This window comes from Tubulanus polymorphus, chromosome 4 (assembly GCF_964204645.1).
Source record: "Tubulanus polymorphus chromosome 4, tnTubPoly1.2, whole genome shotgun sequence".
Taxonomy (NCBI): domain Eukaryota; kingdom Metazoa; phylum Nemertea; class Palaeonemertea; order Tubulaniformes; family Tubulanidae; genus Tubulanus; species Tubulanus polymorphus.
This window is the reverse complement of record NC_134028.1, coordinates 2491233-2560877: the sequence shown is the minus strand read 5'-3', so window position 1 is coordinate 2560877 and position 69645 is coordinate 2491233. Positions and strand designations below refer to the sequence as shown.

The 69645-nt window shown below is 37.4% G+C and overlaps 10 protein-coding genes and 1 pseudogene across 11 annotated transcripts; 7 read left to right on the top strand and 4 right to left on the bottom strand.

The window, feature by feature from the left end:
• LOC141903746 (serine/threonine-protein kinase SBK1 pseudogene) overlaps positions 1-1180 on the top strand; it is a 1620-nt pseudogene extending 440 nt beyond the window's left edge.
• A 6238-nt stretch (positions 1181-7418) lies between these two features.
• LOC141903493 (SH2 domain-containing protein 4B-like) lies at positions 7419-12255 on the bottom strand. The gene is made up of 11 exons (XM_074791614.1): positions 12141-12255; positions 11670-11834; positions 11460-11538; positions 11228-11384; positions 11051-11140; positions 10422-10545; positions 10169-10343; positions 9884-10034; positions 9284-9432; positions 8963-9183; positions 7419-8844 (listed from the first exon to the last, which is right to left on the bottom strand). Exons 2-11 carry the CDS (start codon positions 11766-11768, stop codon positions 8731-8733), a joined length of 1359 nt encoding a protein of 452 aa, XP_074647715.1. The 5' UTR covers positions 11769-11834; positions 12141-12255; the 3' UTR covers positions 7419-8730.
• Positions 12256-15475: 3220 nt separating this feature from the next.
• On the bottom strand, positions 15476-17192 carry LOC141903369 (uncharacterized). The gene is made up of 6 exons (XM_074791480.1): positions 16530-17192; positions 16278-16458; positions 16156-16195; positions 16046-16111; positions 15842-15948; positions 15476-15680 (listed from the first exon to the last, which is right to left on the bottom strand). The coding sequence occupies exons 1-6, from the start codon at positions 16534-16536 to the stop codon at positions 15476-15478; spliced, it is 606 nt and encodes a 201-aa protein (XP_074647581.1). The 5' UTR covers positions 16537-17192.
• A 3238-nt stretch (positions 17193-20430) lies between these two features.
• On the top strand, positions 20431-24067 carry LOC141904030 (complement component receptor 1-like protein). Its single transcript, XM_074792471.1, has 11 exons — positions 20431-20541; positions 20724-21047; positions 21319-21684; positions 21793-21987; positions 22070-22255; positions 22390-22575; positions 22711-22884; positions 23120-23293; positions 23415-23480; positions 23596-23677; positions 23821-24067. The coding sequence occupies exons 1-11, from the start codon at positions 20472-20474 to the stop codon at positions 23978-23980; spliced, it is 1983 nt and encodes a 660-aa protein (XP_074648572.1). The 5' UTR covers positions 20431-20471; the 3' UTR covers positions 23981-24067.
• Positions 24068-27528: 3461 nt separating this feature from the next.
• On the top strand, positions 27529-30896 carry LOC141903365 (glutamate receptor 1-like). Its single transcript, XM_074791474.1, has 9 exons — positions 27529-27608; positions 27917-28079; positions 28238-28369; positions 28466-28576; positions 28724-28960; positions 29145-29439; positions 29853-30230; positions 30343-30502; positions 30662-30896. The coding sequence occupies exons 1-9, from the start codon at positions 27529-27531 to the stop codon at positions 30894-30896; spliced, it is 1791 nt and encodes a 596-aa protein (XP_074647575.1).
• Positions 30897-30929: 33 nt separating this feature from the next.
• LOC141904625 (uncharacterized) lies at positions 30930-32724 on the top strand. 2 transcript variants are annotated; one of them, XM_074793247.1, is made up of 3 exons: positions 30930-31904; positions 32248-32383; positions 32539-32724. In XM_074793247.1, the coding sequence occupies exons 1-3, from the start codon at positions 31877-31879 to the stop codon at positions 32657-32659; spliced, it is 285 nt and encodes a 94-aa protein (XP_074649348.1). In that variant the 5' UTR covers positions 30930-31876; the 3' UTR covers positions 32660-32724. The 2 variants fall into 2 exon arrangements, with proteins under 2 accessions (XP_074649348.1, XP_074649347.1); XM_074793246.1 differs by lacking the exon at positions 30930-31904 and adding an exon at positions 32024-32105.
• Positions 32725-36514: 3790 nt separating this feature from the next.
• LOC141903129 (cathepsin L-like) lies at positions 36515-39269 on the bottom strand. The gene is made up of 9 exons (XM_074791103.1): positions 39132-39269; positions 38733-38878; positions 38543-38648; positions 38304-38453; positions 38098-38215; positions 37739-37839; positions 37471-37631; positions 37190-37300; positions 36515-36698 (listed from the first exon to the last, which is right to left on the bottom strand). Exons 2-9 carry the CDS (start codon positions 38876-38878, stop codon positions 36599-36601), a joined length of 993 nt encoding a protein of 330 aa, XP_074647204.1. The 5' UTR covers positions 39132-39269; the 3' UTR covers positions 36515-36598.
• Positions 39270-44048: 4779 nt separating this feature from the next.
• LOC141904750 (uncharacterized) lies at positions 44049-44758 on the top strand. The gene is made up of 2 exons (XM_074793404.1): positions 44049-44298; positions 44470-44758. Exons 1-2 carry the CDS (start codon positions 44053-44055, stop codon positions 44713-44715), a joined length of 492 nt encoding a protein of 163 aa, XP_074649505.1. The 5' UTR covers positions 44049-44052; the 3' UTR covers positions 44716-44758.
• Positions 44759-45295: 537 nt separating this feature from the next.
• On the top strand, positions 45296-52150 carry LOC141903328 (uncharacterized). The gene is made up of 16 exons (XM_074791433.1): positions 45296-45378; positions 45812-46003; positions 46269-46470; positions 46658-46823; positions 47137-47340; positions 47554-47821; positions 47928-48001; positions 48114-48233; positions 48314-48479; positions 48563-48774; positions 48990-49200; positions 49333-49537; positions 49655-49937; positions 50040-50188; positions 50643-50847; positions 51089-52150. The coding sequence occupies exons 2-16, from the start codon at positions 45826-45828 to the stop codon at positions 51347-51349; spliced, it is 2904 nt and encodes a 967-aa protein (XP_074647534.1). The 5' UTR covers positions 45296-45378; positions 45812-45825; the 3' UTR covers positions 51350-52150.
• An 894-nt stretch (positions 52151-53044) lies between these two features.
• On the top strand, positions 53045-54575 carry LOC141903364 (uncharacterized). Its single transcript, XM_074791473.1, has 4 exons — positions 53045-53212; positions 53324-53511; positions 53869-54099; positions 54480-54575. Exons 1-4 carry the CDS (start codon positions 53158-53160, stop codon positions 54573-54575), a joined length of 570 nt encoding a protein of 189 aa, XP_074647574.1. The 5' UTR covers positions 53045-53157.
• Positions 54576-63905: 9330 nt separating this feature from the next.
• Positions 63906-67633, bottom strand: LOC141904252 (synaptotagmin-1-like). The gene is made up of 8 exons (XM_074792818.1): positions 67618-67633; positions 66352-66508; positions 66071-66262; positions 65707-65861; positions 65320-65453; positions 65063-65224; positions 64862-64979; positions 63906-64749 (listed from the first exon to the last, which is right to left on the bottom strand). The coding sequence occupies exons 1-8, from the start codon at positions 67622-67624 to the stop codon at positions 64421-64423; spliced, it is 1254 nt and encodes a 417-aa protein (XP_074648919.1). The 5' UTR covers positions 67625-67633; the 3' UTR covers positions 63906-64420.
• Between the last annotated feature and the right edge of the window lie 2012 nt (positions 67634-69645).

Genomic DNA, 69645 nt, shown 5'->3' with positions numbered 1-69645 from the left:
TTTGCACAGGAGTACGCGCCGCTCGGTGATCTATTCGATCATGTTACACCCCACGTCGGCTTACCCGAACGAATAGCCAAAAACGTGATGCGACAAATTGTATCGGCTTTGGAATTCATGCACAGCAAACACCTCGTGCATAGAGACATCAAACCGGAAAACGTGTTGGTTTTTGACCACGAATGTATGCGTGTCAAATTGATGGACTTCGGACTTACCCGAAAAACGGGCACGATGATCCGTAAAACCGACAACTGCAATTTACTACCTTACACAGCTCCGGAGGTCTGCGATGCGGTCGTTAAAGAGCGCTACAGCATCGAAACCTCAGCCGATGTTTGGGGTTTGGGTGTATTTCTGTACAGTATTCTTACCGGTCGATTTCCCTGGGAACAGTCAACCGAATCGGACAAATCATATAACATGTTTTGCCAGTGGCAACGCAGAAAGATGCACAAACCACCCACTGAGTGGCGAGCTACTTTCACTGATCGGGTGCTAAGACTTTTCCGTCGTTTGTTGGAGCCGAAAGTCGACAAACGATGCAAAGTGAAAGAGGTAAAGAAGTACATCGAGGATGCGTGGCTGTTGAGGTGTAGATCGCGAAGTTTGGTGACCGAGGAGTTTTTCAACAAGGCTCGCGAAGAAGAGGGCGAGTCGTCCAGTCAGGTGTCTCGTACTCTGCAGATGTATGGCGTCGATACCAAGGTCAGTCGCAAGGGCAAACACAGGAGAATCGCCGATTGGCTTTTGTCGTTTTAGATTATGACTTATAGGCATCGAATGTCGTTAGATTTACCGTTAAATTTCACTAGAAATTCATAAACACAACGATATCTGAAAGTGATCGTGAAGTCCTTCAACCATCCGCGTTTCACGAGATGACTCGTGATAAAACTGTCGGCCTACGATGATGTGCGGTGTCCTTGTTATTTGCAAATTAATGATTCATGAACATCGGTTCTTTGTGCTGGAGAAGGACACAATGGTCTGAGTTAGAGGTGCGACACCTGAGCGCACGAAGCCATACAAACGTCAAAAATATATAAACATAAATCTGTTTTTATATATAAATATATCAGTGTAATCTATGTCGTGTGTGCCTTGAAAAAATGAATTTTTGTCAGCATTGAACATGATAATGTGATTTGCCAGATAACTGCTGAATGTGAGTACTTTACGTAAAAAAATATATATATATATTATGTTAATTGTTAGAAAACGTATTTTGAGTATTTGATCTTTGTCTCAGTGGTTGCTCATTATTTCGAGTCACTTCCTATTCCTACTTGTCATCATATCCACGGAAGAATATGTCAAATTTTGAACCACGCCTTTCTATCCAAGTTATGTTAACCGAATCGGGTGATATATATATATATATATATATATATATATATATATATATATATATATATATATATATATATATATATATATATATATATATATATATATATATATATATATATATATATATATATATATACAACACCGGAATTATCAGAAAAATGAAAAATGAAAATGAAAAATATAATCAACGCTTCATGCAGTCAGAAAGATTTCATACGTTGTTTCGCCGATGAGAATTTTAAAAATTACCGAAAGCGGAAACATTCTCGCAATATCCATACTGCAAACAATAATCAAAATGGTTCTAGAAATACTATTGGTTTTTTAAGTCTCAGTTCCAGGTTAGCAGCGAAATGACGATAGTAGAAACATCGATGAAGGCTTTACGAAACTGTGGCTCCAGAAAATACATGTTGAAAGTACTGCGCAATATCCATTGAATATATCTATGCAGGCGAGAAAATCTATCAGCCAAAGCTAAAATTAGCCTCCCTTATAATCATAATAATAGAAAATTTCAATTATCTTATTTCAATCATCAAACAATTAATGCACTCATAATTCTGACGTCATTCCCAGCATGCACGCATGTAAAGGATCGAACGATATTTTCACGACAATTAACCGGAAGCAGAAATATCCAAGTCACGTGTATAAGTCACCAATACCAACAGATAAGCCTTATTTTCTATTACAATATTACGACGAGGAAGAATTTTTGAGGTATTCTCCTGAAAATGACGAAAGTTGCCAATATTTCATTTAGTTTTGAGTGATATGTAAGACCTATTTCATTACAAATTGATTGAATTAAAACCACACCTCAAACAATCGTGGCTCAAAATTATTAAACCGGTCTTTCTAGTATGAATCCTATTTACATCTGACGCTGCGCCTTTTTTTTCTTAATTTTTCGGCTGTTGTTTTCTGTATATAATGTTTTCAGCCGTTCTTATCGAAAGTACTCTTTCTTGCGTTGAAGTGGTAGAACGGCGGGGGCAACAGCAACACCGTCGAAAATTTCTCAGCTATAGTTTTTAGCTTCCAACGTTGTATATCTAACGGAACACGGTTACTTTACGGTTAACTTTGCCATTTACGAAGATTTATGAAACGGTTTAACTTCACTAGTCAGAGAACAAGCATTTCGCGTCTATGTTATACATTATCTCTTGGATTTTTCTTTAACGAAAACTGTTCGATGTTAAGGAGTGCGCTTGGTTTCTGTTTCTTCTCTCTATTGCGTAATTAAATAACTTCACGATCGTGTGTGTATATGCACACACATATACACACGCAAATACGAATGTTCCTGGAAGGTATATTGACCTTTTTGGACTTTTTAGATGCACCTTCCAAGATGAATCATTTGGGTTCCGCGGAAATTCAAATTTTCACGAATACATAATTACGACCTCGATGGTCAGCGAGAGAAATAATTTCCTCGCGTCAAATCATCGATACATGCCGAAAATATTCATTACTTATTTTCCTTTGTTTCAATTCAAAATTTTGCATAGTAATGACTCTTTTGTGTATAAACCCTAAGTGTTTTCATTATTTGACTCTAAATTCCTGTAACATGAAAGATAGATTATCGTTTATGGATCTAAGGCTGAACATAAATCCACAGGTGTTGAACATAATGTATGAAGAACAACGCAAATTAATCAAGCATAAATGCCACGAACGAGACTTAGAGATCTTCTAGCATTCATGAAATGCGGGTCAGAATGCTTTCGCCGATAGCGAAATCACGTTTTCTTTCACTTCAGAATGATGTAAGAGTGTCTATACTCTTCCATCAAGAACAAGGCGGCTAAACTATGAGATTTTATAGCCGGCTTAGGTCGGTAATCTATGACTCTTGTGGACTGCGGTCTACCCCAGTTTAATTTCAAAGGTCAACTAAATACACATGTGGATAGGAATGATGCATTCATACAGTGCATTTACCAGTGTTTTCGATAATTCACATCTCTATAAGAAATTGCGCGAGCACGATTTTTATACCATCCAAAACATTTTTACGCGTGGTTCTAGAAGTGAAAGAGCCTACAAAATAGCCATTGCTTTTCTGTATCTTTATCTTAAGTATATATGAATATATTCCTTTGGTGATTGAAGTAGGAAAAATTGTTATTGGATGCTCAACTCAATAAATTTATTTTTGCTTATACGAAGATGGACCTCTCATCGTTCGTGAAGACTAGATTATGTATGAATCTCTGAAACTGATTGAAAAAAGTAGATTATTAGATTATATAACGAACAATTTAATACAGCTTCTGTAGGCGTGATAGTCGTGGATGTTTGCCAAGTCCGTAGGCGTTCGCGAATACATTATCATTATTTCACGACTCAAAAAGTAATTTGCGCAACGCACAACAGTCCGCTACTTTAATTCGTTTTTGGAGTGAATCGGCTGACCAATGACGTGCCCTATGCGCGTTTTCTTAGTCTCGCGATACGGGCTCAGATGATGTGACAATCGTGCTAACCACCCGTACACTATTCAAATAAAAACCTTCAAATTTTCTTAGAAATTACATCATTTCTGCACAGTTCTCCATTTCAAGTTTCATTCAGTCCATACTTCATTCCATTCTTATTTCAGTAGTTTAAATCGATTATCGGAATTACGTATGAGACGTGTACTCGGTATTCTGTCTGGTTGATAGCTAGAAATTGGTTAGCGTTTTCATTTTTTGCGTTTTACTGATACGAACCTTGGTTTATAAATATATCAACAGAAATATATCTGGTTTCGATCAACGACCAGTATTAATAAACTACTGATTGTTTGAATCAGGCGATAATCACCTAGGAGTGTGATGATGAAACTACGCAAAATATGATCTCATCTAAAGATAATCAATCAATCAATCAAACCTATGGTTTTTTTAAATCTGGTAATGATAATTATAGATTCATGACAAAAAATAACCTGCTGCGAATAATTATCCGTATAATGACGTAACAGGTGGGTGCGGAGTTTATATTCATATTGTTATGAGAACCTCGATACGTAAAGCAAATTGGATCAATAGCAAACATAACCTAAAGGAAGTTTTTGTAGGATAGAAGTTAATAAAAACACACGGAATTTGAGGAAAGAATTTTTTTGAATAATCTTTGATTATTATAATAATTTATTTTCGTAAACCATGATACATATAATCGCAAGAACAGTTAATACTTTTAACAAATAACATAGTACGTGTATTTGTGTAACGTTGCCATCGATGCGTCGAGTTGCCATTAAAACGAAGTCTGACGAATTCAAGTTTCATACCCCCTGCAAGAACAACGTACGCGCGCACCCAAAAGCGCTTAGATATCTTCAAAAATATCAATTTACGTAAAAATGCCAGACAACCGATGTCCAGATTTCATAAAATGTGTTTAGTTTGAAATATGTTCAACGTTTCTCACAAATCCCGTATATACGTTAGGTTTCAGCAGCCATTATTAACCTCGTGAGACCTCGCGAATGGAGTCATCGAGTGATGTCGAAATGATAACAGACGTTTTCATATCTGATAGCGTATATACTGGGAGTGATTTTCGATCTTTGCTATACCAGAGGCAACAAGTCGCTATATTTAGCGAAGTGTTGCTATTTTCGTTCGTAAAACCCTGCAACCACCGGCATAATTCGTGTGTACGGTGATAAAAATAGAACCAGACTCCCAATCGTTATGCTTCGTGTCTTTGAAGCTATACGTACTTAGCAAAATGAGTATTGTAATACGTTTGTGATCGCGTGTTCAATATTGCACCGAAGGGCAGCGAAAGATTGCTTCGAATTGAGAGTGTTCGTCCGTTTCAAAATCAAATGTTTATTTTCTGTTTTCTCATGTTTCCAAGACGCTTCCGTACGTTTCCGCCTAGAATTTGACTTTTATTCGCGCTTTTATATTTCATCGCTAGAAATGATACCTAGTTGAATATGAGCAAGGAAATGTTATAAAAGGTATGAAAGATATAGAACCTAAGCTCAGTTACAGAAATGTACGGTAGGTCCTTGGGACATGTTGAGGGTTTATTCAAAATTGGTTTAAACGAGCGTAAAAAACCTTTTGATTTTTTTACAAATATGTCTCCAGGACGCTTCCATAGAAATGCGAATAATGACATCCCTGTAAATTGATTATGGCAACGTTCTTACTAATGATTCGCAGAACGACTTCGACACGAGAACATTCGCAAACATATATATGATAAATTGAGGAGCAGTTTGTGAGAAATAAATCTAATTGTTGTTCAGTCGTAAGATTTAGTATGTAAACAGAGGAATAGTATTTCATTGTGAAGAAAACAGCTTTAGTCGGGTCTAGAGTCTAATATTCAATTTAGGAGAATATTCACCAATATTTAGGGGGGTACTGATCACCTAGGATTCCTTCTAAACCAGCTCACTCCCTTACATTGGTGTCGCCAACTTTCGCTTAGTTCCGGAGCTAGGAAAAGATATCACTTTTGAAACCCGTTTTATTCAGCTATTCCGCTAATTCCTGCGATAGTGATGGGCATGGAGGTATAAACTAAATTATACGTCCATGCTGTGGGCGAGTCCCTTCACGGGGAATTCGATATACTTCATCAAATAGGTCCAGCATGTAATTACAGTCTAAACATCAACGTAATTTTCGGACTACGGGAAGCCAGCCAACATTCGTGCACGGTAAACGCAGTTGGTATCCAACGAGGCGGAAATCACATGAGGCGTTGACGTCACTGTGTATGATAGTAATTGATTGCACGCATACCGAACCAGAGATGAAAGTGATTGAAGTTGTGCATGTGAAAACCTACGTATGACTATTAACTATCATACGTGTCTTGGAAATATAGTTATCATTTTTCGTTACAAAGAAACGACGATCACAAGTAAAAATCAGTTCTAAACGGAAGCGTCTAGGAAATGATTAAAAATGATTTCATATAAACGATTTTTCAGCGTCTTTTTTAAATTCTTTTTTTTTCTAAATCAACCTACTGCGACTTTATTTCGTGTTTTTCCCACACGCTTTCTATGGACTGGTTAACGGAGGCGATGCATGCTCACTGAAAAAATCGGGCAAACGAATCTAGGAAAAAATTAAGTCACAGATAACGAATATATGGTCGCAAAGCGGTAAATATAGGAAAAAATATCAATTCACAGAAAATCGTTTTGAAATGTTTCCTTTTCCTCCATAACCTAGTTCCAAGATCTTGGTCGAATGATATGATTTCCACTGTTAAGACCTATACGTTAAGACTGGAGAATTGCGTGATTAATTGATAAACATTACACAAATATTTCATAGCTTAGTTTATAGCTATCCGCGCTTTAGAAGAATTATGATCGATGCCGAGAAGTCCATGAAAAATGGGCGGAAAAGGTCGGTACTCATCAATATCTTAAGTGAAGAGTTACTCTCGAGGCCCGGTAATTGATAATATCCTCTACTAACCCAAGGTCGGGTGAACCGGTCTTCCATTTTCTAAAACGTTATTTGAAAACCCTGGAGATGTAGAAAAGTTATCAACCTTCCTCATCCGAGGTTGAATGGAAACAAGCCGCAGGGTTTGAACTCATCCCAAGTTCAGATGCGCTTCACTGGGGATACTCAAAAAACTTTAAACTTCTAAATTAGCGACCTCAATAGTCTATACTATCATCAATCGATTTATTCCGATAGTAGAACATTCTTGAACAAGTGTCAGTTACTCCTTGAATTCAAGAAAATGCTGACGAAACTCAAAACTACTTTGAAATGTTTTATGAGGCAACATCTACCTAGTAGATGTGCGAGTACACTAAATAAATCTGACGAGTTTTTGGGGAGGAGTTGTAAAATAGCCCATGAATTGGGGTCGATTCAACTACATGCATTAATAATGCGTCTTTCTAAGTATCCTTTTATCTTTCGTTGAGTAGTCAAAACCATGGGTCCGCTTCTGCTAATGTCAGAAAACTCAACACAGAGACAACACAAATACGTTTACTGCCTAATCGCATTGAGCAATTTCTCAAAATCATAAAACATAAATGTTTTGTTGTAAATGTAGTTGATTTATTTATTTCAACGATTATATATCTTTGATTACAAAGAAGATAGCGTAAACGCGAGTATAAAATCAATATAGAAAATTCACAAATGAATGCGCCGTATTTTGAGTTCTGGCATTTCACAACCTAACGGCAGCAGCAAAGTCTTCAATTACTAGATGTCGAAAATTATATCTTTCGATGGTGTCATCCACACGGTTTGGACGGAAACAAGCGCCAAGGGTGACCCTTACATAATAACAACATATCTGTTTACCGTAGAAAAGGAAATATCAGATTTCGCTTAAAAAGATCGTGTTAATTAAACATTTCCTCGCGTAGGCCTAATCAACAAAACGGACGTACCTACACTTCCTGTTAATACAGGAGATTACCCGTTATACACGAGATGCGAAATCGTGCACATGTCTATTTTTCAGGTTTTTGAGCTGCATAGTATTTAGGTAAATCATTTATCTATCCACGGACAATCAAATATTAAGTCAAACATCGTTATATCATCCATATTCCTATGCACCGTTTCAAAATTAACCTATTTTTTTCATTTATACAACCATATATTTTGCCGGTATCCTAGAAGTTGGCATTTTAATGAGGTTTCACTTCTTTATATCACACAATAAAATCATTCGGAAGGAATGTATTTGATCAGTCAGTATAAACTGGAAGAGTTTCTTGAAAATGAAAACTATGAAAATCTAATATCACTTTTGGTCTTTTAGATACATCGTTTTGAAATACAAAATAGAATACTCGATAAATGATATAAACTACTGATAATGAACATCTAACGAATTCAATCGTAAATTTTACATTACTCAAAAAAAAAACTATATAACAGAATTCAACACATAATATTTACGTGGAAAAACTGAAGCTCGGTAATTTCTTTACATCTGTGCTTTAAACTTTTGAAAAGACTTATACCGGTTATTCAAAGATTCTTTGAATAACCGGTTATTCAAAGAAAATCACGATCGGTTGCAGTCAACACAAAAACAATAAGAAGAGAGACTTATTTCATAAAATTTAGTAGTAAAAACAACCAGTATTGAATAGATATTTCCCAATAGCAAAAATAGAAGATTTTTCTACCGAATACGCAGGAGATATTCGATTTGATTAAGGATTAGATATCGACAGAGAATGAGAGAATAGGAAGCTGGCCCTGGAGATTTATCACAGAGGACATACATATATGATTTGATTTATGGTTTGATAGTTTGATTTTTCTTTGTACTATATTATGTTTGTGTAACACATTGCATTATATCACTAATGATAAAAAATATACATGTCATTATTTTACAAAATTGCTATAAATCTGTTGATTCTATACCGACAATAAGATCGCTGTAATCGGGAGGGTCGGAACTTTGTCCGCACGGATGATGTAGGAATTCTTGTCCAATCATCGATATAGGGTTATTCTGAAAAATCATAACATTCATAGGTTTAGTCTTTGCGCACACGTGGTAAGGGCAATGATTCTTTAAGAAGTTTATGTAAATGTTAATGAACACGTGAATCTAAAAACAATAGCCTTACTTTATGATATGACATCAGTTCTGCCAGGGAAACGTGTGTTGATTGGTTTGTACCAAAGAACTGATAAGTGCCATCTGATGCGTCAATCAGAAAATGTTTAATTCTTGATTCAGACCGAAACGATATTGCGTAACCCCAGATCTTTTCGCTGACCCGAACTAGATAGCTGCCAACTGGTTTCTTCTGCAATAAGCTTTCAGCTTCATTTCGATTTATTATTCCTAGAAATACCAGATCAATATCATGTGAACATTTTAAGCTAAACTTATTGAATCAATAGATTTGTTCAATAGCATTTGATTAATCGAATTCTGCACTAACCATGAAACCATTCTGCGACATCACCAGTCACTGTGTCTCGTCCAGCACCTTTTGGCAATTCGTACTCCTTAAACCATTTAATAACTGCTTCTCTACTCGGTGGTTTACCAAATTCTTTTACGAATGGTGAAGGCGGTGGTAAACTTACTCTGAAATTATATAAATTCATCTTCAAAATATTCGGTATTCCTTCTTTTATTGCCGAATGAAGACAATTAGAAAGCTCCATGGTGAGAATATGAATTTTCGATTCGAATGAATGGCATCTACTACATATATAGGTGAGGACTGTAGATGTCAGGTACAAACATGGCCTGGTGGCAGAACTAATTACGACCATTTCTATGGGTCGTTAATTAGTAATGCCCACACAATGGTTCAGCACAGCAGTTGACAGGAATGTCAAAGTTATCAATAAACAACCAGCTACAAGTGTGAGAACAAATTTCAATGTGATCGATTAACTGTTAATCCAAAATTCAGAAAATATTCACCATTCATTCATTCATTCATCTGTTTACATTAATGTGTGCGAACAACCGATCAATTGATGAATTTATCAACAGAAAGTCTAGTTCAAAAAACCATTAAATCAATTACCTAGATTTAGGAGGTAGTTCAGGAGCTTTTGAATGACCAGACTGGAATGCTTGAACTGCTTGTATTTTCAGGTGCAAAGAATTGCGATATTCTTCTCGCGCTCGTTTGGCAAATAACCGCGTTTCTTCCTCCGCATGTTTCGACTTTTCCTCTAAATGCAGAAATAATTTTTCCTTTCATTTGATTTAGAAAAAAAATTGAAGGAACTATTCGATCGAGTGAAGCTGCAATGGAATATGAAGAAGTCGATTATATTATATAAAATGTCACACGGCGAGACCCCACCTTGTTTTATCCATTCAATTTCGATTTCTTTAGAAGACTCTTGAGCTGCCTTTTCAAACTTCGCACGGGCATCTTGAAATGTGCTAAATATTTGACTCGATCTCTGCTCAATGATTTGGCTTCTCCGTTTTGATTCACGCCGACGAGCATGGCCGAGCTCTTTTTCAACTTTATTCTGAAACAAACAATCTCAGATGATCGGATATAAAATTAATACGAAAAACCAGCATTTTTAGAGATCAATCTTCCTTACACGTAGTTTAACTAATTTTTTCTGCCTTTCTTCTTCCTCTTTCTTTTTTTCTCTCTCTAACTTTTCTGCAGCCAATCGAGCTTCTTTTAAACTCTGATACAAAGCTGCTTCCTCTTCTTTGCGCCTAAAAAACATAATACCACCCCGTGTATTAAACCATATATTTCTGATATATTTTTCGTAACCATCTCAACATAATTAACAATGAAAGAGTAGCTTATTAACCCTTTTCAACCTGACTGAAAAATTGCACCATTACTGGCAGCAATGTTGTAGCAATTTTATCGCTTAACCTTTTTGCTGTGCACAAGGTTTCAGAAACCTAATATGAGTGACACCTGCATGATGTTGCGCCTACTAATTTTCAGCTTGCACTGAGTGAACATAGTAAAGAAACGCATGTAAGAAAATGTTGTTATAAACAAAAATTGGATATTCAGAATTTCTCTTGGAAACTTTTTTTACCGTATGCACTGGGAGGTGGAAACGCATAAAAAGCGAAAGAGTTGTAATTGCTAGTGATCCATAGTACAATAAAGTATGGATATCATCGATGTTAAATACAGTTTAAGTAAATGTGTCTGTATCAATTATCTATGCAAATAAATCAAATCAAATAAAATAAAAACCTTATTTCTTCCTCTTTTTGTTGACGCTCGCGCTCAAGACGTTCCTGTTCTTCCAGTAGTTTTCGCTTGATTTCATCTTCTTCTCGTTTCCTAAGGAGTTAAATATTTTCATAGATGCGTTATCTAAGATACAAAGTTTGAGCTACAACACGCTGGGATTTCTCAGGAATTTGTTACCGAAGTTCCTCAGCCTCCTGTTCTGCCAAGATATGGGCTTTATGCTTCGTTTCATCAAGTAAAATTTCTTCAATTGATTTGTCTTGCTGATGTTCACCCATCACCCAAACCCATTCTTTTTGATCAGCTCCGTGCAAGAAATTCACGTTTTTAGAGCCTACAAAAATCGAAAGACCAGGAATTAATAGAAGGAAGCGTCCAAATTTCCAAAATATTGGATCGTTAACACTACCTGGTTTTCGAGCTACTGGAGGCTTCTTTACACGCTGGGATTCTTGTGAGTCCCACTCCTTCCATCTCCGGAGTTGTTCCTAAAAAAAAGAGAAGATTTCTAAAAAAGATTCAAAAATCCAGTTGTCTGTTCAGTTTAACTCAAGAAATAAGAGGATTGGAAGACTTCAACCGTTTCTAAAACAACAAATCTTTGAAGACATTAACTTACCTCTCGGATTTTACAAAATAGAATTTGTTTCTGTTCATCAGACAATTCGACCAGAATCTCTGGATCGACGTACATATCTTTCAAAATTTGTTGCAGCATGTTGAAATTTTGCTCAAGTCGTCAGCATAAAAGGAGTGTACAGGTGTAATTTTCACATCTATAAATCTGGGCAAATTGAGAAGTCTAAATTAAATGTAGAAAAAGTGGCATCCATAATAGACATCAGTGATATGGCCTTAGGCAGTTTTTCATGCACAGTATCTGTCATGCGCTGCTCATTTGCTTGCACTGGATGACAGTATATGTCATCCACGTTGGAGGAGTGGAGTGGGTCTGACATAACACTGACAGCGGTCCTAGTTAGGTCTAAAAGTCAAAGAGGCCAGCGCGCACTGGGGAGTCCAGCATCTCCACTTACTTATTTTTTGTCAATATGACGGTGTATGATTGAAATATGGTCACATTTCTTACCAAGGTGATATCAAACATTGGACAGTCGTTCTGGTTATACGAAACGAACTTCTTGGGATTTTATCGAAACTTTATAGTGAAAATACCTATTGTTTACGCAAAAGGTTGAAAGCCTGTTTTGGTCGATGGCGAGTGACGTCACTAGTACAAATTCCGAGCGGTTCGAATCCCACAATACGCCAAAATCACTACGGCCGCTCTGAGCGCACATCGCATTTCAACGTTGCCGTTTAATAATTGTAAAATAACTAATAATAGTTTAAGTTTTATAAGGGTTAGAAGTACATTGTATTTACTGCTAGTGTATGTATATATCATGTACGGTTGCGAGAAATCCCTGCCCTGGTTAAACAGTAAGTCCACTAAATCTTTAAATTTTAAGTTGTTTAATGAAACTATTATTGTTTTAAATTGTTAAAACTGCAAACTATGGTTGTCGAAGATGCACCTTCTTCACATCCTTTGAAATCCTGGATAGCATCGCTGTCGGCAAAGACCTTCAGGTCTGTCTTCAACGGCACATCGCTTTGGAACAAGCGACTACTGTGTTATCAAATCTGAACTAGGTAAAAAAATGTTCCCCAAAAATAAAGACAAGTAAACGGATTAATTTGAGGTTTGAATGTTTTTGTTTATTTGTTGGTTCAAATCGAACCCTCGTCATCCTGATCTCCATAAATCTAAGAAAAGTATTCGCACACTTAAAACAATAAAATACGAGCAATAAGCAATAACATCAGACTGGAGTAAGTAACTTTACTTAATTCACAGATACAATCCTACACAAAACAATAGCTATTCAGTGGCGGATCCACCCCTCTATTTTTACCGATGTAGCCGCAAATCTATGCGTTACTGAGTAAAAACCGAATGAAATCTTTCTATTAAGTAATGCTCAGAATGCACCTGCTTGCATCTATTTTTCCAAAAAATTTTTAGGAAGGGTCTTCGCGTTATCGGTGCTTGCTCTGGAATGGCTTACAGCCATCTGTTGTTGCTTTCATTTGCCCCCCCTTCAAAATGCTGGATCCGCCCCTGAGTGCAGACAAAATGATCGACAAAGACATACAGAACTCTAAAACAACAGTTAACAATTTAAGCAACGATAGACAAAACAGATAGCTGATTACTTTACAAACCTGTTGTCAGAACCTTAATTATTTTTACATGTACATACAGAGGACTGTTAACAATTCAACCAATGAAATTGCGATAGAGATACAGAGCATACAGCTTTAACAGTAAACAATGCAACCAATGAAATTGCGATAGAGATACAGAACATACAGCTTTAACAGTAAACCATGCAACCAATGAATTGCGATTAACTAAGACCTACGAGCAATTATCAAGTTTGATAATTGCTCGTAGCTAAGACATACAGGACAAACAGGACTAACTTAATTGCGATAGACATACAGGACATACAGGATTAACAGTAGACAATTCAACCAACGAATTGCGACTAACTAAGACATACAGGACTAAACCACAGGACATACAGGACTAACAGTAGACAATTCAACAACCAATGAATTGCGATTAACTAAGACATACAGGACATACAGGACTAACTTAATTGCGATAGACATACAGGACTAACAGTAAACAATGCAACCAATGAATTGCGATCGCGATCACAAAGACATACAGGACAAAACCACAGGACATACAGGACTAACAGTAGACAATTCATTAACCAATGAATTGCGATTATTTAAGAAATACAGGACTAACTTAATTGCGATAGACATACAGGACATACAGGATTAACAGTAGACAATTCAACCAACGAATTGCGATTAACTAAGACATACAGGACTAAACCACAGGACATACAGGACTAACAGTAGACAATTCAACAACCAATGAATTGCGATTAACTAAGACATACAGGACATACAGGACTAACTTAATTGCGATAGACATACAGGACTAACAGTAAACAATGCAACCAATGAATTGCGATCGCGATCACAAAGACATACAGGACAAACAGGAATAAACCACAGTAAATTGCGATAAAAAAGACATACAGGACTAACTGCAGTAAATATATAGGGCCTTAGGAATGCAAAATTCATTCATTTTGTCATTTGTAAACATTCCACAACTTATTTCATTATGTCATTTCCAGTTTTCAAAGGGAATTTTCTTAACTTCAGATGCCTCGAGGACATAAACATATAGAAAGATCTGTCCCAAAAAAATGTCAAGTGTCTTTCATAGTGCAATGGGCCCTGGTTTCCAATTTTCAGGAACGATTGTAATAACGTAATTGAATAAGATACGACTGGATATTGAATCTAAATTTCCTATGTACCTTCGGCATTTTTTTGAAATGTCATATGAATGTTCCTCGGATATTGATACTTTATCGGGGAATCTTTCTTCTAAAACATCAAGCTGATTGAATGTATATTGAGTATCACCATTGAAAAAATTATCATTATCTTCTAACCTATTTAAGTTCTTTCGTGAAGAACTCTTCACAACAAACCAATTAGTTTCTTCATCATATTTTAAAATCTCATTATTCTGTAATAAATCAAAGGCTCTTTTGCAACAATTTTCTATCTTTTCAAGGTGACGTATATTCTTAACTCGTTGGTCAAGTTGCTTAAATTGGAGATTGTTCATATTTGTCGCTTTGATCTCATCATTAAAAACATTTTCAAACAGTAATCGTACAAAAGATGATATCAGTTTATTTAGGTGTCCACTTAAGTAGACATCATCTATTTGTTTGAATTTGCGCTCAGTAATATTATCAGTTAATAGCAAAGGGTTATTTCTGTTAGATTGGTCTGACTGATAAATTGATTCAGCATTGAATGCATCATACCAAATTTGGGAATTAAACCAATTCTTCTTTAGGTAATCAATAAATAATGTTTTTGTATCTTGCGACATAAGGTCTAAAGAAATATCATTCTCAATAAAACTAATAAATGAATTGGCTATATCAGTTCTAGAGGAAGCATCCCATGATCTCATAATGCATTTGAAACCAGTTTCTAGAGGCTTGCAAAATAAGCGAAGTTCTTGATTTTCATTCATGAAGCGACGAATACACTGCAGGACATGAAAATTACATAGTACTGATTTAAGATTATTGTCAGATGCTCCTTGCTTTAGACTTGCATCTTTATCATGTTGTACAAAAGGACAAAATCTAGATGTTGATGAACATGGCTTGATTCTGAAAAAACCATTGCCATCATTAAATATATAGAATTCAGATGGATGATTACATTTTTCGTCTTTACATGGTGTATTGGCTAGAACTAACTGGATGGTAGTTGCATGAGTAGCCCCCCCTTCATCACTACTAATTAATCATCAATTATGATTGGTTCGATACCTCCACCACCTGTGATACTTAGCTGTTTTTTGTTTTCCATCCAGCTATCTTCCTGCATCTTTAATCTTTCTATCCTTTCTTTCGAACTATCTTCCTGCATCTTTTCTGCTTCCTCTATCGTTCCTTCCGAGAAATTGTCACAAGCCGCGTCCTTTCCTTCTTCCTCCATTGTCCGCCTGAAATACACATTATCAACTCACTTTTTTTAGACATATGAATAGATAGAGTATGAAATTACCCATATAGGCCTAACATAAAACATGGGTATCTCTGAGTCATTTGCATTAAGTCATTTAGATTTGTAGGTACTAAATTAATTGAATTATGTTGTACTTACATTTCAGTATGGTTTAAACTAACATGGTCTAGAAGATCTTTCCAATTGGTGAATTCAACTCCGCAAAAACATGTCGAGTCAGCAGGATCCGTCTGTGGATGAATAACCTAATGTGGAAGAGCACATTAATCTGTTTTTGCTTCAACATCTAAGCAAAAATAACAAAAATGAACCCGCGTCTCGCAGAAAGGGCATCAAACTTACATGTTCCACTGACTTCCTTTTTCTGTTAAATCTTTTAGTATTGTGACAACTTCTATTGTAGCATCCCTGAATATGAAAACAAAGCTTTACAGCATAAATCATACCAATACCAATGAATTTCTATAAAATATTTTTGTGTCAGCATCGAAACTTTAAAAAAGAAAGAAATTTAAAAATCATTACATCGATCATAAATATAGTACTTCAAGAAAAATCTATTCTTGATACTTACTCATCACATCGAGGAAAAAGAGCTGGTACAATGATGGTCCCAGTACATTTATAGAGCAACAATCGAATTAATTCAACGTGTCTTCGCAGAACAATCTCAAGCGGGACATCACGCGTCATATTATTTGTTCCAACATGGACGATTAGTTGTTCCACATTCAGCATCTTCACCTTTTTCAATTCTGTAATATACAACTAATCAGTAACCCAATGAAAATGAACAATATAAATCAGTACTGAACCGAGAAATTACCTTCCATCAATGTTTCAATGGTTCCTCCGGGGCACACGATCCTTGTCCATTCAAATAAGCCTACACCATCTAGCCCAGCATACTTTAAAATGCTGTCTGCTACGAGACCAATACGCTACAAAAAAGATTATTTGTCAGTCTCAGGCCAATATCACAGGGAGGTGTGAGAGAGCACACTGGTTACTGTAAGACCCTACTACATGCAAAAGAAGTGACACATATATGTATATCAATGTGATAGAATTGATTGAAAAAATTGTGCATAATAGTAGCTAGTGCCCAAAAATAGAACACAGTGTTATTGAAGTGAAAATTTCTAAAATCCTCTGAAGCGGTGCTTATTTGGTAGCTACATGGGTATTCTAATTGAATAAGCATAAAGATAAGCGTGCACACACAGTAGCCTATGCATAAACAAGGGCCAGTTTCACCTTCACCTAAAAGTCCTGCAGTGTGAAGACTAACTTGTTCACCTAAACCACCTCTACCAGGCTGTGGAAGGCCTAACATCAGGCACTAAATTAAAAGATTCCTCTAAATCAAATTATCTATAAACATCCTCTTAATTGCAGGCAGACTGATTCAGGGAGGGGTGCAGCCCAAAATAGGGCATACATATCAGTATCATATATAATTAAAAATCAAAAGGGCACCAGATCATCAGAAAACATATTACCTATATTTTGGAAGTAGGCCTACAGAGAACATGTTTTGGAATATAAGCTTTTTAAAAATACTTGTTGATATTTTTAATTTTTCCTTTAAATTTCATTGCGACTTAAAAGTTTTAAGGGGTGTACACCCCTGTATACTCTCCTGATCTGCCCCTGAATTGCCACTTAACAAAATTTCTCAGCTTAATTGTTGGCTAACTAGCTCAGTGAAACTGGGACCAGACCTAATGCATACACCCTCAGTGGCCAGGGCCAGGATTAAACAGTTAGGCTACGTATATAAATAAAGGAATGAAAAGTACTTATCCTGAAATTGGTTAGGCTATCTATCTGCAACAAGAAATACATTTTCATTGACTCTGAATACAGGGAACTACCATTCTTCTGTTTCGAGGCCTTAAAATTTATTGTTTATTTTTTGTTGCTGGATTTGGAATGGTTGTTGGAATATTTAAGGCCTAATATTAGTAGGTGGTGACTGTGTACGGGCAACATAGGCCTATACCCAGTGGCATGGCAATGGCATGCCACTGGGTACCCACTACTGCACTATAGTATACTGCCTACGGCTACTGCGACTGGTGGTTCGGTTGGCAGAAATTACTTGTTAACATGGGGGGGGGGAGGGGGGAAGTAAGCGTGGATGAAGACAAATTAATTTAGCCGAGTAAGTAGCAAGCAAGTAAAGTAGTGGCAGTACAGTAGGCCTAGCGACAATGTGAGTGTGGTGGTAACGTGGCCGTGGTGGCAATAACAAGACTCCAAAACTGGCAAAAGCCAAAATTAAAAAGCCCTGCCGCCGCGCGGTCGCGACGCCTCGCCTGCACCACCGTGTACGATCCTCGCGGCGTTCACCAGTGTTACCCAGTGAGTTTTTTATAATCTTGCAATCTACCTCTTTTTTCAAACCAATATTCCCACCAACTGGTCCGGAGACAAGCTTAACACGTTCGGAAAACATGATTCACAATCTTTTAATCAACAGCCAGCAAGAATACACTTGACAGAAAATTCAAATTCAGCGGTTAACCGTTAAAAGTGAGTTGTTTAGCTGTGGGAGTAACAAAAAGGCGATCTTGATGACGTCACTAGCCATCGACCAAAACAGGCTTTCAACCTTTTGCATTGTTTACATCAAAGATTTACTTCCGGGTTTCCCAAATACTGCAGGTTATATCCAATCCCTTCGGGAAGATGTGAGCTAATTATCAATGAAAACCGATATGAATGACTCGCTTTAGCCCAACACGGCCGTGCTACGAACGTCTTTATCATAGCTAAACACCGATCAACAAGAAATTGAGAATGGGAAATTAGCAGGACATGTCTGTTTTCTATTTTCTTTGAATCGCGTTATATTTCATAGGCTTACAAAAAGCACACACCAATCTCGCAGCCGTCGCTGGACTGCCCGCGGCGGGCGAGGATGACCCGCACGAAGTGCCGATCCAGTCATTTCAAATTTTGGCGTCGCGGGGTGCCAATACATTTACACAAGACAAAAAGGAAGTTACCGCATTGACATTTCCATCGTAACGAGCCATTTTCTCTCTTTAAAGTACTTACACAAATTAGTGCAGTTGATTGGTAATACTCACGTTTTGATTCGCCAGGAAAGAGATACCGATCATGATTGAAATCATTATACTGTACCTACCCCGTACACATCGGGCTGTGTCCTTCATCCTGTTCACGAACCATTTACCCATTTCGCTACAGTACAAAGCTGGTAGATGTTCGCCTACCTGCCTGAATCCAGGCTTGCATTTCAGTGCTACTTTAGCAAGGTACTTGTAGCCATCGATTCTTCTCTTGTATTCCTGCGTAAACCTTGGCAACGACTCCGGGCAACGGATATCTGAAAACGAAATTTTGAACGATGAAACCTATGGTGTATTCAAGCATGGCTTTAACAATCCACTGAATATCGTCTTTTACGTACTTTTAAATACGTTACATGTTTTACTACATTTTTCGCGATGTTTCTGCTTTTGGCAATAACTTCTATCTTGCTTTATAGAATTTGCACATCCACAAGCATTATCAGTCATTCCTTTTTTATGACCTTAAATAGAAAGTCACTTATACGAGAAGCATTACATTGTTTGTGTTATTTATTTCTTCCCAGCATTCAATAGGCCCAATTGTTTGAAAAACTTGATGCCTCAAAATCTAATTGCCTCGCAGAATACTCACAGAAAAAGGAATTTGGACACTTTTTCGGGCACTTGCAGTGCACCTTTAGAGGATTGGTGTAACAATGTCCTTCATCAAAGTCTGGACAATCTGTTCGTATATTCTTACACTTGGAATTGGCAGGATCTGTATAGTGAAAATACATTGCTTTTCCAGAAAAGTTTTGTTTTCGAAAAATTCCCGATACAAATGAGTGTGACCAAATATTAGTTATTCCCTATACGAAAAGCATATTCTATTGGTAATAGAAAATACACCATACAAAATGTACATGTAGATAATATCGGCCCTATTCTAGGAATGAATGACGTAATTACCTGCGATTTTTGTCCAAACAATCGGCACCGATACAACTAGAATGAAATAAACATCCATGACGAAACAACGCACATCCCGACAATGAATGATGGTCGAATGATTTCAACGATATAGAGTCGTATATGTTGAAATAAAAAACAAAAATCCATGCCTGTGGGTCTATGAAATAAAGATTAAGATATATAGACCTCGAGAGATTTCATCCGAAAAATGCGTTTTAATCCGCTTCAATATCTGACGATTTTGATTAAAGCCTGAGGTTTATAAGACAAAATGATGTTAATCCCAACGAGATGACGTTCTCAGAATTGAAGTTGGAGAGATAATGAATCATGGACTCGACGACGAAAGATCTTTTATTCTTGAAAATTTTCTACTGTGAATGTCAAGTTACAGCTATAGTCAAGTAGAGTATTTTCAAAACAGTTACTTTGGTGAGAATAGTAGAGTTGGGTCACTTGAAATCTTTGATAATGACATCTTGCCTGTTTCCATTTTGTGATAGAAATCATTTAGACTTTGTATTTGGTTGCACCAGTTAACAGGAACATAGGTCTACAAATAAACGTAGGGCCTACCAATATTTCCACGATAAGATAGTCTACATTATTTTTAACGAGAACAATGTAGATATGATTTGTAATAATAACATATCTAAAAGCATTAGAACGTATTAAGTACCTTTAATCGCAAGAAAGTTTCTATTTCCGGGTGGTTATTTTTGTTGTTCTTTGGAAACATAAGTCGAGTTATCATGGAATCGTATACCTTATATTTCATACTGGTGGTTTGGAACTGGTGTAAATTATCTGTAGTTAATTGTGGTAAATAAATCTATTTCATTTTCTCTTTTTCAGATGTACAGTATAAGATGTAATTAGATGTTAAATTGCATGAACAAAGAACGATCAAAATATGATTTAGATCATGACCTAATCGTGGTTTTAAGTGGCGTCAATTTATTGATTTTGCTTCGGTTTTATATTGTCTTTTTTTTAAACATCAGAGTTCAGACTGCTTCAAACGCCAAACTATCCAAATCCATATCCGTTGGATAGCGAGCCGTACATTCGCCAATTGAAAACTGAAAATGAATACGGGATCAAAGTCAACGTGACCGACGTTGAACTCAGAAAATACGATAAACTCAGAATCGTAGATGATGATGCATCAACGTTTCTCATGGATGCAACAATCAGATATTATACAGCCGAAAGGAAATACAAATTCGCGGACGTATTCTTCCTCGATACAAATCGTATTACGATCGAGCTAAGTCGCAGAATGTGGCCGGATGAAAACCGTAGGGGTTACCGTATGGAAATATCGAGTAAGGTTTCGTATTTTCAAGATAAGAACACAAATAAACCTGGGTTACCACAATGAAATATTGAACATTTTATCAGAAATGAACTTATTTAAACTATTTACGGACAAATGTGGAACTGGTCCTGGAATGTGATTTCATCAATATTTCATCCTTGTTTTTACTTAATTCAGGATCATTATGACAAATAGCTTTTGTATAAGGTTTAGCACCTTGTCGCGTAAAGCTAAATCTGATCGAGATATCGAATAAATAATCATATCTATGATTTCAGAGTATTTAATATGCGGTGGAGCATACCCTTTGCAGTGGAATACTGGAGATATTATATCGCCTGGTTTTCCGAACGACTATTCAGCGAAAGAAAAAAACTCATGTTATTGGCATGTAAATGCGAAAAAAGGGCAGTCAGTGAAATATACCATCGAATATTTTGATCTTTCGCCAATATTCAAACAAGATTATTTAGAAATTCAGGGCGTTCTCGACGAAGAGGGAAACAAACTTGTTTTAACTTACGCTAAACCACCTAAACGTATTACGTACTATAGCAAAGATTTCGAAACGCATGTCAAATTCTACTCCGCAAGAAATACAAACAATTACAAAAAACACAAAGGATTTTGGCTATCGTTTAAAGGTAAATCGAGTCATCGTTTGCGCATCCATTTCTGCAATATGTTTATGAATCATAACAGGGTTTACCTCCTATTACGCAGACCGTGGCCGATATAAACTGTAATTTCAGTCGTCGGTTGTACGGAGAATGATATCAAGATTGGACAAAAATCAGAAATCATAAACAATGCATCGTTCTACTATTCTGGTTATGTGCTGAAGTATGAATGCCAAAAAGGGTTCCAATTTCCAAACAGAGAAATTGAGCACTATCTGACCTGCGATGAGGCACAATTCTGGATAGGTTTGTCGGTAGATTGTGTTGGTACGTACAAAAAAAAACGATTGTTTCTTTTTAGCAAAGCAATGAAATATCGTAATGAATTACGTGTTATAAACTTCCATAGAAATTACCTGCGGCCAGCCAGAAAGACCAGCCGATGCCGACATCTCAAATAAAACAGAGGGCAAGTTCAACGTTGGCGATGAAATCCAATATTTCTGTAAGACAGGAATCCTGTCTGGTGGAGATTCACTTAGGACGTGTCTTGGTAACGGTACCTGGAGTGGATTAGCACCAAAATGTATAAATGGTAATTTGTCCTACTTTATCCGATGTTTTATATAATCTGTATTGACAAAAATACGTTTGACGAAGTGCCAGCAATCAAAACACCCACGTTCATGTTCTGAGTACATTAGTTAGAAAGTCATTTCTATTTCACAGAGTCATTCATTTCGCGTTCTTGTGAAAATCCTGGAGATCCGATTGATGGTTCATTGATTGGAAGAAATTTCAGTGTCGGTTCGAAAGTGTATTATGAATGTATCAAAGGGCACAGATTGGTTGGAAAAGCCGATAGCATTTGCCTGGAAAATTCAACATGGAGCGATGAAAAACCAAAATGCATTCGTAAGAAGAAATAGTCAATAATAAACCCAAATTCCCAAACTGTTTTTGGAGCCCATTTAGCCCTCGTATTTTCAAATTTGAAAAGGATATGAGACATATTTACTTTATTCGATCGGTTGTATTGGGCTATTTCAGCCGTGTCCTGTTCGGTATTGTTAGACCCGGAAAATGGTGTTGTTTCCGTAGATGGGACCAGTTTTGGAAATCTAGCAACATACGAGTGTTTGCCTGGTTTCAGGCTGAATGGATCGCGTGCGGTGCAGTGTTCTTTCACCGGAACCTGGTCTCAGAAGGCACCAACTTGTGAACGTAAGTAGCTCTTTCGTCGTAAACATCTACGCTTACTTGGTTAGTTACATAGTTATTTACGTGGTTAATTTAATGTTTTATACATTGATACCTAGTATGCGTTATCTAAAGGGTTAAAGGTTATTTCTTGTGAATTTCAAAGATTATTTTTGAGAGGATGTGCATTACGTCATCAATATATCGGGGCTAGACTGGTTGTCAAACTTTCAAGTAAGTTTCCTTGTTATTCTGGTAGAGTTCAAGTGTCCCACTGCAGATGTAAACGCTTATAGTCAAGTGTTATATTCGGGTAAAAGGTTCGGTGATAAGGCAGTGTACTCATGCGATACTGGATACGAGCTCAGTGGTCTTCGGCAGCGACTCTGTTTGGAAGATGGTACATGGGAAGGTGAACCTCCTCTATGCCTAGGTGAGCCACTCGTGTATGTAAATGGATGGGTACATGGAGATCGTCGAGGCTTCCGCGAATTAACGCACTACGGATTTCCGTATAACTTAAAAAGTTTCTGAGTTCTCAATTTTGTTTTTAGCATTTCACGAAGTGGCTAAACAAGTTGGCCAGGAACATCATACTTCTAGATCGAAAGAACCAGCAGGTAAGCTTTGCGCATAATTATATTGAAAACTATTCAGAAAACTTCCCGGCATTGTGCAAGTGGAATTTCTTTTCTATTGCACTTTCAATCTCTTATCTTTCCGATACGATTGTAGAAATTGTGCTGTATGCTGGTATCGCGGCGCTAGTGACGGTTATACTCTCAGCTGTCGCTGTCCATATTCATTATCGTAGAAAGTAAATAGTTACATTTTTACGTAATTAACAAACTATTTCAAATTTTATAATGTTTGAATTAAGCTTTGAATCTTGACGAATATTTATTTCTTGATAGATAACCAACTATTTGTCCTCACAATAGTAAAACAATCCGATTTTAGGGAGGTTCGGCGATCTAAGCGAGAATGCTACGAAATTAACGCAGGCGTTTTTCACCCAGAATGTGTCGACAATACGTTGAATACCAGTGAAGACATCGATACTTCAAACCCGCGTCAAGAAATAAGGGATGGTGAACGGTTTAATGAACAACTGACATAGAGAAAAGATAGTTTTACAGATGATAAAACTTGTTAGAGCAGCAAGCACTCGACAATATTATGCTCGAAAAAAAGATGTTTCAATAAATACCAACAAAAAAACCACGTCTTCATTCTATTGAATTACCAATACCTAAGCAACTAAACTTAAAGAATCTCGTCCAATTCATTTCAATTTGCACTAATCTACGCCTAACCTGTACCCGCTACTAGCAACTCTGGGCAATGCATTCTCCGTCTTGTCCGACCAACTTATATCCCAACTTTTCCTTTAATCGATTCAAGCACACAGTCACTGTTGATTGGAAAATGTGGAGATTTGATGGAAACATTAACGGAATTATATTCTCGTAGATCATAGCTTTATTGGATAAATTCATAATTCATTCATAACTTCAACGAAAGGCCTAAACTCCGAAACCACGCGTTACAATTCCGAGTCCGACATAGAAACATCATTATCTGGTGACCGTAGCAGCGGTGGCTTACATCGTTTCCTTTTCGAAGGTGACCATTGAAACGGTTCATATAATTCCATCTCAGGAGACTGCCGTGCGGATTTGGACGCCGTTTTTAAATCCCATTCTTTTCTCAACCGGTTCATTGTATATTTTTTGTGAGTTTCGTGACGTGGCGTGGTGCGCTTGCTCGAGGGACCCATAGATAGGAATTCAAGCCCGTTGCATTCAGTCGCATTTATCTGCGCTTGTGCGACAGCCCTTCGAACGGCGTTATTCTTTTCAATGACTTGGTATGACTTTGAGGTGTCGTAGTTGTCGTCAAACATGTTCGGTAGCGGTTCTGTACAGGACTTGACCTTTGAGGCACGCAATTCAGGCCTATCTTCCTTCATGTGTTCCCAATCGCAGATCAAAGATTCTTCATCAAATTCGGAAATTTTCTCAGTAGTTTGCTGCTCTACTGTAGAGAACTGCGTTGATTCCGCACAACGTAAAATTCGACCGAGTGGTGAATGTCGTAATATCTCTTTTCTTGTCGCATCCGCTTCAGCCTGCGAAGGCCGTGCGAGTTCAAGGGCTTCAGTGTGCTCGAATGGCAAGTTGTTATCAAGACTCACATAACTGTGCGACAGGTTAAGTGGTGGCAAAATCGGAGTTCTTAATTTCATTTTCTCTTCTATCATATGTTTAGCAATTTTCATCTTCTTTTTATCATGGCGAACAACCACGGGTCGATTTGGAAATGGGCTAGAAGAATATAAAGATGACTTGGATGGTGAATCACTTAGGTCATACCTGCCACCATTATGATTTGACTTCCTTTTCCTACGTCGCTTTATTCTTCTTAGATATTCTTGCTTGGATTGGGACTCTTCACTGCGAAAGTAAAATTCATCGTCCATTTTATCATTCCAGTTTCAGCTAAATGCGATTCGTTAAAATTATTTTGAATTCTACCGTATTGCTGTCACCGTTTCGTAGCAACACGAAATTGCTGAACTGACAGCGTGAAATACCGAAAAAAAGAAGACCGCAGTTATGTTGGAGAATTAATCATTTCAGAGAACAGAATTCTTAATTTTGATCGAACAAGTGGCTGAAATAGCAAAACAATGAACTGAGTAAGATGTAGTTTGTAGGCATATACACGGTTTGGGTAATTCTCTTGATACTGATGGATTGATATGAAAACAAAGTGACTTTGACACTTCTTTCATTGCGGTTGAAATTTTCATATCAAATTCTCCAAATAACACACATGTCGCAGGCGTTACGAACGAATGAATATTTACACTGCTTTTGAATTTACATTGAAATCATTGTTTGGTGCTGAATTTGATCTCATTCCAAAATGCATCGTTTGCGAGGAGGTACGCTGTTATTTCTGCTAAGTTTCATCACCATTTATCCTCGTATCAGCCAAGCTGAAGATCACGCTTGTTTAAAGACTAATGAAACGTTCATTGAATTCAATATCGGTGAGTGAAAGATGATTTGATCAGTATAGCATATTATTTAATTTTTCGTGAGATACATGTCCATTTATTAGCATCACGAAGTGTCATATATATGCAGACTATCAACTTGCATGTATAAAGTTGCAAATGATTATTACAATATTTCGATTTCAGGCCAATCGTAAAATTAAAGGACAATAGCTGTTATAGTCAATTCCTAATATGGTGATTTTCAGAAAATCGCCAGAATATGATTTATTCGATAAATATTGCAAAGGAAATAATAATCATTACATTTTGCTTTATTTCTTTGCCATATTCTCAAAATCACTCAGCCTTTCAATTGTGAGTTTGATGGAAGAAACGCTTTGAGTATATATGTATCTTTCTACGTATACTATGAATAATTAGGTTTTATTTGTGATGCATATCTTGTAACCGAGCTCGTTTCTGAAACGCAGGAGTCACCGTGGTGCAGCATAGTAGTCATGTACATCCCGGTGAACCGTCACTTGCCGAGATCGCTCGTCAACACCTGTTACTGTTTTTCTGTGAACCGGGAACGTCCTGGACTTGCAATGTCTCAGGTCGCTGTTTCAAATTCCATATTCATGATATTACCATTGATGAAATACGCCAGGATTTTCTGACACAAGAAGGTGCGTGATAACGAAAACTCATTCGTATGAAAACAAATTAGTAATAACGATGAATAATCTTCACAGTTGATACCTCAAAATAATATTTTGTTTCTTGAGAATATTCCTTTTGTTTGCATAAGAGTTGATTAAAAATGAAAGACGAAAAGCCAGATTTTCGCATCGCGTGCTCATCGTTATCTTTTCATCAGTTATCACAATGCCTTCATCGTTTTTGTTTTCAGTGCACGATTGGCTTTATCAGAATACAAGTTATAGTAAACTTGATTTTCTGGTTGGCGCGTACGTTCCGGCACTAGTGTCCTTGGCTACAGTTAACAAACTGCCGTACTACATTCTGACACCGATGGAGAATATAAAAGCCGAGCGAAAAATGTTGAAGATGGAGGAGCATGGTGGCGGTCCAGCTCCGTTGATAGTTCTTCAGCCTACGTACATGCGGGTTGTCGCACGGGCTGTTGCAGAATACGCTAGGAATTCGTCTTCGAAAAGAATATTGTTGCTTTACGACACTGTTTATCTCGAAGGTTCTACTAATCTTTTCTCTCTCTCTCAGAAATAAGCAATATTGAAATGTATTTTGATAAAAATACTTATATCTAGTATTCGATTGTTTTTAGAGGCAGGTTTCGTTGCCACGTTATTGTTAACGAAATCTTTTGGGGTTGAATACATACGACGATACCGAATATCGGGAAAACTGACATCTCTCCAAGAAGATTATGGCACCGATAAATTTACTCCAGGGATCTTCAAAAACTACGTCGAAGAAGTGGTTTTGAGTATTCGTCGGTTGTTCATCGACACTATTATATTTTGGCTGCCCGAGGCACACAGATGGGACAACATTAAGAAAGCAAGTTTATCATTGAATCAAATGCATGCATGATACCATACGATATCATTGCCTCCATTCTATAGGAGATAAAGATTTAGATTTTACCCGATACTTTACGCAAAGTTTAGATAAAAATGGGTAAACCACATTTTTACAGATATCAAAAAGCGCCGACGAAGATGGACTCAAAAGAACGTGGCTCTGTGGAACATTGGTAAGTAAAGATATGGATTAAAAGAAAAAAAAATGTACGGTAACTAAATGCAAGTGAATGATACATGATCTATCATTAACATTGATATAAATGTAATATTCAATTATGAAGAATGTTCTTTACAAATTATACATGTATCATATTCATGGACACGATTTTCTTAAAAACTATCGACAAAGAACAGAAAAAAATTATTTATTTCTAAATGAATGATATAAAATGCGGAATATAACGTCCTGCTTTGTATATCTTTTGAAATGATAGGTAGGCTCTAGTGTGGACATAGGAGAAGTGGTTCTTGCGTCCAGGTTTGCGTATTTCACGTCGACTCAAATAAACTTGCCCTATCATATAAAGCTACCAGGAATGCAGACGTATTTGTACGAATTCGGAATATTGCTGCACGCAGTGCTAGAAAAACTGAATAGCTCAGAAACAACAGCAATGTCGATCTTTAATACTGCTAAGTGGGTAACTACCAACTGCTTTAAGAATGAGAAAAGTCGACGGTTTCCATGATATTCTACGTTTCTTAATAGAGACCGTCATAAATTAAGCAACCCGAATTTTAATTCTTACATCTTTTCGTAATTACTTCCTCGTTGGTATCCGATATCTTATTCAAATAGGGGACATGGAAAAATATACACATTCTGCAGAAATGTCAACTTGCACTCGACATACGTTTTGATCATTTCGGAGTTCGTATTAACGCCAGTCTGGCGTTAGAGTGGTATATCGATAAAGGCGCGGCTGAAACGGTACAAAGAAATTTAAAAAAAAAGAAGAAAATTCAGTTATCTTATCGTGCCACAGGTCTTAGAATCACAGAAATTCTCATTTTACTGATATTGTAGAGAGGTTATTGGTATTCAAGCGGTGGTTTTCTAGGTAGAATAGATGGAACTGTTTATGAAGAATGCAAGGCACCTATCGTATCATATCACTATAACGTCCTGGCTGTACTGGTATTAACTCTACGTTATCTAATTCTTATCATCATTTTTGCATATCAAACTCAGTGTCACGCGAAAAATACTATACATATACAAAATTTGCACTATTTTTCAATCATTCTTTCGAATCATTATCATTTTATTTCAAAATCATTTTAGGATAAACCATATATTTTCCTACGAAATGACCCGGGAAAAAAACTGGAAGGAAACAATCGATATCGCGGATTGAACAAGGATATCTTCGATATGGTTGCTGCTCGAATGAAAGCTGTTTATAAGATCGACTTTAACTACAAAATTACACACATCGACGGGATAAGTTATGGCCGAAAATTGGAGAACGGTAGCTGGACTGGTGCTATGAAACTATTGAGTAATAGTTCGAGGTATTTGGTAGGTTCATTTGAAGAGAAGTATGCTTTGGAAATATGAAAAAAACGTATTTATTCTACTCTGATATCAGTGAAAGCTACATGAGAATACAAAAATCTAATTTAGAGAAATTCGGCTTTGGTCAAGATATCATACAAAACGCTTATCATTGTGATATCATTCATCTGAATTTTTTTGAATTAAGATGGTTGTTGGAGGATTCTTTAGAAATGTCGACCGCTTACAAGTGATAGACTTCAGTCCTCCGGTCACTTTCGACGGGATTACGTACATCTATAAACCGCCAATAGCTAACCTGGATTATTTCGATAGTTTCTTGCGCCCGTTCACCTGGGACGCCTGGGTACTGATCACTGTATCGATCATAGCAGCTGCCTCGTGGATTCGACTTCTTTACTTCTGGAATCCGTTAGAAAAACCGAAAGATGACGAACGCAGTTTCACGATGAAAGAATGTATGTGGTATGCGTATGGTACAGGTAACTATTCCGATTTTTTGCATTATTCGGACTTTTCTATCCGTTCGGCAGAAAATAACCCTATTGTTATTCTCTTGATTTATTGATTACTATTGTCTAAAAATTCTCAAACGCCATAAGGCCCCGCAAATACTGGACCAATTCAAACGACACAGATGCCGATTCTACCCAATCAATAGAAATTACACGCATATCTTCCATAGTCGTACATAGTCCAATGGAAGGTCTAAGATTCGAATCAAGAATCGGCAGATTGCGACGGTGGAATGACGTCATTTAAGCCGATGGAACGAGAAAGGGATGGCTCCGAGAATATCCAAATCAAATATGATACCAACATTTTTGCAGTGGGTCTTCCACCTAAGATATTGTATATCTATCATCGTTCATATATCATTTCGATATCGTTTTAGGTTTGCAAATTGGTGGCCCGTACGAACCTGCCAGTGCAGTAGTGCGCTGCTTTACCATCTTTCTCATGTTCTTTGCGCTGATCGTCACCGGTTGTTACACGGGGAATATGGCAAGTTTTCTCACAGCTTACTACAGCCACGAAATCAAACATCTGCGCGAATTTGCGAATCAAATGCATTTCTCTTACGGAGTGGTCTCACAAACTCATTCCGAACTCTTCTTCATGAATTCGAATGACCCTGAATATCAGAAAATGGCGAAATTCATCTTCAACAATAACTTAACGTTCCAGAATTTAAGTGAAGGTATCGACTATATGATGGCGAACGATAATTTTGCGTTGATAGGACCCTCTCTGGGCCTTGAATGGGAACAAGGTGTGTAGCGATTAATAGACCAATACGTGATTTTGCGTTTCACATGATAATATGACATTAACGCCCTGCTAATTGAGCTGGAATTTATTCATATTTATATCGTCTTTTACAGCAAGACGGAAACTTTGCAAATACAAAATCGGGCAAGAGATTATAGTCCATCAGGAACAAGTGTTTGGTATGAATAGACGATATTCCCACATTACAAAATGGTTTACCAGATCGATGAATGACCTGATGAACATGGATGCATTCAGCGCCACCTTGAACTAGTAGGTTGGACAAACACATTTCTACAATTCGTTTTCGGAATTTTGCCTAAATTTCATCATCAGGGAAACGATAAAGGATGTTATGTTCAAATACGGAACGAAAGACATAACCTTTATATACAACGAAATAACGTCTCCCTTTGTTTCCACATTTTACAGTTGGCTGAATGCAAAAAATACTTGTGGCATCAGAAAACCGAAAACTCCAACCCAGATAACTTATAGCCATTTTTCCGGCGTGCTCATGATGCTGGCCTGCGCAATACCCCTTGCTTTCTTCATGACCTGTTTCAAACTGACGTTTTATCGCGTGAAAACTAAAATCATATCATCAGATTCATCTCTACAGCCGATCAAACCCATAAAACTCAAAGAAACCAGTACTCGATTTTAGCACGCGCTTGTACTTTTCATAATTGCCATTTTGTTCTTCCATGGCGTTATGGGAAGTTTCATACTGATGTTTTATGGTTTGGAGTACACAAGTGTAGGTGGCGGGAGAATTACCCTCCACATAGAAATGAGTTCAAGCTTAAGCAAATTACGCTTTGCTTTCCCGGCGTCTGGGTTATTAGAAAACATAATTATACGCGATTACATAAATTAGGAATCTTTGTAAACATAATCAATAATAAAAAGGTAACGATAACGATAAAAAGGTTTGATGTTTGTGTGGGTTGAAATATTGTTATCATTATTATTCTTAATTAACGGTCACTTATGTTAATCATAAAAAATAGGCCAAATGTTTATAACGTTTTTTTCTGTAATCTAGCAGTTTCAGTAATTGGAGATTGCTTTTTGCCACAACAAAAAGGTCACAGGACGGCAATCTTGAGTCCGATCGAACCAATTTTCTTGCGACGATGGGCCATAGAGAGATACATGATATGAAACCGAAAGATTATCGACCCAAGTGCCTTTAGAATTTTCTTGAAACTGTGTCTAATGGGTAGATATACATGTATAGACCAAATATCAAATCAATTCATCGACGCGTCTTCAACACTTTCCAAAATAACTGGATTCCGTCTACGGACGGACGAACGGACGGACGGACGGACGAATAGACGGACAAAAAGTGTAGGAGTTGCCGATCAGGGCTGTAAACATTGCTACGCGTTTGTAAAGAGTACCCATGTACTTGTTCACAATCATACATGCTACAAAACTTTTTGAACGACTGATATTTGACCTTCGCTAAACGGTTTTGTGATTACTGCCAGCAATTTCGCATAATTATCAGTCTATTCCCTAAAATTACCACTATTTTTGACATTTTCATTCGAATATAAATAAAGAGAGACTGGCGATCAAGTTGTCATTTGTTTTACTTGGAATCACCAGAGAGCCAACCTCCCGAACGCTGCCAATATGATGAAGTCGGTCATTGCGTTTTTGTGTAAGTAGATAGTTAATTGAAAATACGTAGAAACAAAAATCTCATTTTCGAATAGTAACTTAATTTATTGCTGCAAACGTTTTCGGGAGCTACATTTCCCTTGTTCAGGCATATTGCAAGTGAATGAGAAAATGTGGATGGGTTCGTTTTTAACTTGGTTCGGTACTGAAGAGGGTCTTGTGCCTTTTCAGAAAGTTCCAAGTAAATAGACAAATTCAATATATGTTGTAATAGTTGTATAGGATTTGATAATACTGTGATTACATGGATGAATGATTCATTCGCAAGTTATCTAAAACTTCTTTTAAATGATATTCTGTTTTCCTTAATTGTGTTTTTCAAGTCGTAGCAGTTTTTGCCGTCGCGTTCGCAAACGAAATGGAGCAACGGCTCCTGAGCAAGTGTAATAAAGGTTGCACCATGCAAGCGGAAAGTGTTCCCGAAAACGTAAAAGAAATGATGTTAGCGATGTGTGACAAGTACGTTCAATTTTCTTCTCTTCATCAGTGCAATAATCAATCCATGTTTAAGTGATATAAAGTATTCGTTAACCAAAAAGAATGAGCTTTAACTGTGGGAAAAGAAGTTTCGGATGGCAAATGAAATATTTAAAATGTTGAATTCTATTTTCCAGGACATGTAAGTTTACCGCTTCGTGTATGGCAAACTGCACTAAAGGGCCTGCGTCTGAAGCGGGTGCGTGTATGCAGAAATGTCAGAATGATGCTCGACGTATCGCCATGGGTCAACAATAGATTTAACTGACTTCAATATAACTGGCTTCAATTATGTAAACATCGTTATAAATAAAAGCTAAATCTTAGACAATTCATGATAAGTTTCTCATATGTCTATTGAATTTATTCTATATATGCTTGAATCGTAATTTGGATTGTTTTGACGGAAATATCTCTTCTGCCCTTTCTTTCTTCTATGACATCACCAACGCCGCTGTGTCACGATGTGATGTACAAGGGACCTCCAAAATACTTTATTCGTGGCACGATAATTAGACTCCGTTTCGGCTGCTGCGTTACTCTATACCGATAGAAAATTGCGGTCGTAATTTTTACGAAATCTACTTCATACGAAAATGAAAAAAAGGAAAATTACATCTCATTATGGTCGATACCTCATTACTTCATGTTTTTTGATGAAATTTATATGGATGATGACGATACTGTCTGTTGGAAGCTCGCAGTGAGATATACATACATTCTGTTGCGCTTTCTAAATTTTAACTTATTTATTACTTATAACTTCGTTAGTTGGATGTGTTTTATATGATCCATTTTAACGTCAAGGAGGTGTACTTACGACTCGTCGGATCGGAAGGGGGCGAGTCTGCGTTCCTTTTCGACACGAGTTTACCTACGACTGCGACCACGACCGGACTTTCAGACTTGACCACGATCGATTCGTAATCGGCCTGAGTGCCACAAATGAATCGGCGATGAGTGGTCACGTGTGTACTACCGCTGTTCCTACGACGATTAAGTCGTAAGTCGACTTGAGCTTTGTAAAGAAATTTGAAAGATAACAAAGATTATAACATTTAATTAATGTATTTTCTTGCAATATTTGAGGCACTTTCATCGGAATCAAGATCCACATTATGTAAGAATTCGAGCGTTAGATTTATCATTTACTGAATATATAAAAAATGATTTCGAGATTTTATCTCAGTCACAATGTAATGCTTTTTCAACGTTACATCGACGATAAACAAACACACTTCCGGCAAGTGTACATGTATATACGTATATACGATTAAGATATATAACATGATATTGATGACGTAAGTTTACAAAATGCTTTCTTCTAGAAATGGTTGGTTGATCTGTAGAATGAGAGTTATCCTTATGGGTAACTCGTTTATTTGAAGGCACCGGCTTACTTGCTTGATTCTGTCTGGATTCAGTAATCAGCAACTGGTCTTAGGAAATAGTTGCGACGATAATGAAAATGCAAAAGTAGTGATTAATTTCTAATATCGACCTTTATTCGCGGAAAATGCTACTATGTCTGGCTCGACGGAAGAAACCTTAGCGATATTTGTATCACCAGCAGATATATGCGATTAAAGAAATCATTATCGGTGATAAACCGATTTCTGCAGAAATTGAAGGAGAGCGTATCAGCTCTTGGTATGTACGTAGCTGGTTGAGGTTGTTTAGCGGTAAATAATGCACAGTCCTACTGGCGAATTGAATATATATATATATATATATATATATATATATATATATATATATATATATATATATATATATATATATATATATATATATATATATATATATATATATATATATATATATATATATATATATATATATATATATATATATATATATATATATATATATATATATATATATATATATATATATATATATATATATATATATATATATATATATATATGATTTCCCGGGCCGAGGAAATGACGATAACATTTCTTTTTCGGTTCTATGTACAGTCAGCGAAAATGGTCAAGACAAAACAATTATTTAAACAATGAAGGTCGAATGAACTGTTCATAGAAAAGGTGTAAAGTCCGCTCCATAAATTTTGATAACAGATTAATAGATAGGTAAAATCAATAAATGCGATTAAACTAGAGACTAATTCAACTAGATGATTGTTTGCAGTTTACCGGTTCTCTAACGCCAGACGATCGTGTTCGCTTGCCGGGGCTGTTCGATATGAACAGCTACAGCAAAATGCCGCTTGGACTATCGAAACGATAAACACGACTAGTGTGACTAGAACGTCAAACATGACGATAACTCCGTATAACGAGCCGAGATAGGCGAACGTCACTGCAGCAGCGAACGTCATCAGTACAAACACCACAGAGCTTACGATTGCAGACATTACGCAACAAACGATGCAGATTTTCATGTAATTGCTTTTTCTTGTTTTACCGGTCACGATTCCGAGAATGCCTGTTGTTAGAAATAGCAGGCCGGCCCATATTCCCTGGTAATAATCGCCTTTCTCGCCGTTGACTTTCATTTGCACGATTTGTAAAATTCCCCCGAGCAGAAACAGTGAACCGAACACGGTCAATACTAATCCACACGTAAATACCCTCTTAGCCTGGAATCCGATGTTTAATGTCGTCTGAGATGTTGAAACGGTGACGACGCTGGTCGGATGCTGTATCGATGACGGTTGTATGGTTTGGTACTGCGGTGGCGATATTCCACATGGCGACGGATCACTATACTCGGGATACGCAGGATGCTGATGCATATCCGCGTCGGTACTTTTGTCGTGTATCATTTTCTGATCGCCTACAACACAACGAAATATCACAATTATGCCTCCTCATCGCCAGATTCACATTTGCAATAAATACTATTTGATATTCCGGCTGCTTTTGCGCAGGGTACCATATACGGACGCTGGGAATAAGAGAATATTTTTGTTTAGGACAGCTGTTGTTGTGGATGACAAATGGGAGAATGACCCTGAATACAACACTACGGGACACACGATTGTCCATTCACCGCGTAAAATGCGTTCAATATAACCGTACACATATTAGAATAGCGCAACATGAATAGGTTGTCCGATATAAGCCAAATGTATAGCAAGTTCGAACCCTGCAGGCGGCAGATTCGATTTGATATTTGAAATGGTAATAGGGATTTTTGCTCCATCGGTAGAGTGTTCGTAAAATATGGATTTGATATTCTGAACACAAAAGTCCATTGAAACTGATCTAGGTGTATATCTCAATCTTCTAATCGTTCGAAGATTTGCGTTTTGATTAATTTATAAATAAGCAATAAACATAATATTGTTCGAATTTTCTCACCACCATTATTTGTACTTACATGTGACACTTACGGTTACGATTCAGAGACGCAGTCCATCACACATGACCTGAAAAAAACGGATAGAATCCTATCTATCTATTTACCGGTAATACCTCACGTCTACTAGAATATATAATGATAACTGCACGCCCTCAACCTAAATGGTCATCCTGTTTCAGCTTTGTGCTATAGTCTAATGTCTCCTGCCTACACGCATATCCATCCCGTCGATCTACAAGCCGGTGTTTGCATTGGAATTTACGACTCTCGCCTCACCCTCATCTCTCTAAACATGGAGGATGTAAATACTATCTACATATGTATATTATGAAAATGTAGTCTATAGATGGAAACTTGGTTTGACTGAACATAAAAGGCGATGGGAAATAAAAACCTGATACTAACTAATATAAAATCATAAAATCCGTCTGGGTAGGATGTTAATTATAAGCTGTAAAAACATGATATGAAAAAATGATAGCTTAATAGCTTTGCTGTCCTACATAATGTTTAGTTGATCATTGAGAGTGGGGACGTTAATTCTGATGTACACTGGAGTCAAACCAGCTGGTTTAGCATGCATACTTGAAGTGGAGTCGGTATTTTCGCCGGGAGGAGCTAGGTGACAAATAATTAGTAATATAATGTATCAATGTGTAATATCGAATACTAAAGAACGAATGACCAATCCACCATCTCGTCATAGAGAACTAAACGCGTAATCCACAAAAATACGAACCAACAACCCTTTCTATATTAACTCAACTGAAACAACGTATAGAATTTTAATTATCAATAATTTATTCTAATATAAAATGCATTTACGAATTTTCAAATAATAATTATGACTAGAAGAGGTTTTGATTATACAATCGGGTAGCTGGCTTGTGTGGCGATTCCGCACTGGTTGTTTCTGTTTCTGGACATCATAATGTAACCTTGCACTCCCCAAGTTGTTCCCCAGCTGAAAATTGGAAGAAACAAAAAATTTGAATTAAAATACGTTAGCAGTTTAGAAAACGCTAGAAACTTAAACATCACATTCGTTCAATATGCTAAATGAGATGTATGCGACAGCGCATTCAATTTTGAATTGTGATTACCGAAATCGATGGTTATTAGCTAGCTGTTACTCTGTGGCGTTCAACTTGAGATTGGAAAGCCAGGGCGATAGAGGTGGAAATGGCTTCATAAAATGTTTTGTGAAAATGGCTTCATAAGATGGTGTGTTCTATAAGCTTGATACAAATGCTGTTTTCATTTACGAATTCAATTCAGTGAACAGCTTTAAGCGGCGCTAATTGATAAAATCAAAGGGACATCGATGCGATGATTGCATTAATTCCACAGGCTCTTCATGAAAGTTCCAAATTCTAAGACGTTCTCGGCTCAAAAACGCGCTCAAGATAGAAATAATTGCATTATTATTTTGCCTTCGTCGGAACCTGTACGTACCTGTTTTTGACTTTCCAGTAGTCTTGTCCTCCTTCTGTTCCATATCCGACCACAAGAACTCCATGATCCAATTTAGTTTGGCTGCATCGTGGCTCGCTGTAAACTCCCGATCTTGAACATAACGAGGTACAAGAGATTGATCATATAGAACATTTAAGATTAAAAAGTCACAATATTTGGTTTCAAACAACAACAAGTGCAGATTTTGTATGAAATAAAACTTTTTTATATTCGCTATATTCGGAGTCATGACTTTAGCATCAGCTTAACTGATTAATTACCTGTATAATTGGAATGACTGATGTCCAGCATCAATTGCGACGGAGATTGGACCAACTGTAGCGGCAGCCTTCATCAATGCGTCTTCATCACCTCGGGGGATGTCTGTGAAACCCGCAACAGTAGCGCCGACATATTCTTGTTTGAATCGACAACGCATGTCCTAAAATTGAAGTAGTGTGCTGTTTAGTTAGATTTTAGCGTATTCTGATAAAGCAGTGTAAAGTATAAGATTTTTGAAAAATGTGCTGCATGTACGGTGGATATTACCTTCGCTTCGTATGGGTAGGAGCTTTCTGTATCAATACCATCGTTTGACTTAATGTAAGCAAATGCGTAGTCCATAAGACCACCTTCGCATCCGTTATTTTCTAGAATATAATATCGATATTTGACATGTTCATTATGGACCAGGACATAATTTTCACAAATCAGTTAAACATTTCAGGAACGCTTATCATATCCATTATCAGATTCATTGTCGACTTTTGTCATTCAGGTCAATTCAATGAACTTGAACTTTTAACAGTTAACCATTAATATTTGATTTGAATGATAGGCCCTCGTGACCGATTAAATTCAGAGGACATCACGTTTCGATTCATTCGCCAATATATACATATAATTACTTGTTGAGCAGTCGACGAGATTTTGTTCAGATAATGAGACCAATTTTCCAGTTTTCTTGAAATGTTGACCTTCCAGCGAGCCAGTGGTTGAGAAGGCCCAGCATGATCCGCACTGACCCTGAAAATAAATTGTAATTTATAAAGACACTTGCCCTAATGAGGTGAACTAAGATGATCCAATATGCACAGACAACAAGTGACTTTACCTGGTCTTTAACATCAGTTACATAACCTTCTGTAGTCCAGTCAACTGTTGAAGGGTAAGTTACATGGGAAGGTGAAAGAAACACTGATGAACTGCTGTTTCCACTGCGCATTTTTAATCCATTCATCATAGCACGGAATTCTCGATTCGTCTAAAAAAACGTATAACATTTGAAATAATAAGATTACTTCATATATCGTATAAAAGTGCAGAAAAACATAGAATATTAAAATAACCTACCATATCGGCGTATTCGTTGGTGCCCAACCAGAAAGTGTGTTTTCCCATATCGGCTTCGAGATTGTGTCGTGCAATGTATTTCAAATTGTCTTCCCAGATAAGACGCCTACAAGAAGTAAAATGATGAATGAAATGCAGTAATTTCTCGGTAATTTATGTTCTAGGAAATTGTTCTATATCGGTGACTTACCTAAGACTGTCTTCAGATGTGGTATATTGTTTATCGTGAGTGGTTTTATACGATACCCAGAAGCTGTCATACTCGGGCGTACCGACACGAGTCGGGGCGGCTAATGCCAGTGCCACGAGGCCGCTTAAAACTACGAACGTTAGCATCTGAAACGGAAGGAAGAATATTCGTTAAAAACCAGCACTAATCACATCGCGTATTACACGATTCACATTAGATATCTCAATAAGTATTACTCGCAGTCTAGTTCAAGTTACTGACAAAATATATCATTAGTTCACTTTCAATAGACAGCTTATCCCAAAATTCAATTTCTACGCCTATCCCAAAAAGATTTTGATTTGTACTCAGACATAAAGAAAAGTTATTCTTCACAGTGTTTTAAAAAAGTGTGATTACCTTCAGTGCGTATTCAGATGAGCCTTGCCAGCGAATAGATGCTATGTGCTTGAGACCTGGTCTTATATAGGCCTATCAGATCGTCATGTGATATAATCATGACTCTGTGCCTCAAGGAGACTCGTGATCGAAAATCTTATCTGAAATTCCAAACTGTTGTTTACCTGCCTGTGCGTACCTATCAGTGTCATATCACGTCACGCTATAGTCTTATGCTTTTTACATAACACGTGAATTTAACTTCAAAAAGGTCAATATATGTCCTCAGCTTTGTCTTGAGATTGTTTGTCCAATTACTGGATTGAACGTTCTAAGGCGAACATGATTCGTATTGAAGCAAATTGTCCTGATGTAATAATGATGTGATACATGCCTAAGTTGTAGATGCAGATGAAACATCATGATTTTAGTTTTTGAATTATTTTTGCTGTGGCCTGTTCTTAATACTTTCGTTCAATTATGTATACACATATACTGGGTTTCGTATGGATATTTCCACACAATATTATCCCTGTTTTGAAAACTCAAGTTCTGAAATTAAGATTTTCAATCATATGGTTTCAACGAAGAGAAGAGCAGCTTTACTCGAGAGTTGAAGTCTATTTGTTAACTTGCATTTCAATAAGTGGTCGGAAACTTGTGTTTCGTAAACAAATGACGCAGATTTTGCTTCGATATTTACCAAACACAAACACACACCCGCTCAATCGATTTATCGATACAGCTCTCATTGAAGAAACAAAACGACGAAAAATGTAGTACGCATTCAATCAGATATAAAATAGAATATATTCATCACGTAATTACATGCACGTTCATTAGTCAGAGAAGGAATATATATGCATTTTCATGAAAAGAATCATGATTGATAAAGCGCTATATCCGTGTTGTGGCGATATAGAGAGAATCCTACAATTATAACGAAACACAGTCCAAAAATGTTACTGGAGCAAGAAGTTTATTCGACATTTCGACTATATTCTAATAGTCATCTTCAGGAAACTACTTGCTCCAGTAACATTTTCAGACTGTTTTTCGGGCCGTTTTAACGAATTATTTTCAATGAACGTAAATTTTGCTTTTTCATTTAATTCTTTCGCTGGGGATATATTTCTTCATTATCCATTCAATCTGGGGGAATTAATTTTTTCTTCATATTTCAATGTAAAGGTCGATACATTTCCAGTGTAGAGACCCTCCTAAAACCAATATCTGCATTTAAACAAAACCAGATATACCTTATTATCAATAGAATTAGTCAAACAAAGAATGAACAAAAGGTACGTATCGTACATATTTCGTGCCCTATGACACAATGCGGTAAAATACATAGCTTATAGATGAGTACATTAGTTTAAATCCTACACTAGGATGTTGAGATGATCACAGAAATTAGATCACCAAAGCAATGATGAATACTATGTTAAACTCATTTTTTTCTGGTTGCGGAAATAATATTGATTGGATTTTAGAAAGCTGTTTATACAATCGATTCAGGCTCGCCACTCGAGATAACATATGTGACCAGAGACCCGATGGAATAAATGCAAGCGTTCTCGCGGGAAATCAGGCATTCGCAATTTTGTGTCAAACCATGGAAATAAAGTTTACTTGCTTATTCTTGGTGTTGGTTACGGTGATAAGTATAGAAGGTGAACACGATAATACGATGAATTATAAGCAAATCTGTTATGGAAAATGAAATGGGTACTTTCAATTTAGCGTTGGTTTTTTTTTATAGATGCATCATCTGAAACGTTCCAATCGGGTATGATAGCCAGTCGGGTAAGGCTGAGATCGAATACTGATACTGATGCTCGCGTATACCATCAACCGCCTCAAGGTTCGACGAATATATCTAATATTCTAATGTATATTTTTTTCATAAATGGAAAAGCGTTTTTAATTTGTATATGACGAAATATCTTTATAGCTTCTAGTTCTAGCCTTGGACATGCTCAACAAATGCCCGTCCAACAACGCAAGATAGCGGCGGAAAAACGCAGGAAACAACAGCAACAACGCAAGATAGCGGCGGAAAACAGCAGGAAACAACAGCAACAACGCAAGATAGCGGCGGAAAACAGGAAGAAACAAGTGCAACAACGCAAGATAGCGGCGGAAAAACGCAGGAAACAACTAGAACAACAAAACAAGATAGAGGCGGAAAACAGCAGGAAACAACAAGAGCGACAACGCAAGATAGCGGCGGAAAAACGCAGGAAACAACAGCAACAACGCAAGATAGCGGCGGAAAACAGCAGGAAACAACAAGAGCGACAACGCAAGATAGCGGCGGAAAAACGCAGGAAACAACAGCAACAACGCAAGATAGCAGCGGAAAACAGCAGGAAACAACAAGAGCGACAACGCAAGATAGCGGCGGAAAAACGCAGGAAACAACAGCAACAACGCAAGATAGCGGCGGAAAAACGCAGGAAACAACAGCAAGAACAACACAAGATAGCGGCGGAAAAACGCAGGAAACAACAGCAACAACAACGCAAGATAGCGGCGGAAAAACGCAGGAAACAACAGCAACAACGCAAGATAGCGGCTGAAAACAGCAGGAAACAACAAGAGCGACAACGCAAGATAGCGGCGGAAAAACGCAGGAAACAACAGCAACAACGCAAGATAGCGGCGGAAAACAGCAGGAAACAACAAGAGCGACAACGCAAGATAGCGGCGGAAAAACGCAGGAAACAACAGCAACAACGCAAGATAGCGGCGGAAAACAGCAGGAAACAACAAGAGCGACAACGCAAGATAGCGGCGGAAAAACGCAGGAAACAACAGCAACAACGCAAGATAGCGGCGGAAAAACGCAGGAAACAACAGCAAGAACAACACAAGATAGCGGCGGAAAAACGCAGGAAACAACAGCAACAACAACGCAAGATAGCGGCGGAAAAACGCAGGAAACAACAGCAACAACGCAAGATAGCGGCTGAAAACAGCAGGAAACAACAAGAGCGACAACGCAAGATAGCGGCGGAAAAACGCAGGAAACAACTAGAACAACAACACAAGATAGAGGCGGAAAACAGCAGGAAACAACAAGAACAACAACGCAAGATAGCGGCGGAAAACAGCAGGAAACAACTAGAACAACAACGCAAGATAGCGGCGGAAAACAGCAGGAAACAACTAGAACAACAACGCAAGATAGCGGCGGAAAACAGCAGGAAACAACAGCAACAACGCAAGATAGCGGCGGAAAACAGCAGGAAACAAAAGCAGTCCTATGCAGTCAACAATGGTGTGTATCTATAGTCACATGTCTATAATTTTCTCATCATTTGTTGTTATTCGTTGTATCTTTATTTCAATTAAAACTTATTCAGAAATCTGTGTATGCGAGGTATACGGTGATCCACACTACAAACAAATGGATGGTGCGAAGTTCAATTACCAGGGCCAGTGCCGCTATACAGTGAGTCGGTACTATGACCCTACCAATAGATGTTCGTTTGATGTTGACGTTTCAAATATCAAAAGTGAAAAAAATCCGAGGGTTTCTTTCGCAAGAAATGTTTTCGTCAAGATCCATGGTCATGAAATAGCTGTTAAAAGAAGAGGGAAAAACACAATCATTCAGGTATTGAATTTATTAAACGCAGTAATGTTCACATTTCAAATGCCAAATCATATTCATGTTATACAAAATGAAAATATTTACAAGGAATAATGATACATTTGGAAGGTTGATGGGCAAGAAATTGATTCAGCAGTTTTTGAACCCAAAGGTTGGGATTTAAAAGTACAGCGAATAGGTCGAGAAGTTAACTTGAAATTCGAGAGCTGTCAGCTTTTCGTAGAGCATAACGGTAAAAGCATCGTCAAAATCTACGTGAAGCGACCCACAATAGGCAATTTACGAGGTATCTGTGGTGACTGTGAAGGGCCTAAAGATGTGCTGGATTTAATTCTGGCGAATGGAACCCGTATTGCCAAAGGAGGAACTAAAGCTCGCAATCAAGTTGGGGATAGTTACTTGGTGTTAGACAGCGACACAACCAATAAGCCGGAGTAAGTTATGATATAATTGTACTGAACTCTTTTTGCAGCGGCCTAGCAGCGATGAAGTCTGTAAACTGAAAAAAATATATTCTTCATGTTCTGTAAAAGTAGGAATTCATGCTGACTTAGTAGTTGGGTGTTCGTATTTCATTCGTTCTTTTTTTCTCAATAGATGTTTGCTTCCAGTCCCAACGTTGCCAACACCGTCGGTTCCCGAGATAGAAATGAAAGAATACAAGTCGAAAAATAGCTGTGGAGTTATCATAGATGACGAGGGACCGTTCAAACAGTGTCTGATCGAATTGGGAAAACTGGGCAGTAATGATGCCAATTTGAAATACGATTCATGCGTGTTTGACATTGAAAATACGTTAACGGACACAAGAGAAAATCGAAGAAAAGAAGTGTGCGAAGATATATCAGTTTTTGCGGGAGACTGTGTACGTTTCGGCGTTGATATAGGAGACTGGAGGAATGTAACCGGATGTGGTAAGCCTATTCAACACATACATATTTATAGATATGACGATTAGAACCTCGACTTCTTTGTTAAAGACTGGCGTTAACGCTATCGTTTTCAGAAATTACATGCGAAAAAAATGAAGAATACAGTACATCGATTTCTTCGTGTCCAGCCACGTGTGAAGATCCAACAGCTCCTATGAATTGCATGCTACCAAATAAAGAGGGATGCGAATGTAAAAGCGGTTACTTACGCAGTAACGATAACACTTGCGTGATTGAAACAAGCTCCGCGTGTCAATTTGAATGTACGTCAGGCCGGGTGGTCGGTTCTTCGAAAAAGACTTGTTTTCCACTGCGAGCTCTATATAATCAATTGTATAATGCTAATCTTATGGTTGGTACTTTTTTAGATGATAAAATGTGTAAGTGTGAAATGTATGGTGATCCTAAACTCATATCATTTGACAAAATGTCTTACGATAATGATACGATGGAAGTAGGAACTTATTTGATGGCAATGTCGGCCGGAGGTGCCGCATCCGACAGTAGTTGTAAATTCGCAGTAGAAGTCGGCGTAGACTTCTGGCATAATCTAATCGGCAGTAGAATGATTCACGCGGTAAATGTCACATTGCGACTAAGAAACCACACGATCGACCTCCGCCCAGGCACTCTGCAGGTATTATAGAAAGGAAAACATGGAGTTTGTATAAATAGATACAAAGTTCATCAGTTTAGTTCAATACTTTTAGAAACCTGGAGTTACCTGGCCATAAGCCGTGATGATCTCCCTTCGGCATTCCCTTCGGAGTTTTATTTGAATTTCTTTTGAATTGCTGTATTTTTCTAGATCAACGGATCAAATAAAGGTTTCCCTTACGAATCGTCGGTGGTCCAGGTATCTTCGAATAGCTTAGGTGCTTTATACGTCAACGTTGTCGGCTGTCATATGCGCTTGGTGTTTGATCGGTCTATGGTACTGGTATTTGCGCGGCGAGATTTGTACAGCGGAACCCTCAGTGGGATGTGTGGTAACTGCAACTCAAAAGCTACCGACGAAGACCCAAATATGCTAAATTACTTGATAAGAAATTAGATAGTATTCGCCTTTAAAATCTTATTAAGATCTATTCTCTCGAAGTGACATCACCGTAATCGTCAGTGTACTTTCGTGCAATTTTTCTCAAATAAAAGATACGCTGCCTGTCCTAAGAAAGAAAATTTATCTTTGTTTTTTTAAAGGAGATATTAGACCTATAGGGCAAGTAGGCTACGGCTCAAATGAATATTATTCCCTGCGCCAGCAAATATATGTGCAACGGACACATTACCAGTATCTTGACACCAAGAAGTTGAAACGTCCGGTTCTGAGGCCGGTGCCACGACCTGTTCAGTACCTTGACCGGCAACTCCGTAACACTGTTTTTTCAAGGTCGCAGAGCGCTTAGGCGAGGCAATAAATTGAATTTATAGATTAAATTTATGTTTATCACTGTGAGTATTCCATAGTATGGTCATCCATTTCCTTTAATTCGAAGAAGTAAACAAGCTCGGTCTCTTTTTTTATGAATTAATCTTCCTGTTAGAGGAATATAGCCTTTGTAAATTGTAATTTATACCGCGGGAAGTGTTGCACACTAGGCGGCGCTACTGTTGTTTATTGTCGCTAGGTTACGTACAACAACCTTTCATGACAGTTACAGCGTTCTGCTAGCTAAGCTATCGGTTGTGATCGGATTTGGTTCACAGAAAAAATAGCGTAAGTTGTTGATTTTTAAACCTTTGCGGGAATGAATTTCCTATGTCTTGGCTCTTTTTGGTCACCTTTTTGTGGAGTTTTAATTTTTTTAAGAACTGTTTGTTTACTTCTTCGCTTCGCCAACAACAAACACACACGTCACGTACAACATTGCCAACAACAAACAGTGTAACATAACTGTGTTGTTGTTTTTATGTTTAATTGTCTTCTTTATAATTTTATTTTACCTGGTTCAACAATAAAAAATGACATTTAATTTTTTTAGATTTCTACAAATAAATCATGATTGAGTCAGACTTCCTGTGATCAGTGTGGATCCTGGACTGGAGAAGGCATAGGCCTAGATTATTATCATAGATTCTTAAAGGCCTAATGCTTCTATTCAGCTTTTCAGGCTGTTGATTAATTATTTGATCGATTTCTTAAATTCTAGACTTGGAAAGTGATATGGCTGCCGTAGTGCAACAGGTGCCTTCTTTTTTGCGCAATGGATCTCATTTCCACCCTAACTCTACAAATGTGACACAATTGGAAGATTTGATTCGTACAAAATGTCAAACCAACCGAATTCAGGTCAAACAGTATTTCCACGACTATGACAAGTTGAGATCGGGCTACGTTACAAGTAAGTCATCACTCGGACACACATATCTTTAAACATTGGCGTGGTGCACCAGCTTATTGTAAATAACAGAACTGTATTTTCATACTCTCAAACACAAATATTATCATTCAAGCCACCAAGTTATCATTATTACCACCAAGTTATTGACAACGTTAGATCAATCTTGATTGAACATAGATAATCTGGCAGATCCTCACTGGTCGTAGTAGTTTTGTTGCCACAACAATGTAAAAACAAGCTAATCTGAATTCAATTATCTGTTTAGAAACGCAGTTCTTTCGAACATTGCACCAAAACTTGGGCATCAAAATGACTCCGGAGGAAGAGCGGGATTTCGCTGAAAAGTATGACACGCACAGAAATGGACGATTGAACTATCAAGATTTCTGTGGGAATATTGATAAATGCTTTAATGCCAATGATTTGAAAAATGATCCAGCAACACAGAAAGTGGAGCCTAGAGAATTGTAAGTAGAGCTAGTTTAAACAACTGAGTTTAGAAAACTGCATTGTAGTTTGATGACAATTCATTTAGAATGTATTCAACAAGTCCTTGAAATTCAAGTTTACTAACCAATTGTTTGAAGTTTCAACATACTGCTGTAGGACTTGTATCTCCACGTTGATAATTTTACGGCTATTTCATACTTGCAGCTTGGGAACTGAACGTTCCGTCTTGCCATTACCGCGTGCAGATGAGGCACAAATTGAAAAGCTGCTGTTGAAAATGCAAGCGCATTACGATTATCACGGGATCATTTTGTGCACGTCTTACCAAGATTTTGACAAACATCATATTGGTGTCGTAACTGAAAGTCAGGTAACTAGGCATTATACATGTACTACATCTATTCTAACAAAAATAATATAGGGCCTTCATGAATTACTTGTTGAATATAGATATCATATCTGAAAGACAGGTTAATAGTAAAATCTTGTCTTGGGGTTAGACACATTTGGTCTGTGGTAAGCAAAGTCCGAGTTTAGGATATAAGAAATTCAGAAAAATGATTCAATTTTTGTCCTAGTTAGTAAAAAGTCTGAGCTAGCCATGTCCGAGTAATGCGAGGTTTTCTGTAAAATACCTGTTTCGATAGATATTAATATAAGCATTACGAATTTGTTTTTATTAGTTTTACCGAAATTTCCCCGGACCGCCGGATGTCACTGAGACCGAAATGCAATTACTAGTCGATAAATATCGCGATCCCGATCGTCCAGGATTGCTGAACTATTTGAATTTGAATCACGACCTCGTCGCGTTAGCAGAACGCCAGAACAGGAAACCTTTACAAATGCCACAAGCTACGAACATATCTGCGTACTTACCGAGTACAGTAAGTAATTGATTCCATTTGATGAATGAAAAACGAAAATGAATGAAAATGAAAAACTTTTCAATAAAAATCTATTTTAAAAACTATACCAGACACTGTGAAAAGTCAATCTCATATCTTTTCGTCTGAAAATAATTTTGACGAATAATCTTATTCTTTTTTTGATTGACAGAATGTAGATTTAACAAACTGTGTATAATATTTCTTCTGTAGCCGTTAGCTGATAAACCTTTACAAGCAATTTTAGACAAGATTCGAATCGCCGTGTTTAAATGTCGAGTTCGCACAACCGAATTTTTCCGAGATCACGATAAACTGAGAAGTGGACTGATCACTGAAAATCAGTTCGTTTGCGGTTTATCAGCAGCTGCTGGTAAGGAAGCTCATCTGAACCGGCATGAAATACAGAAAGTGTGCGAATTTTACAAGAATCCCGATGGCCGTGTGCGTTACAAAGAGTTCTGCGATTATATGGAAAATGGTTAGTAAAATTGAAGCATTTCACAAAATCCTGTGAAACCAACGCTTAGGTCTATATTTGAAAAAAATGTTACATTTTATTGACATTCTGATTCATTTGGTTGTAGCTTTTAATGTTCCTAATCTCGAGAAAAATCCAACCACCGAAGTAGTAAGACCACCTCGCGGAGCTTTAGGAAGGGTAAGATCAAATTCTGTTTTGTATCGATTACGAAACCTTTTCTTCAATTGCTTCGATGTAAAAAGAATACGATATTTTATTTGTAACAATACGATATTGTTTGTTCTTTTAGACGCTGAACCAACTGCCGGAAGATGATGAAAAACGCGTATTGAAAGTGCTCGCCGAACTGACTGACCAAGTCAAAAAACGAAGACCTATGATGTACGAATATTTTAAAGATTTCGATCGGGTACGCCAGTTTGATTAATGTCGACATTCTTTCAAACGCCTCCGACCTTATTTCCTAAATCAGTGTTTCATTACTTACAGGGTAAAGGACATTCGCGTAAAGTGACGCAGTCGCAGTTCGAACGAGTATTACATTTCTTGAGTTTAAGCGTCGGGCCTGAAGACTTCAAATTACTGTGTAAAATGTTCGCCGAGCCAGTTTCAGGAGATGTTAATTATCCGGCCTTTGTTCAAGCTATTGATCCTAGTACGTAGAATAGTGTTTGATGAAGCCAAACATTGTGAAGATGATCTTCGTACGTATAAATGTAACCATTGATATTTTTATAGATTTCGTCGGATTTGTTGTCGATAGTTCGGATAACAGGGCGAAGACCGCCGCCGTGTCTGGATCGAGAACGAAACCGATGGATATGTCGTCTTCGCAACGCGCGCAAACAGCCGGAAACGAACGCGTTTTGCTCGAAACGGTCGGAGATAACGTAACAATCGATGAACTAATGGCTCGTATCAGGCACCACGTTCTTGTCAATCGACTTCGGGTAAGTTCGGTCACAAAAAACTATAAATATAGATTTATTCGATATAAAAGGATCAAACTTGAAATAAGTCTTGTTGTCGGTTTAACTGAATGAAAATGATTGAAAAAATTTATTAATTGTTTTTTAAATTTACCCAAGCTCATTTTTAGCGCAGGTTGACTAATTTACCATTTTTCTGAGCTGAAGTATTCACGATGTCATTTGTAATTTTTCAGGTGTCAGAATTCTTCGAAGATTTTGATCAGCTTCGCAGCGGTTTGATCAGCATAACTCGCTTCAGACGTGGCCTCTCTCTTCTCGGACTCGACAAACTCGGTCACCACGATCTTACCAGAAAACAATTCGATCTGCTCTGTAAACATTACAACTGCCCCTCGAAACCAGATCAAGTTTACTGGAATAAGTTTCTCGTTGATGTTGAAAGTGGTGCGTATTTTTCAAATTCCCGAATTGAATTCAATCGGACCACATTTTCGATGGCAGCAGTGCCATACCTAATTACTTGGGAGATTATGGAAAATCTCAAATTTCTTGATGGTTTGACATTCTTCATTACAGTTTTTACGCAGCCTAACTTAGAGAAGAACCCGTGTCATGTTGTGCCGGCACAAGAGATATTTCGCGTGCCGAAACCAGGGACGGTCGACTGGCGAAATGCGTCGGCAGATCATAAAGATTTATTCGATCAAACAATGCATCGTTTGAAACAGCGCGCCGCTGAAAGACGAGTTCTCGCTAAACCGGTGTTCCAAGATTTTGATAAGTAAGAAAGAAATTCGATGAATTTCGATTAAAAAAATGTTGATTTTCTAAAGGAAAATCGTATCACCTCATCATTTCGTATTACTGTTATGTATTTTGCGTTGGAATCTATTATTAGGCACAACAATGGCTATGTCACTCGTCAACAATTCTGCCAATGTTTGACTATGTTAGAGCTTCACACTAACGCCGCCGAGATGGCCGCATTGGAGGCGAAGTTCTGCAACGATACCGGTTTTAACTATCTTCGTTTCCTGAACGAACTGGAACCAAAAGAACCCCCGAAGCTAATGTACGTCGAACGATTGAAGGACATACGCTCGGCAAACATGAAAGGCAAACTACCCGAACATTCCCCTGCTACTGATGTCGAGGGTGTACTCTGCAAGATTAAAACGAAGGTACTTTCTACTTATACATGTATTTCTGAAGCAATTCTTTCCTGCCAAACCTTTTCATCCATTGTCGCGCTATTCCTATAATTAATGTGCTTATTTCGTTAGGTTTTCAAAGAGAGAGTAAGAGTGTTGGAATTCATGAAAGATTTCGATAAACTGAATTCGGGGCGAGTGTTGAAGACGTCGTTTAGGAGAGCTTTAGATTTGTGTAGATTTGAATTGACAGAGTCTGAATGCGCTCTTCTTGAAGATCGGTAAGTGAAATGATATATCAGTGATGTTAATCTTTTGAGACACCTTTAGATATCATACCGCTACAAATTGAGTACTTTATAAAGTATTGATCAAAACAATGCCAACTTGATGATAACAGTTCATTATTGACAATGGCGTACGAGTTACCACAATTTTAGAGCTTTGCATGATTGACTATAACTATCAAAGTACCTTATAGGTTAACTCGTTTATTTGAAGTACGAGCTTTCTCTACTAATGTAGCAGCTTCATCGGGTGAATGAGTTATTCACCTGATGAAGCAACTGATACACTAGTAAACTAGTTAACCTATAAAGTACTATCCGTCCTTTATTTATGCTACACCAGGTTAACACCGCTCCTACACAAATCTTCAAATCTATTATTCAGTTTATCTATTGAATTCACTGAAGTTAGAAATTATTGAAAATATCTCTCATCTGATTTCCACAGATTTGAATCGCCGAATCATATGGATTATGTCGACTACCGGGCTTTCTCCGACGAAATTGAATCTATATTCACGATGAAAGATTTAGAGAAGTCGCCGTTAAGCCAACCAGTTCAATTTAAACCACCCGTCGAGTGGGAACAGAATTCACTGCCGCAAGGAGCCGATGAAATGTTCCAAAAGTGCATGGAACGACTCGCCGAGAAGGTCAGTATTGAAACGTGTGTACACACAGGGTGGCCACTCACCTGGGAAACCTAGAAAACTTCGGGAATCACAAAAATCTAGAGAAAATCTGGGAATTTTGACAAATTCTCCCGGAAACTTGGGGAAAGTGGGCCACCCTGATAAAGTATTGTTCATTGCGCATTATTCGGATTTACTTTTTGTATGAAAAAGAAAATGCTGACCTACATATTCAAATCTAGAATATCGTTTCTTTCATTAGGTGGGCAAACAACGGATGCAATTATTCCCGCTGTTTGAAGATTACGACCGCGTACACAACGGCACCGTATCGAGGTCACAATTCCACCGCGTTCTCAGCGAACTCGAGCTAGGAGGCCTCGTTAGCCAGCAGGAGTTCGGCCTTTTGTACCAGAAATTCGACCAGAAAGTCGGCGGAAAAGACGACGTCAATTATATCGCGTTTTGTCAGTTGATTTATGAGTATGCCGAAAAAATGAAAGCCCACTCACTTACTAAATAGACTTTAAAACCAGCCGTACCCATGACTATTTTCCTTTGTTGCGTTCGTTTAAATATTGTTAGTTGTACATATATATTATTGAAGTATTACTTGTAATTGTAAGTATTTTTCTCTGTCGATGTTAATTGGAATGTTTCAGTTAGGTTTACATGTAGACACTATTATGATCAGAGTACCGACAAATTTAATCTTACTAAGTTTGTAATATGCTTTTACAAGAGTTCCAAAAATGTATTATTTTCACTGCATATCGATGTACGGTTAATGTATTGTCAAACGTATAAACAGCAGCAGCTCCGTCCATTGACAATTTTGTGATAGGCCTACTACATTATTGGGATTTTTTTTTAGATTATATCGATTTTTTCATATGTCAAGCGCATCATCACATTTCCTATGGATGGATTTTCCATTTAGATGAAAGATATATCTTATATATATAGTCAAGATTTCTTTGACAATCAAACAGTCGGTACTTTCGAAAAATTGTAAGCCCATTAGAATCGAAGCTGTAGTATTATGGTTTGTATGGCCATCTTGCTACTCTTGTGTGAAATTTGAGAGTTTTGTACTTATTCTTGATGAACAGTGCACCACAAAATTAAATCGCTCCACAAATTCATGCACTTGTACATTATAGGTTTGTTTGGTAGATATTTTTGGAGCTGAAACACTTTATAATGGTAATATATGTCCGTCCATTAAATAAACTGCTGATTGACATGTGATAAGTAACCAAGGATTTATCAAACTGTTAAGATATATTTTACACTAGTGAACAATGGAATTTTATGAGAAAAAATAAAAGTATTTATGGTTATTTGAAGCAATCTTCAACAAAGTATTTCAATCATTGGTTTTTCATATCATTGGTTGGTTTATTCAACTCTAATCCAGCCGCTATGGAAGTGTCGCGACGAAAATTATTGTGGATTCGAACCTACATGGCGGTATTCACAGCAGGATTTGAGTAATGTGAAATGGTTGGAGACGTTTATCCGGTTACGGAGAGTGAATTCTGCGCGTGATGAAGTGATTGTTTGTGGAGGTGACCACGTGTGACTTGAAAATCAAAATATCCCCGATTTTTCAATGTCTGTCATTTGATTGCACAGCCACAGGGCTATTTATGTGTGTATGGCTTGCCCTTGAGAAGAAGGGGTAGGTCTGAATTTAGATTGTTCGTTTCGATTCCAATTTCTTAGATTAGAGCATGCACGTCGTCGGAACAAGAAGACTGGGGGCGGCGGTAGGGTCTTCGTGTTCGAATCGTTCGAGAATGGACCCAGGCCTCGCGGCTACTTTTACCTGCTTACTACGCCTTTGCTTCTACGTAAGCAGGCCCGTCTGAGCGAGAGGCAGATTACTAATTGCCTCCTGCTCCGACGATCCTGCTTAATGTAGAAAGAAAACCTAATTTTAGTGTGGTAGTAGGCCTACTCTCTTATTAAAGTATATTCAGCATTATCATTCAACAAAATTATGCACCCACCCGTTGCTCATGGATGATTTGGCCTTCGATATTAGTAATTTTATTTTTATCATATGTTATCATCCAAGATTTAAGTATATTACATTATAAGAACCCACAGAGTTTGTACATGCATAAGATGAGTGACACTGAATAGTAATTACATATGAAAATATTGATAATATATAGTAAGAATTTGCATTTATTGTTATAGCATACTGATGTCGGGTTGGCCTTGATGTCTTGGGTTTACCCAGCCTGCTGAGGGAATTAACATATGATAGATATCGTCCCGGTTATGTTGTTGATGTAAAAAACTGGATCACTATATTTTGCGATGATGGCAAAGTCTGATGGAAACAAAACGTTAAGCTGTCATTTTCCTGATGAATGTGAGTTTTGCTTAAATATTTATTCCTCAAAACTGCTATCATTTATCAAGTTATCATGTTTAGCGAACCATGATTTCTTATGCCTTTATTATGATTTATCTGTAATTTCAGTTGGCATTCGTATCGAGAATTTGCCATCAGAATCTAAAACGGCTCTCAATGTGCTTTCGATTTGTAAATCAAAGTTTCTGACGGTACCAAAATCCGATTTCAGTTGGCATGAAACATCGGTTATAGGTTTGGACAATCAACAACTTATCGATGACTTCAAAGTCAAACTGTGGGAAATGCATACGCAGGTAAATCTATATGAAGTCACAAAAATTTTCCAATGCAATTTGTGTCCCATTAACCCTTTCAGTGCATGTACACCCAGTGGTGACGGACTTTGCTAGTACACCACATCATGGTGTATGGATGTTATTAGTAATTAGTTTCTATCACTATTGAAAGATAGCAGCACCTGATGACAAACAGTGAAATATTGTAACTAACAATATGCGCAGACAATATAGCGTTATGGCCGCTATAACGGGCTGGTGGAATTTCAAATCATGTCCAGTACTTTCAAGTATTGATTTATAGTTGGCACTGAAAGGGTTAAACATCCTCATTAAAATTCATGTTCTTCTAAATTATCTTATGATTGGTTTCAGGGTTGTAGCGAAGAATCGTTGGATATCGATTACGCATTCCGATGTATCGGTATTGAGGAAATCGAGTCAATCGCCCGATCAGGTCTCGCAGCGAAAACTAGCAGCAACAATCATCATCATAGTCTCGGTGATAAGAAATTTGGAATAGTTTTAATGCAGAATTTCGATACGTGTTTGCACATGGCGCAAATGTACAAACAAGAGCCTCCTATTTATGTGCTGATCTGTAAGGTAAGGTCTGACATTGGTTACGCGGTAAAAATCCCGCTATCACAAAAAAATCCTGTATCAATCGACTTAAATTTGAAATATTTCAAATTAAATGTCTATTATTTCTGATAATCTTTCACATCGCACTGTGAAATATACTTAAAGTTGAAAAGAGTTTACAATTCATAAATATTTGGGTTCAAATTTAACAAATAGAAAGTTCATTAATTCTATTTATTCTAACAATTCATTTGATTCTAAGAATTAATTCAAGAATTAATTGCAACGAAAAAGTTTATTGCACAGTTCAAATATATTGCAGATGAATAGAATTGGAGAAATATCTTGCTTTGAAATGTTCTCAAAAATGGGGACTTGTTACCTCCAATTGTACTCTGAAGATTTGGGGATTTTTTCTGACATTCCCGACTGCAGCTGAACAGTTAGTGATATGTGATCAGAAACAGCTACGCATCTCCCTGCGGCCCCAGCCCTAGTTTCAAACTTGCCAATTCTTTGATGGTTAATTTTAATTTCAGGTATTGTTTGGACATCGTATGCGTGTTAAACCGTCTTTCGGAAGATACAACTCTCCATTCCCAACTATTGGATATGATTGTCATGTGAGCTACATTAGTTCTCAACGAAATGCTACTTGTAATGAACATGTCGTCAGTGGAGCGGTAATAAACGTTTTATCTGTTGCTGTTATAGGCTAAATCATTATTAACATGAGAACCCGCTTAACTCTTTCAGTGCATCTTCGTTATTATCCCCATCCCTTTTCGGGTAATTATTTGTTATCAGCACTGAAAGGGTTAATGCAGATGATTGTTCTTCATGCATTTATGTGTTACAAGAGGACTGTAAATAATATCTGAATAGATCGAAATCTGGAATTATCTCATCCAAATTACCGGGTATGCTTGATTTTTTGTTTTTTAGGTTTATCTATATGACTACGACCAAGGTGTTAAGCTAGTTGAAAGACCTCGCCAGGTTTTGCCGTATGCTATAGTGAAGGTTACATCGGAATGTCTTCAGCAATTCAAAGTTCATGTCTTCATCACTGAGGGAAGTTTGCTTTATCATCACGAAAAAAAACTTCCACGACATGGCCGCTGGAAAAGGTCGTCTTCAAAGAAAAGTAAAAACTACAAAACCAAGAGGCAACGATGTGATAGTATTGAAAGTTCCAGTTTCACGGACAGTGTAGGAAATACAGACACATCAGTATCGACAAAAATTTCGAAGAAAATTCCAAACGTTCGAGAAGTAAAAAGATGTATTGATAAAAGTGCTGGCAAGAAATCAGAGAAAGCTTCAAAAAAAGAAGTGAGTGAAAAAGTAAATGTACCAGTAGATCTGAAAAGTAACTACATTTCGAGAATTCAAGAAGAAAATGAAAAGGTACTATGTGGACTTGTACAGGCGCAGGAGATTGCGCGTGACCTCGAAAAGTCCATAATTATTGATGATTGGAAAATGGATATGAGCTTTGAATCTGTGATTGATGATGTCAAAGAGTCGATTGAACTCATCCAAGAACTGGATCCTCCGAGTAGGAAATTCACTTCACTTTCCGAACGATTTTCTTACTATAAAATGTTTAGTAAGCGAGAGTTTACACCGAGTAGATACCGGTACTCCTTTATGCCTGTTGATGTGTATAACGAGACTTTCAATTTATATCAAGAAGTTTCAGCCAACGCATCACAAGATGGCATCGAAGTAAAATTCGAAAATAACCACGCCTTGAAATCTATGCGCTTGAAAACGTTGAAAAATTTATGTATCGAAAAGCTCGATGTGTTGAATGAGGATGGACAAGTCAAACCTGAAGTTCTTGATAAATATGCGCATGTCAATATCTCTCAAGTATTTGATTCCCAATTTGAGGGGAATAGGAACGTAAATAGTTGTGCTAGAACTGATTGCAAGAAAAGCCAATCATGGTGTAAAGGTGGTGTCATATCTGTGAAAAAACTAGTTGCTTATTTCAATGATCCAAATTCATTAGTCAGAAATGTCCAGTTAGATCAAAACCTTTTATCAAATATGCCGCAACAACACACAAAATCCCAATGTGACACACCTCCTGGTAAGCATATCCTTTTAGCTGCATCACCAATAAGTGATTATTCTCAGAAGAATGACGGAAATGTTACAAAGAAATGCCCTGATAATTGTGATAATCACTTTCAATTAAATGACGTTGATAGGAATAATAATGAGTTTACTGAAGTAGAAGAGGATCGTGATGTGGAAATCAACGACGAAAGCAATTTTATTACTTTGGATGAAACAGGATTTTTTGAGAATGAGGAGATGGACATTAATTCAGATGATGAAAATTTATACTGCAGTATCGAGACGGAAAAGATCAAGTATGATTCAGATGATGAGACAATTTTATACTCCAGTGCCGAGACAGAAGATTTACATGATGATCGACTTTCATGCTGCAGCGTCGTAACTGAAAAGATTGATTATCATTCAGATGTAGATACAGTTCCATATTATAATGTTGATAAAGATATAGAATCTGTTAAAAGAAATCATGGGGACGCTCGCAAGCTGGACGGGACAGCTCTTTTCGCCAATTCTCAAGAAAGTTTGAAAGTTGATTTAGCTGAGGATGGAGGAGGAAAGACTTCAACTTCAACTGATAAAGAAAATAACAAACTTGGTGAATCTATTCCTGTTTGTAGTGGTGTTGACTGTGAAAGCTCGACACCTGATGTTGAGATTGAAATTGGAACAGAAGTTTATGGTTCACCTGAAACTGTGCAGGTAACACCATCGAGCAGTTTATTAGGTTCTTCCTCGCGTGTATCTAACAATGTAGCCGTCCAGCAAACCCTTGAAGCGATCCTAGATGTTATTGATGGTTCGAAAAAAAGTGCTCAACCAAACACTGATCCCAGAGAACAAGATATCGTAACAATTCAAGTGAATAATCGGAATGATGATTGTGGAATTGAAATAAACCCAACTGAAACATTTCTTGGTAAGGAGAGTAATTTCAGCATGTCTGACCTACTGAACAGTACTCCTAATGATTGCGGTCCTATTTCGGATGTTGCTACCACCAATCAAGAACGGAACGGTGAATCTGATGCACGAATCAAAGAGCTTATGTTATTTCACGCGGATGATTTAAAAATCAATACATTTGAGACATTCCTAGATAGGGCCAAGGCTTTACTACTGTTGAATTCAGAGGATGGTAATAAAGATCTACAACGCGGTGAAGATTCGGTCAGCGACAAGTCAGAAAATATCCAAACGGATCAGAAACAACCAGAGTCCAACTTACGGGAACACGGACAACGAATAAACGTCATTTCTAATAATTCATATTCTAAACTGGATTCATTCGTCTCGAAATGGGTCGAAACTGGAAAATATCAAGAGAAGATTGAACCGTTGCCGCTGGATATTCATTTTGACAATCCTAGTTATTTGACAGAGGATTGTATAAGTTCAAAAGATTCTACGAGTGCAAGGTCGGAACAATTGATATCAGCTCGGGATGAAACTACTGCGGATAGTGATAGAAATGTCTGCCCAATGGATATTGTTGATGACGATGGTACGGTTAGTGAAGATCCGATTCCATGTGGCGTCCAAACTAATCGGACGATGCCTCGAGAAATTGAATATGGCTCCCGATCGTCAGTATTTTTTGAAGCAGAATCGATGGTTCCCCTGAATGTTGTGAAAATGATGGTCAATGCACTTATGTCTGGATGTTCTCTGCCACCAGAAATACTGAGCCAATTCGGTGCAACTGAGTTTAATCAGCCTTCGACTGTTCAAACACGAGATAACGATCAATTTTCTGCATGTACAGGATCCACATATACATCTGGGATTAATCATCATATACCTAACGAAATTTCTGTTCCAACGAGGAAGTCATTTGTTACTGAAACCCCTTCAGTCGCTCGATCACAAACGCCTTGGATTAACGCGACTAATTCCGATTCTTTGGGCAATTTGATACACGCTGCTGAGGGAGACGTCGTTTCATTGAACGCGCATTTAAAAATAGAACAGAATAGGGGAAAACGTGAACAATTAGTGGCTATTCTTAAAAGTCTGCAGGACACGATAAAAGTAGCGAAAAACCAGAAGCAAATACTTAAACCGATGCCAACTCCGATAAAACGGATGTTAAGAAACGAATATCATGCTGTTAAGAAGCGGAAAATTGAAACGGCCTCCTTTGTAAACGAGGTACCTCGGATCATGGATGAAAAGAGCGTTTCAGGCGCCGAAAGTATAGATCCCAGGTTAATTGGAAAATCATTAGAAATGGAGGCGCTGTCCTGTAACTCGCCATCTATTGTCGACTGCACGCCATCGAGTACGTCTTCCGTTACCACCGAAACAGACGACTGGACAAATACCATAGCGCCGAAAAAGACGACCAAGAAAATGCAATTTCAGGGTCGCACGCTGTTGAAAGGGAACGTAACACCGAGGAAGATCCCTCTATCGCCAGTAAAAGGATATGATAAACGATTCATCGACCGTCGCTTGGATTTCTACGAAACGAAGTCACTTCGCGCCGAAACACCACCACCACCTCTCGAAATGTGTCACTGGTCTGATACACTCAGCTCGGCAAACAAGTTGTATCCTATAGAAACAACGAAGCCGAAAAAGCACCGACTACTGAAGGTCGAAGTATTCGCGGAAGACCCTCGCATAGGTCGTAGCAGGTACGCAGAAATCAAAGGCCCAAAGCCGTACGTTTGCACTGCTGAGGAGTCTCGGCGAAATGAGCGTGATGGCGCTGTCGATTTGATTGAATTAAAATCATTCGCTCAAATCAAGGACAACGCGTATCGCCTCGATAAACAAAAAACTAATTTGAAAATGAAGAAGGTGGCTATTGATTCGAAGGAAAAACTTGAGTGCCTCGTCCGAGAGACAACACACGATGGCACTTGGTAAATAACGGCGATGAAAAGTGAATGATGCTCTTCAGCCGTACAAAGTGTTCAGCTCGTGATGCACTGGTATGCGCGGGAGCTCGTCGTTGAAGCCGGGGAGTACCCTGGGGAGAACACGTTTCATTTATTTGTACATATCTCATTTTGTTTTTCAAAATTGTTGCAATCGTTTGTACAATTTTGTGAGTGTCTCGAATTGATAGATCGAACACTAGGGCGCATCAGCTTTAAATTTGGTTCAGTTAAGCCGGTTTTGGTCCTCTGATTGGTCATTGGTTTTAAAGGCTGTTATTTTTTAACTTGATTTATACTCTGTAGTAGAATGTGTAACGTGTCCATTCTTCAAATAACCAGTGACCTATTTTCATTTTGTTTATAGGGGGAATGCAGACATTGAGGGCCTGCGTTCCTAAAATACTTTTAATTAAGCATATTGCAGTGCAATTTTAGTTCGTTGTTAGTACATTTACACCGATCACTGAGATGCCAATTGTAGTGACAATCTTTTAAAAAACAGTATTACATGTATTTTGTATTCTGGGAGTTCTAGGGGGGTTTTTAGTCAAAATAGAATTTGTGTTACGCATTTAAATACGTTAGTACATGTTTTCAATTCTACAGTATATGAAACCGCTTCCGTCGTTTTCTGCGCACCAACTCCGTCGATCTGGCATTGTTAAATCCTTTTAATCACTTTAATCAATATTTTTGTAGAAATTCACTTTGTAAATGCATAGATACGTATTTCCTCAGTTCTGTTGCATAATTCAAAATAAAGTCTAAGTTCATATACATCAATTGCTCGCATTATACTTATGTTAATCAAGACTTGCGGAGAACCTTCTGCTGAATGACTTGAGGGAACCCATCTATGGTAACTGTAATCCGAAGTCTGAGTATATCGTGGCTGACACTTTCCCTCGCCAACTGATCGATCGCCTCTGAACACTCGTCCTCGGGATAATCAACAATTGTTTGATCTAAAATCATCGCCTAATGTTCTGATGGCTCGAAAAACCCGGGCTCTATTCCTTCTCAACAATTTCCTCCAGTAGGCTACCGAGTTTTAACCACGTGAACCTCGCTTTCCACAGAAGTCGCCTTTACAAATTAATCGCCCTCTCATCGAATGCTTACAGCTCCGAACAGAAATACATCACCCTCCCCGGCAGGGATTCGAACCTGATGGTATCGACATTGACACGGTACGAATCCCTGCCACACTAGACCGAGTGCTCAGCTAACGCGCAGCTTAGATGGTAGACTGGCTACCGGTCTCTATCTTCAATTATATTCTAATACATATTGAACGGAACAGGCACCCAGTCTACTTAGATGGTGTCATTATTAGCCAATCAGATATTCCGTTTCATTTTAGCCAGGTTCGAATCCCTGCCGAGGGGGATGAAATACATCGGCAACCAACAACACTATATAACAATACTAGAGTGAAGACCCATAATAAAATGAAAAAAAAAACTATGCGAGAATCTGACGTTTCGACTCAAATCTATGGGCAATTTTAAGATGATACGAACCTAAAGATTGACTGTTGGGGCTTATAGAATACCTTGTGGTATTGTAATGACCATTAGATGTTCATAAAAAAGAACACCAACAAACGTTGTAAAGTTAAAACGTTATAAGTTGCCAAACGACAGAGAGCTTGTTTTACACATTCGAAACTCGCCATTTCTCTTCTAAGCCAATTAATGTACCCTTGTTCTGATTTAGATAAACGCCGCATCCTTGAGCAAGTTAATATCATTGAAACTCACTTTATTCCAACTTCGGTTTCTCTTCCCAAAATAAACTCTGAATATTTGCAATAAATACAGTATTATTTATGACAAAATGTTAACCTTCACAATACAGTTCACAAAGTTTCGTCGATGGAAATTATGGCTGATGTTTTGAGAGGGGTAAATTTCAAAATCGCACTCTGCTACGTCGACGATATCCTAATTTTCAGTCCAGATTTTGAAACTCATTTGAAAGACCTAAATGAAATCTTAATTCTATTCAGATATCTATGAAAGAGACTCCAGTTGTATAATTTTGTATTTAAGGATTTATCCATAATGCCATCCCCCATATTTTCATTAAACTTGTCACAAATATTTTCAACAATTACTTTAACAATAAAACCTGCTGAATGAAAAAGCGTATGTTCATAATGTATTGATAATGAGATGGTGAAACGTGTATCAGTTTCATAGGCTTAAAAGGACAATACGTAGTTAGCAACGATAATGATATCCCTCAAGCAAAAACATTTTCCTTTCAATATTTTGTGTCATCCCTGAAGTAATTTCCATCGCGCTTAATGGACATAGCGATATGTAAATGTTTGCTCCAGAATCATGTACGTATCTATTCTGGTTGGATTATTATGGTTGAAAATTTCAGGTAAGTCTACAACTTCTATAACTAAAATCTTTTGCGTAGAGAGTTCAGATGATTACAAATGGAAATTTGAGTTTCGATTACAAACCGGAAGACATAGACTATTAATTGTGCCTTTTCTCAAATATTTTTCTTTTTCTAAGCGTAAAATGTAGTTTCAAAAATGATTTTCACCTAATGTTTGATTCTAAATAGTGCTAGCAAGTATATCAGCATCGTGCACTGATTTGAAGGCTCCCTGTAAAAACTGGGCCCGGGTTAATGAATGTTACATGCACCCGCAATTCATGCACTGTCAATGCGCTGCATCGTGCCAAAGTGCGCACGCTTGCGAAAGTAAGTACAATTTAATCGTAAGGAAAATGGCTCAATTCCATATATCATTTAATAATATCTATTCATGGTACCTTCAACTAATCAGCTAAGATTCCAGGTGATCACACGGACCTCAGTTGCAATTGTGTTTTCCGATTGACGAAAATTGCTGGTTTCTGCAAATCTAAAAAGAACAGAAAAGATTGCCCTTCAACATGCAATACATACGATTGTAAGCGTCCGCTCCAAATTTCAAAACTGAAGATGAAACCAATCAGGAATTTGTATCACATTTACACAGTTTCTCTTTAGCTGTGTCGTGTCCAGAATCAGAATTACCTGCCGTGAACCACGCCACATATACCGTCACAGATAATCGCTACATGAGCAAGGCTGAGTACGCCTGTGATACCGGCTACCGGCGTGCTTCCTCCATCTACACTGCCGTTTGTTCGAAGAAAGGAACCTGGGTTTTCAGGTTCGGATGGTCACCAGCTACCTTGTGCGTATTGGGTAGGTCGTAGTCATTGTCATATTGTAAAAGAAATCTTTATAAAAGAATTAGTTAATGAAAACCGTCCGCTTCAACAGATGTTCATGTAGGAAAAAGCTAAAAAACTCGATCTATTTTTTGAACTTATATCAGGCCATTGCGCACAGAAACTTAATGTGGACGATTTCTCATTCGTGATAAGTTCATTCACAATTACTTTAACTCTGCTGTCAAACCTGAATAAAAGCTGTGGAAAAGGCCCCAGATTGTTCATAATATCGACAAATAACGAACTATTTGAAGCAGATACAGAAACGCACGTCAGACAAGGTGGGTTTTTTCTACTCCATGACTATTTCTATTCTGTAAGTATTCATAGTATATACATATAGTATTGCTTTATTCTGTCGATGTTCTCATTCTGCGAGCCATGTAATTCTTAGATTGTAGCCGTCTTGGAAATAAGATAGACCGAGACGCGATTTCCTTTTAGCCATCATTATCTATTCTATGAGCTTGGAGTAATCATTTGGACAAATGATTACTCCAAGCTATTGTTTAACGATATAATGGAAAATAGGAACCTCTCTATAAGTGGATGAGAGTGATGGTGAGAGCAATGAGAACTGGTTTGACAATCACGATGCCTATGAACATATCGAAATTCCTCAAGTTCAAGAAAAAGATACTCCGCGTGACCTACTTCATCAAATATGTATTTATTTCTCTTTTGGTTACAACCATTTTAAACATGTACGTACATCAATAATCATTCAGCAGGAGACCTGCAATATACCGTGGTTCGTGAAGAATATATGTTGCATTTTTCTATCAACTCATTTTAAACTATTTTTAAACTTAACTAAAACAAATTAATGATGTGAACAGAATATTCACGTGAACAATGAATCTGACGATGCTTCAATGAGAAACTCCAGTTTTTAGAGGGTTAACAAACAAATTAAAAATGATCACACAATGTAGTTTATATAAGTACGCATCGCGTGTCCCCTGCAATCCGGTGAACTATTGACTTCGACCACCTAACAATAAACATTTTATCACTGTCTTGTGCCAATAAATGTGAACAAAAATAAAATTTACAGAACGGTAAGTTTTTTCACTAAAAGAGCGCAGTTTAAGAACACATTTCACGGATTAAGATAAGTGTTTATGCGATACTGTTGACCTTAAATGTTGATAGGTACCGGTACCGTGGTCCCCAATTGAAAAATTGCATTGTTAAGTTAAGTTCGAAACAAAATGACTGATTTTCACGTAGATGTGAGTTAAACTGTCAAATTGATGATTAGAGCAGTAGCTCGGTTTCACTCAAGAACTCAAGAAGGCTCCGTTTTGCGGAGACGGCTTATTCAAAATAATGACACTTATTCCTCTCACTGAAAACATTTATACTAAAAACACTCAACCCCGATGGTTCTTAAAATACATAATCTCGATATAGGTTTCACATATAATTCCAATCATCTATAACTAGATATGTTCATATTGAAATTGGCATTATGACGCATGCATGCATTGGATTTTATCGTCGCATTGCTTTTCATTTACATTCATGATATTTACACTTAACACAGATGATATTATACTCAACATCTTGCCACCATTTTACCCAAAATTAATCTGTTTTTCTATATAATAATGCACGTCATTATTTTCACATAAATATGAGTATATAGGATGTTATTATGATACATTTGCCATATCATATCTTCAATGAGATTACTAAGTTGTCATTCAATGTTGAGTATCGTTTTTTTGCTAACCTTTGACCATTTATAACGGACTCATTTTCTCCACGCATTTTTTAGAAATTCTATCCATCTCGAATATTCATAAGTAGTTTGGAAGTGCGCCGGTCAGTAATTATTTGAAACCCAGCTGATTAATGAATCATAAACTGTATTTTTAAACCATATAAATTTCTCAATGCACTCGTATTTTCCAGTAGGTTACTCCAAATACCTCCATTTCTATTTGAAGAATAAGCACCAATCGGATCCACTGTTACAGTCTCATTCGTTGTAAAAACACCGGGCGGTTTGTCTAAAATATGGGTCTTGAATTTTCCGTTCAGAAGAGAAGACACTAAGTATGAATTAATCGTCCTTTTCATCCCACGAGCAAATTTCCTATAAATGAATTAGTCCGGTAAGGGCATCAACGAATGCCACTTTGCAACAGTAGTCCTGGGATTGGCTAACATTTCCTGCCAGTGTCTGAGTAGTTCTCCTCGAGCGAACATGAACGGCCCTACGACACATCGGCCGCACGGTTCATCATAGTTCTTGCCCATAGCTCGAGATTTAGTTTTAATTAGTGTCACTACAATGCTGCATTGTTCTAGGAGTTTATTATTTATAGAGAACGAGAAGCACTCGTTAAAGACTGGATTTTGGCCGGTTTGTTGACCTGTCTTCTTTGTTTTCAGAGTTTTTCGGCCTACAATGATTTGTACCTTCACGTATACGACTACAAAATAAATGAATTCTACATGTGAATAATCGCATTAAATCACTTGAGAAAATATGCAGATTTGTAGTATTTTCAAGGTAATTTGATGAAATCTAATTTTTCAACTTACAAATTCCATCTTCTGTAACACTTTTATTTAGACCTCGTCCGCGAAGAACAACGACTTTGACTTTTTCAGTAGATGGCATGTGAGTTAGTGAGAAATATATCTGACCAAACGAAGTGGCCTAGAAAAAAAATAGTACAGACCCCATTACACCAGTGGGCGCATTCAACACATGAATATTCAGGAAAAATTTTCGAAATTTACATTAGAACAGCTGTTTAAATCTTTGCAGATAGGATCTGCCGAGGTTACATCCGCATTTTCGAGAGGGTAAAGCGCGTGACCTTCGCAGTGACGTATGCTTCGCGCATCAAGGTCATAGACGGACAGACGAACAATCCTATTGTCAAGCTCTTCAGTTGTGACCTACAAGCAGGATGATTAGAAAACTCCGAAATCACTCAAGGTTCTTACTTTTTACAATACAAAATAGTCGGTGGGATTTTCAATTTTTCGCGTACCTTAAATGAGAAAGCTTCATTGAATTTCGGATATAAAGTCTTTTTCTGAGTTTTTGTCTGGTGACTGTTCATTTCATCCGGTAGAAGGAAAACTTTTACAAATGGATCGCGTGGAGTGGGGTTCTTATCCCGACCTATGTTGATAAAATGAGGACAATACGATTGTATATTGACAGTTACTTATGTACGTAATAACATTTGTGTTTTTCTCGCGAAGATTGATTTTTCATTGTGAACTGCGCCATATTTTGTTGCCTTCTGCGTCAATCACCAAATGTTTAACACTTCACTAAATTATTCAATATGTATATACAGTATAATGCTTCCTGCTAAAACCACCTAAACGATGAGCCCAAATTTCTGAGTTTTTCACAATATTTCTAATACCTTGTGAGTATTTTGCTTTGATGACTTCAACATTGAGTATTTCTTGCGCGCTATCGTATACAACTGTAAACCAGATTTTTCCCTGATCGCCTGAACCTTCGTCACTCTCAATATCATCCTCCGATGTCGACGACGACGACTGAGTCGCAATTCCCCTATTAAACCGCGAGAAGCATCACAATAAAAACGTTTGTCTAAGCAGTAAAAAATTGTTCTAAAACCAGTTTCAAGATTGAATTCTTAAGGACTAAATTGTTAATCAAATGAATCTGGAAATCTACCAGTTATTTTTATCAAGCAGAACGATATGAATATTATGAAGAGTAGAATCTCCATTTCGTGAACTCTTTGCTAGAATACGTACCCGTATCCTAAACCCGAATCTGACGCCGCAGATGAAGCGTAAACGATTGATCCTCTCAACGGTGGCATTGGCTGTCCACTGGTTCGACCGGTAACTCTGCCAGGTTGTGCGGCGAGACTCGGTCCGGCCATTGATCGGTATTTCCCACCGCCACTGGATGAACTGTGAGACATGTCAGGATCTGACGAAAATCTAAAGAAAATTTAAGCGTTTTATTTCGGGCACTCACAGACGAACAAAACTCAGGAAATACCAGTACATAATTACCGATATATGCTTACCTTTTCAAGCCATTGACGTCACCGGTGTGGACACCATCTTTCAATAAACTGTCACGTCTTTTCTTGCGTTTCATCGCTCTGAAGATCATTATGACTGCGATAAGAATGAGCAACAGGCCGCCTACACAAGCCCCAGCAATCAAACCTATCATCGGCCCTAGAAATAAACAACATCAAAGTATAAACAACGTTTCATTATTATTGATTTATACATTAAAACTGAATTGAGTTAACTCTACGTCACTGCATCGATATTGAAAGTATTCTGTTTAACAGTGTGAAATAAAAATGTTTCAAAATGTATTTCTATTGAGATGCCTGCCGCTCAGGGGACATCTTTATGGTATATTACGGCAATTTTTCTGGCCACGTCATCACGTTTATTCAGTTAACTTAGCTTAATATCAGCTATGTAAATATAGGATATTTGAACGTTTGTAATATACACCACGCAGTTCACATCTCGTTATTCAACATTTTAAAGTGAAAATAATGCTGATGACATCTGCTATAGTAGTTTTGAGAAGTACAATTGTTGTACAAGCAGATGTTCCAATAGAATGTAAACCATCTACCTAGAATTCAGCAATCTCAATACGGATCTTCCCTTACATATTTCATAACAAAAACGTCCCGCTTTATTTCTATATCAAGTATATTATATATACCTAACAGTAGATGATCTAATAAAGCTTGATTAGACAGAGAATAGTCATTGGAATGAATGAAGTGGACACATAAGTTCTGTGTAGATTTGTAGTCAATGGAAATATTTCTAGAAGTGTTTATTTAGTCGTATTGATCGATCTATTTTCAAATACAATATATCATTCTTTATTACATGTAATAGACATGTGCTGCCATTCAGCAGACGGTAAAAAACAGCTGACCACAAATCAATCGATCATAATCCGAGAACACATTCAAGTTTCATCATCCCAACCACCCACACAAATCTGACTTGTGTCTTTCTTTATTGTACACTTATAGATATGATTTAGTATCGAATGTTACCTTTCACATTCTCTAGTAAGCTATATCTCAAATAATGTGCCTATTCTAGCAGACTGTGACTTTTTGTCAAGGCTATCGTCATTTTATTGCTGAATGACACTACTCCACAACATCAATCTATGGTTTCGTGAAATGGCGAGAAATCTGTGTACATCAACTATGTAACTATGTATACTTCTGATTCTAGTTGCCTGTCATACATTCCGCTTTTCAATATCTCTAAATATATTACAATATGTATATTATATATACCATTCATATTTGAAGCTGGTCCGTTGTGTACTGCAGGTTGCTGTATTTGTGGTTGTGGATCAGCCGGTGGTACAGCAGTGTTGCCTGTTTTCGCTTCCGGAAGCTGCCTTCGCCTCCGTATTATCATACTATATCTTCTGAAAAAGTCAGAAAATGAAGATACATTCATTTCGGTTTTCCCATGTGTTTGTATCCACAATGAAGTCTGTTATTAGGATAAAACAAAACAGTCCAAACTCCGTTGAGTAACACTTATTCTTGCATTATCAGTTTCATAGAATCCCTGGGAATATTTTGAAATTCATTCAGCATTCTACATTTCACTTAAATTTCAATTCGACGTTAACAAGAAAATCTAACGCATGATAATTCACCGATCCAACAGATATTCTTACCTTATAAACTAAGCGTGCAATACCGACTAGTTTTCTGTTAAGCTACAATTTATTGTAGATTTTGAAAATTATTTCAAAATTGTGCAATTTTCCTACTGAACTGCGTAGTTTTAATTGTGCTGAGACTTTTGCCAGCTGCCCATATCGAGAGTATAATCATAATGTTAGTGACAAAGATCAAGGGCTCAATTTTCACGTGGTCCTTCATTTTTCCAGTTGAGTACGGTAGAGTAACATGTAGTATGTAAGATAATTTTTTTATATGTCTTTATGACATAATATCGTGGAAATTAATTTTCATCTTCAACTTTATTGTAAACGTTCAAGTAATATGATCCTTAAAGAAAAATTTCAATTAAGTTGGCCATGTTTTTGTAAAAATATTAACGATCCTTCGCTTGGAATGATTATCATCGTATTAGTTATTAGTATTTGTATTTACATCTATCGAATTTATACATTTTGTGCTCTGTGCAATGAACTAAATTGAAACTGAGAGTATCTAGAAAAAATGATAATTCAAGGAAACTAATTTTCAATTATTTTAGGCGCTATGATATGACCAGGTATGAAAGAATACAGATGTAAATTAGACGAAATGAAAGAAAATATCATCCAAATAAGGTTTCCGTGAAAAAATAGGTCGTCGATCTGTTACGGTCACGTGTCACTCATATTTTATGCCGGTATAGATTGCATAACAATGCAGAATAGGTTTTGTGTAGACACGATTATGACAGATGTTCTCGTGATCAATGATGATCTATTCTGTTGATCTATTTTTTCACTCGTCTGAAACGATTAGCCTGACCTGATCTTCAGAATTGAAGATTTAGTTGTTTGCATAATTTTACATAGGCCAACAGTATATAGCTTTCGCTTTGAAAATATGAAGTATCATCTTGGTGGGTTTTTTCGTGGTACCTGATTCAAGATAGTGAAGCGATGACAGTGAGAAATAAAGTTACAATTCTAATGAGGTCACAAGGACACCGACAAAGATCACGTGACGCAGTATATTGCACGTGACACGTACATCGGCAGTTAGGTCCTTGACTTATTAAAATGAAGAAACAACACGCCCGATCCAAATTGACAATGCAGTGCCTCGAGATATCTCGTTACAGAATACGATTATACCTTCGCAATGAATATCAACGAAAGCAAGCTGTTGCTTGTAAACATATGAAGGACCTGGGATTAGGCTTTTAAAACTCGCATAAAATGAACTGTTGCCAAATAACATTGTCTAATCTAATATATCTTGAAAAATATGTTTTTGACGTTGTAAATAAATCGAAAGTATATTTAAATGATATGGTTCAGAGCTTCGGCTTTGTTTCGCTAACAATCTGGTCCTTCCAAACGATCCTTCGCAGCGCTGTTGAAGATGTTGACGAAGATACCTTTTACCAAGATACTACACTCGTAATCCGAATATCTTCAAATTTTCAGAGCTTGAGCTTCTGTGCTCGCAGTCAATCTACGTGATACTAATTGAAATAATTACCTATCTGTCAATTAAGATTCTGTATTGTGAAAAACGTAACGTCATCTGTATTATTAATAATTTTGTTCTCATTATCATTAATTGTCATAATATGTACAAGTGTAAACAGTTTGACGAAATAAA

Coding starts and splice junctions, on each gene's coding strand:
- LOC141903493 (XM_074791614.1), bottom strand. CDS start 11,768: ATGCTGCAACAAATTTTGAAAGATATGTACGTCGATCCAGAGATTCTG. Junction 11,539..11,669: donor TATTTTGTAAAATCCGAGAG/GTAAGTTAATGT, acceptor TCTTTTTTTTAG/GAACAACTCCGGAGATGGAA. Junction 9,433..9,883: donor GAACTACCTCCTAAATCTAG/GTAATTGATTTA, acceptor ATATAATTTCAG/AGTAAGTTTACCACCGCCTT.
- LOC141903369 (XM_074791480.1), bottom strand. Junction 15,949..16,045: donor AAAGGAAGTCAGTGGAACAT/GTAAGTTTGATG, acceptor CTTCCACATTAG/GTTATTCATCCACAGACGGA. Junction 15,681..15,841: donor AGTTTAAACCATACTGAAAT/GTAAGTACAACA, acceptor TGTGTATTTCAG/GCGGACAATGGAGGAAGAAG.
- LOC141904030 (XM_074792471.1), top strand. CDS start 20,472: ATGGAATCGTATACCTTATATTTCATACTGGTGGTTTGGAACTGGTGT. Junction 20,542..20,723: donor ATTATCTGTAGTTAATTGTG/GTAAATAAATCT, acceptor TTTAAACATCAG/AGTTCAGACTGCTTCAAACG. Junction 21,685..21,792: donor ATTTTGGCTATCGTTTAAAG/GTAAATCGAGTC, acceptor CTGTAATTTCAG/TCGTCGGTTGTACGGAGAAT.
- LOC141903365 (XM_074791474.1), top strand. CDS start 27,529: ATGGGTAAACCACATTTTTACAGATATCAAAAAGCGCCGACGAAGATG. Junction 28,080..28,237: donor TCTTTAATACTGCTAAGTGG/GTAACTACCAAC, acceptor TTATTCAAATAG/GGGACATGGAAAAATATACA. Junction 30,503..30,661: donor TTCAGCGCCACCTTGAACTA/GTAGGTTGGACA, acceptor CACATTTTACAG/TTGGCTGAATGCAAAAAATA.
- LOC141904625 (XM_074793246.1), top strand. CDS start 32,036: ATGTGGATGGGTTCGTTTTTAACTTGGTTCGGTACTGAAGAGGGTCTT. Junction 32,106..32,247: donor GCCTTTTCAGAAAGTTCCAA/GTAAATAGACAA, acceptor GTGTTTTTCAAG/TCGTAGCAGTTTTTGCCGTC. Junction 32,384..32,538: donor ATGTTAGCGATGTGTGACAA/GTACGTTCAATT, acceptor TCTATTTTCCAG/GACATGTAAGTTTACCGCTT.
- LOC141903129 (XM_074791103.1), bottom strand. CDS start 38,878: ATGCTAACGTTCGTAGTTTTAAGCGGCCTCGTGGCACTGGCATTAGCC. Junction 38,454..38,542: donor CCAACGAATACGCCGATATG/GTAGGTTATTTT, acceptor ACGTTTTTTTAG/ACGAATCGAGAATTCCGTGC. Junction 36,699..37,189: donor TACTGGAAAGTCAAAAACAG/GTACGTACAGGT, acceptor TCCAATTTTCAG/CTGGGGAACAACTTGGGGAG.
- LOC141904750 (XM_074793404.1), top strand. CDS start 44,053: ATGTATGGTGATCCTAAACTCATATCATTTGACAAAATGTCTTACGAT. Junction 44,299..44,469: donor TCCGCCCAGGCACTCTGCAG/GTATTATAGAAA, acceptor GTATTTTTCTAG/ATCAACGGATCAAATAAAGG.
- LOC141903328 (XM_074791433.1), top strand. CDS start 45,826: ATGGCTGCCGTAGTGCAACAGGTGCCTTCTTTTTTGCGCAATGGATCT. Junction 49,538..49,654: donor GTGTTCCAAGATTTTGATAA/GTAAGAAAGAAA, acceptor ATCTATTATTAG/GCACAACAATGGCTATGTCA. Junction 50,189..50,642: donor TGCGCTCTTCTTGAAGATCG/GTAAGTGAAATG, acceptor TGATTTCCACAG/ATTTGAATCGCCGAATCATA.
- LOC141903364 (XM_074791473.1), top strand. CDS start 53,158: ATGATGGCAAAGTCTGATGGAAACAAAACGTTAAGCTGTCATTTTCCT. Junction 53,213..53,323: donor CTGTCATTTTCCTGATGAAT/GTGAGTTTTGCT, acceptor CTGTAATTTCAG/TTGGCATTCGTATCGAGAAT. Junction 53,512..53,868: donor TGTGGGAAATGCATACGCAG/GTAAATCTATAT, acceptor GATTGGTTTCAG/GGTTGTAGCGAAGAATCGTT.
- LOC141904252 (XM_074792818.1), bottom strand. Junction 65,862..66,070: donor GATTCGGGTTTAGGATACGG/GTACGTATTCTA, acceptor GCGGTTTAATAG/GGGAATTGCGACTCAGTCGT. Junction 65,225..65,319: donor ATGAAGCTTTCTCATTTAAG/GTACGCGAAAAA, acceptor TCCTGCTTGTAG/GTCACAACTGAAGAGCTTGA.